This window comes from Rhipicephalus sanguineus, chromosome 2 (assembly GCF_013339695.2).
Source record: "Rhipicephalus sanguineus isolate Rsan-2018 chromosome 2, BIME_Rsan_1.4, whole genome shotgun sequence".
NCBI lineage: Eukaryota > Metazoa > Arthropoda > Arachnida > Ixodida > Ixodidae > Rhipicephalus > Rhipicephalus sanguineus.
In genome coordinates this window covers 115,991,809-116,063,897 of record NC_051177.1, presented here as the reverse complement: position 1 = coordinate 116,063,897, position 72,089 = coordinate 115,991,809, and positions in this window count along the sequence as shown.

Genomic DNA, 72,089 nt, shown 5'->3' with positions numbered 1-72,089 from the left:
CGGCTGTTACGTTCCGAAGCTGAAAGGGTTTTCGAACCGATGCAGCTATGGGCTATCATAACAAGACATTTTCTTTCTGTTTTATGTTTCTTCTTGGATCAAACGTCCAATACAGCGGGCACATTGCAGAATTTAAGCAGTGAGCTCGATACTGGGCATTCGTTATAGAGCAAGAGAATACGCAAAGAAACCTCGGAAGATACTTCAGCCACCATTATACAGGTGACATGTCGCTACTGAGCACCTTGTCGTGGGTTTGAGACCCGGGTGTCGGGTGTTCATTTCAATGGACGTGATTTGCAAAAATTGGTAGCTTTGTTAGGCTTGAGTGGAGAATATCAGTGGGATAGCGGAACAATCTCTGACACGGAGTCTGTCGTAACCAGTGCCTGTTATATTGAGACTCATAAACACTTAAATTATATTGTTAAACTATAAAATGCGTTGTTAAATCTGTGCCATGCCATGCATTTTCAGATACACCTTATTGTCACATTAGGTGCACGAGGAAACGCGAAAAGCTTTTATTTTGAAAGTTTTCGCAATTGAAGATCAGCGATTCCTCTATTTAGAAAAGTTGAAAATGTTGAAGCGTCGGAGATTAAAACGTCGACATTAACGTACAAGGAACGACACGAAACCTTTCTGTTCAAGATCGTCAGACAAAGTTTCGCAGTGCGAACCTTACGTAAAAGTTTCGATTTCGAGCACTCGAATCCGTATGCAGCCGGGGGCATGACTTTAAAGATTTGAACATCTGGAAGGAAGCAACAGATCTTGCATAAAAAAAAAGCTTGAGAAAGCATTTGGTTACAAAATCTCGTAAGCGTATGTCGAGAAGATGAGTCGCGCATCAATGTAAAACCGTTTATACAAAAACGGGAGCACCAAAATATAGAAACTGCACGAAAATATTTTTATGCAATGTGGGAATTTATAATTTCGTTAGTAGGTGGTCGCTTAATAAATCAAATAATGATATCTCGAAGTCGCATCAAGAGCAGAAACAAAAAGGCAGGTTTGGGCCTTTGTTCCGAAAACAGCAAAGTTCATGAAGCGCGTGTGAGGGGGGTTAGTAATGTTAGTGTGAGGGGCTGGTTAGTAATGAATTATTATGGGAACTTAAACTGCGCTTGGGACGAGACACCAGAGTAAAAGGAGACATTGCGTTCGTTCTGTCTACTAATACTCCGGTGTCTCGTCCCAAGCGCGGAGTAAGTTCACATAGTTAAGTCCATTAGTCGTAATACAAGTAACACAAAGATCCCATGCAAATTTAAAAGAGTTCAGTAAGTTCTCTAACCGGGCTTCAGCTAATTAGCAAGGAAGCCGAGAACAGTTCACATTGAAAAAGAAGATAGTAATATGGAGGTGGTGGAGATGTGGAGTTAAACCTACACCAAAACAGCAGTTTTTGGCATTTACCTAGCTTACTTATATTCGCCAGCTCTTCTTTACAACAAGCAGCCATTAATGCTCCACACTCTGTCAGAACTATCCGTACATGTCAAGCCACCATTAAGAAAAGGTCGTCCTCATCTCATCCGTAAAGCAGTCCTGTTAAGAAAAAAAAGCACCGGAGCAGGTAATCTACCCCGGAGAAAGTTCACGCACCAGCAAACTACGCCGCAGCATCTCTAACCCCCTTTTATCTATATTTCTCTTTTCGTTGCACAACTTTTTCAACGACACGCGCGTGCAGAAGACAACGATGGCGCGTAGGGCATACACGTGGCTCGCAGAAGAGCCAAGGAGTGTACTTGAAGACATCAGCGAAGTGAGTAAAGAGTGAGGGAGAAATATTAGGGTAGCAGCCTAACCGAAAAAATGCCCGGATGGCTAGCTAACATAATGACGTGGCGAAACTGGAGAATGTGACCATGAAAGGTACAACGAAATATTTTCCCCTTATACCTGCATTAACCGCAGATAAAGCAACAAGGCCTTAGAAAGACTCAACGAGTGAGGGAAAGACAGAATAAAGAATGGTAATAGAAACTCGTCAAGAATAAAGTTTTTCTGGTGAGAGTAAGGCTTTTCGACAACGATATACTTTCTGAGAAAAAAATAAGTTAGATGGAGAGTGTGATAGCGGAAGGTAATTCCTTAATAGTTAACAACCTGCATCTTAAATTTAAGGTATACCGTCTTCTAATTAGGATAATGTTCTGATAGTAATGTTTGGCGGGAAACAACTCTTAAAGTATAAAAGTGTGTTAAACACAATTTTGTTTTTACAATGAAAACTGGCTGAAAATATTTTTGCATATTCTTATAGAGAAAAGTTAGGGCTAATAGCGAGAATTTGCGTTTGCTTTTGATTAAACCTTCCTTTAGATAACGATGACGTGACACAGGCAAAGTGTGATAGCGGTAATCTTACCGTATCTATCGATATCGCTCATGGCAATATGTTCTCACAATGAAAGTATCAGGTGGTTGAAAAGCAGTCGGAGAAACCCGTTTCACGCACAAGCATAGTCTTCATTGCTTTGTAGAGCAGCGCATTATTCCACATGCGCGGTGTCGCCAAGAGACAAAGTCAAACGCAGTAGCATTTTCGGTGCTTTGTGCCCAGATTAAATAGCCCCTAAACCACCTATGAAAAAGCGAAGAACGAATACGTTATCTGCTGGCGTTATTTCCCGTCTTTTTGGAGCAATTCGGGACACCAACGGTATGTGCACATGATGTCATAAGGAAATACTCTCTTCATTGTTCCTTATATAGAAAGGATATAAGTTGTAAATTGTATCCACGGTCCTACCCTGCTTTGCAATGCAGTCGCACGCTCGTTCTACCTCGTCTCGCACGACCATCTTGCGGGATCATTTCACTTCATTTTGTGCGTTTTTGAGTGCGTATAACGAAGTTAACTGCGTATACATAGCCGAAACGCGTGAAATCTTGATAGCCTCAACGCTTACTTCTAACATTGTTCACATGTTTCGTGAAGAGTGGCAAGTAGGAGATGGCGCCTGTAGGAAGGTTGTTGTTGTTGTTGTGGTTGTGCCCTTACATAAGGCTCATACCCACACTGGGGGATTAGCCAAGGATTATTGACATGAATTCTTCAATATGATTAGCAATAACTAATGAATAAAGAGAAAAGACAAGCAAACATATAAAAGAAAGTGTGCAATAATTATTTGTGCACTCATACCAGGCTACTAATCCTGACCAGAAATTATAAGAATCAAATTAAAGTGTAACCCAAAGTTTTTTTCTTTTGCATTGATTTTTTTTCCTATTCATGCATTCCTTCTGTAAGAATACGTTTACCAGTAGGGTAATGAATGCGAGAAATAAATCCCTTTCTTGTTTTTGAACTTCGAGTGCCTTAAAGGGACACTATTATGGAGCAATGAATAGGCTTAGATTGATAATCCTATCGAAAATTCTAATATGACACACATGCCTCGTATTCAATAATCTCGTATGAACACATATGAATCATATGTGTTCTCGTATGATCATACGAGATTTGGATATGTGTCATAAATATCTTATGAGATTTTTCGATAAGGAAATTGCCCTCCCTAATATCGTTAATTTCACCATCATAGGTTTATTAATGGAGGATGAAATGAGTGTCAATGTCTAGTATTTCAATTTAGCGCAGAAATATACGCGTGTGAGGTCACAGATTTCAATGCGTATTTTTCGTATTGTGGCGCCAATGGCTGTGCGAAATTTCTTGAAACTTGGTATTTTAAGTCTATGGGACCCTCAGAGGACGACGTACTTCGTTTTTACTCATTAGGAAAAAAGTAGTTCCCAGTAGACGCCGTCAAAATCTATGACGTCACGGCGTTTGGTACGGGAATTTCAAGGTGGCGTTGTCTCCCGCATTTTCTTTTTGCGTTTTCTCGCTTACCAATTGTTTTATCGCTGCAAGCGTGGGAATTTTAGAATCTTTAAAGAGTAGTATACTAATATGGGAAAAATTGTTTTCCTCTTTAGTGTACTTTTAAGGGCCATTTAACAAAGAAAAGTGTAAGCGCGATGACGGCAGAAATGATGGAAAAAACAATGACGTCTACACGAGAAGCCGCGCCCGCAGCGCCCAGGGTTAGTACGCCTCGTGATATTTTTGTTGGCTCAGAATACCTTTTTCATTACTTGTCACTGCAAAGCAGCCTGTTAGAGTTCTTTAACCATACCGGTTGCCTAACTCCGTATCGAAACCGACGCACCTCATGATAACCGCGGCAGAAAACACATCGGGGAAATGCAGTCGTCGCTCGCGTTGTTTGTACGAGTTACGGCGGAGAGAATTAGGTGAGGTACATTAAAGAAAGGTGAAAGAATTCTGTGACTGCGATATCATTTGCAAAAAAAAGGAGAAAAAGAAATGAAACCGGAAGCGTGAACACACTGTTTTTTTCTTCAAGGTTCCGATCGTGTGCTATGCAAATTACAAGACAATGCATTTGTTAGTTTGTTTCTTTGCCGACACCTGACGCGACAGTCATCCGATGTCCGCAGTTTCGATCACCGCAGTGTTCGGACTCCGGCACGTTAAGCCGATGAACAGTGTCGCAACTCATACAACTGGAGAAATCCGTAGTTTGCAGCATAAGCGCCGTGCTCCACACTTCATGATCGATCTACTGATGGTTTCACAGATCACATTGCCTTTTGCACTTATAGTTGCATCGTTGATCGGCCGTTTACTATGGACAGTACCGTATGGACACGATTGTAAGCGCCCACCCAGTGACGCACTTCACTGTCCTGTCCTCGTAAAAGGTAGCGCTGGAATGTTTTAAAAATCATCAACTAGCCCTGCAACGTGTTCTGTAAAGTGAAAAAAAAAAAAAAATATGGCAGTTTCGCACGAGTGTTGCCAAGCCTGAAGTCCTTCCTTGTTTCCTTCCTTGTTTGTCTTCATTTATTTCTTCTCCTCTATCTTTTTCCTTCTATTTCTTGTATCTGTTTTTTTTTTGCACCTGCTGCTTTCTATTTCTTTCTATTTATCTATTTCTCTCTATATATATTTTTTGATCTTTTTCGCTCTTTCTATTTTTATGTATCTTTCTTCCATTTCTTTCTATCTGCTTCTTTTCTTCTGTTTCTTTGTTTCTCTTTAATTCTCTTTCTGTCGTGCTCTGAGCCGGCATAAAAAACTCTACTGTTAAAACGCGAATTTCTGTGCGCAAAGGTGGCTTCACGGCAGTACTTCACAGTTGAGCAGAAAAACCAGCTTTGCGGCAATACGCGGGGATTATATTTATAAAAAGTTTCTTGAATCGTTGTTGAAAGTGTGGGTTATACACGAGAAAATACGGTATATATTACACGAAGAGCCGGAACTCAAACATGACGTCGTCACCACGCCACAGTGTCCCTGATTTTTCGTTCGTTTTGGCATAACTGACGCTTCTAGTTTATGCTCCGACTGTAGGTCGACCCCCGAGATTCTCATATCAAATTTAGATAAAATCCGTCAACCTACAGTTATGTAAATACGCTATATTTTTTTTTCGGTAACGGGCTTTATAACGTCCCGTTGACTATTTTATATTCGTGTAGGACGATTGCACAAAGGCATTACACTTAGACGTTGAATAACTCAGCTGATTCCCTTGTGTGCCAGTGAACAGGCAGTTTCGCTTCCTGCAGCCGCTTGGAGTTATATAAGTTCTAAAGCGCTGCGCTTTTCCGAGCGGTGTGGTCACCGTGCCACGAACATAACGTGCGAGTGTGTACGGTAGATCTAGGCTCGTCGCTGCTCTCGAAAAAATGAACAATGAATAAAGAGGTAAATAAATAAATAAAATAAATAAAAAAATAAATAAACAAATAAATAAAAAAGCTTAGCTTTGAACGATTGATGCCTCTCTTAAGATAAAATATTTTTTTTCTTTTTCTTTATCCGGGTATATCAAATAATGTCGATTTTCTGTTGACGACAGGGATTTGACGCAGCTCACGGCGATTGTAAGTGCGATAGCGTCGTTGGGATACTTACGTACGTATAATAAACCGCACATTCAGTTTAAACTTAAGTATTCGAGGCTTTTAAGTTTGGCCTTTTACAAGAGAAAGGGCGAAAAAAAGAAAGAGACAAAGAAAGAAAGAAAGAAAGAAAGAAAGAAAGAAAGAAAGAAAGAAAGAAAGAAAGAAAGAAAGAAAGAAAGAAAGAAAGAAAGAAAGAAAGAAAGAAAGAAAGAAAGAAAGAAAGAAAGAAAGAAAGCTTCTTCCATTACTGGCAAGAAAAAAAAGGCGAAGCTTGCCCTAAGCCGCGCAAGGGTTGAAACAGTGAAACTGGACGATTCTGAAGGCTAATCTGGTTGCTTCAGGGTTGATTCTAGGCCTTAGCTAGGTGATGCAGGTTATTTTTAGGTCGCTCATAGGTCGTTGCTAGGCTTTAGCTAAGTGACGCTAGGTTGTTTCTGCGTTGATTCTCAGCGCAGATAGGTTCGATATAAACCACAGACCATCACAGACACGACACGGATGTCCAAACTCCAACACAGAAACTCGCGCTTAAAACAAGCGTTCGCACCTCTCATGGATCTACGGGCACGCCGTCGTTGGCTTTGGCCTTCCCTCGTTTCGGGGTCTTCATGTAGCCGTTGCCTTTCCCGTCCCCTGGTATTCTCTCATTGTACGTACTCGTGGTCTTCGGCTCGCTGCCGTCGGTTCGCAGTCATTTGTTTGGTGCCTTCTTCATTTTTGGTGGACCAGTGGTGAGTAGTGGAATTTACCCAATTTCTGTGGCACATACCCGTTCATGATGATAGTTTTCTTATAGGCCGCACAAACTACGACTAGCTTCGCTGCCAAGAACAATTCTGTTGAATCATGCCCAATTACTTCTATAGATAGCTGTGTTACTTTTTGAGTTGAACAAGGCACATGCTTTGAAAACTAAGTTCCCCTTGTGTACGTTATCTTCATCTCTTACGGTAGAAATCTCTACCTGGCATCTCGCATTCGATTTGTGGACAAACACCTCGCAATTTCAGCTTGGTACAAATTTTCGTCGAATGCCGTCTCAAATCTAACCGCAGCTAATCTCGAACGTCGCTTCAAGCGTATCTTCTTTCATCAGTATTTAGGAACGCAAATCATTTTTCTTGCGTGTGCTATAATTGCACTGAAACACCATTCCCTTGTTTTTGCGTAATCGAGATTCCATGCAGTCTTTCTCTTTGAAAGAGCGACGGCAATTGAGACGCTATCTTTCTTTGCTCGTAATCACACTGTTTCTATATGGTAGTTATGAATTACTGCCGTGCATATAATATTTGTGCTTATATGTGATCCCGTCACCTTGCGTAGCAAGCTAGGCGATGAACTAGGCTAACATTTACGGGATAATCATTAAAAATTGTCATCTATTAATATAGCATTTAGAGATATGCTTTCTACACGTGGCAATTTTGTACCTTCCGCATTTACACTAATTACTCCTAAGCACCCTGTGTATAACACCCGATAGGTATTTAGGATACAGTGAAAGAAATAAGTGCAGTAAAATACAATAGCACTCACTAATTATGATAATCTATTACCATTTCCGCGTTTACGTAAACAGACTCGCAAAGAAAACACGCTTCGTTCCCACAAACGACAAAGAGGTGGCATTGTTAGTCGACGCGACTCAGCACCCCATTATCACTCGGCGTGTCGGTGAAAGCGGCCGCTTTTCCGATAGAAAATGCCGTCCCTTATAACATACGGCAAATGCTGTACCGAGTCTCGGTGTTTGCGTCCACCGTCGATTTACCGTACGCGGACGTTTACCGTTCCGCAGAGACAATTGGATCTCGTTCGCGAAGAGACGAGGGAGTAATGTGGAGCGAGAGAAAGCGGTGATGTGAGAAAGCTATGGCAGAACCCAAGGATAGCTGCATGCAACGGTCGCGCTATGCGCTATGCCTTTTGTCGAGGAATAGAACTAACGGAGAAGGTGTCGCTCGTCGTTCCCGTTTTCCTAATGGTCATACCTGGATGAACCCCGGCACTCCTTTTGTCTCTTGAGAAGAATGCCGCACTTCTTCACGTATAACCGTCCCGGGCTGCAGGCGCGTTGCGGGGCATGGTGGAGCCTTTTTTATGCGAACTGCCGCCACCACCGCGGTCTTCACAGGGAGCTCGCACACAAGACAAGACTTATATGTTTGAGAGTTCTGTGTCTTAAAGATGAACTGGTTCTTGACTGTCTTATCTATCGCCTGACTCAATGACAACAACTGCTGCCGGAATATCCTTATTGCACTAAAATATAGGCTTCCTAGAGCCATAGTTTCTTTATGAAAGCTTTATTATCACTTGTGCTGCGCATCGATTCACAGTTGTTTCATTAATGAAGCGAGAAGATAATGTTCTTCATTACCTTTTAGACTTGTTTCTAAACTGCACCTTGTTCTATTCTTCAGTTATGTGAGCTTTGATAATTTCATCCACATATTTGTCTGATTTTTTTATTACCTCACTGTCTGCTAGTTTGCTGCTGAAGTGGAAAGATGTGGCTTCGATCCCGGCCGCGGCGGTGGCATTTCGACGGGGCGATATCAAACAGGCTCGTGTACTTTGTCATGTAGGTGCATGTTAAAGAACCCTACGTGGTCGAAATTATCGGGAGCCCTGCACTACGGCATGCCTGGCAATTATGCTGTGGTTTAACGAAACAAGGGGAATTTTAAGGGCTCATTCTTCTTTGCTAGACACGACATTAACTATAACTAACACACAAGAAAGCCAAGGAACGTTTCCTTGGCTTTTTTGGCTTTCTTGTCTGTTACTTATAATTACTGCTGTAGTGTAGGCACCTAAACATCCAGAAGCTCTTCTTCTTCTTTTTCTTCTTATTATTATTGTCATTATTATCATCATCATCACCATCATCATCATCATCACTTTGATGTCACTTTCATTTATTTCTCTCTGTTACCTTTGTGTATTCCACTCCCATTAGTCAAGAGTAGCACGCTTTTTGAAAGTGAAGCCATTAACATGAAATATTAAACCAAAGTTCTATATGTCTTTCTTTTCTATAAATTTCTCCCTGAAAGTTGGTTTAACATCGAGTTTATCGTGAATTTTTCTTCTTTTTCAGCTTGGCGAAGCCGTCTTTAACCAGGCTTCCTCTGGTTGACCTCGCCTGTCTTTCCTTTCTCTCTATCTCCCTCTCAAGACCACAGTGGTTGTAAATGTATTCACGGCCGCTTCTGAACATCGCCGGGTTTCAGCTGGCAAACGTGTTCGCTGTGTTACATATTTCCCCTATTGATGTGATATAAGGAGCCTTATGTCAGCTTTATACTATATAGTATCTACGCATCGTTCAGCCCATTTGTATTTCGTCGCGCAACTCGTAAACTGTCACTCTCAGTAGCCGGCCTCAAATTTGGGACCTGCGCTGTGCAGTGTTCCACTCAATGCCATTTTTACTCATGTGCTTTCTTTCCAGGCATTTATTATGGGCAACCTCACGCAGTGCATCGCGTCACGGCGTTCTTTTCTGATTCCCGAAGGACCGACGGCCTGTTTCTGAGCCTTCCTGATATGCGTATGCGTAAGAAGGATGTGGCCGGAAGGGGAGGGGGGGGGGGGTGATGGGGAGAGGGGGTGCATTCATATCTTTCTTATACAGTTCGGTTTTTGCAGTAGCCCAGAGCTCAACCTCCTACTGTTCCATTTGGCTCTCAACCCTTTCCCGTTTCTTTCGCTCTTCTAAGTTTCAATACAGGCTGCTGCTTCACGTGGGACTCCGCTACACGCATGGTTGAAATGGAAACCGGCTTCTCTGCCCTACTGTGCCGGACCAGTGCGCGCATAGCCCTGCACACGTGGGCACCTTTCTATCTGTTCATTTTTTTTTTTGCTTGCTGATCCAACTTTCTACCAACGGCCTTTTCGTATGAAGGCGACCAAGGGCAATATCGAGCTTTCGGATGTTTTGTGTTTCCTATATTTTCTTTACTGGTTACGCCTACTTGGGCAGTTTTCTCATGCTTTCGTTTCTAACCTTAAAAAAATGTAATTCTGAGAAAGAAATTGCTCCCAATAACATCGTCCGAAGGGAACTCAATAGGCCGAACACTGATGTGGCTGCAAGTGGCCGCGAACCCTTCCAAGGCTGAGAAAAAGAACGGAAGCCAGACCAAACAAACAATAAATAAATAATAAATAAATAAACAAATATATAAATATATAAATAAATAAATAGAAAACATATGGAAGGAAGAATGGTCAAAATGTATTTTCCTGTGTTTTACGTTCTTTCTTGAACGGATTCAGCTTCTGGAAAGTTAAGTCCTGCTCGTATACCTACACAAAAGGAATCGATCAAGGATTGGCGATCGTTGAAAGAATCCAATGGAATTCGGTTGACGTCGAAATAGGAAATCGAAAGCGGCAGTAGATAGACAATAACACAGGCAAAATAGAAAATAGGAAGGGGGATAAAATCAGACAGAGGAGGAGGGGACAGAAAGCAGGGGCGAAGTGCTTTAGTAAAAGATGTCGATTGGGCCGCATTATTGCGTCGTTCAACGCTGCACTTGTTTTCCCTTGTCGACGACTGTCAGACGAAATTCCTCGGTAACTGTTGCGTAACAGCTGGGGCTTTCGTGATTTGTATGTACGAAGCATCGCACTTCCATTTCAGATGTATTTTTGCTCAAGAGAACAATAGTATCTATATATCCGTCTGTCCGTCCGTCCGTCTGTCCGTCCGTCCGTCCGTCCGTCTGTCCGTCCGTCCGCCTGTCCGTCCGTCCGTCCGTCCGTCCGTCCGTCCGTCCATCCATCCATCCATCCATCCATCCATCCATCCATCCATCCATCCATCCATCCAGCCATCCATCCATCCATCCATCCATTCATCCATCTATCCATCTATCTATCTGGTGTGCTCTCCGGTCACGAAAATCTTTGTTTCTTTGAGGGATTCCTCAAAACAAGTGAACGTCGGTAAGGGGACACGAGAAATGCAGTACATCGCTATTGGGTTGAAGTGCTTTTCCATACATTCTTCTTGATTTATTTTTTAACGGAATGAATTCTTTTCACGTTACGTGGGCCTTGAGTTGTGTGTAGGCGTATTTTTCTGTCTCGCGTGTGAAATACCTCCGAAATGCTTCTAGTAAGAAGGCTTCCCGCATTGCCCAATATGTGCCTCTTTCCTTTTCCATACAGAAATTTTAGACACGCGCGTGGGCTCGTCCTTTTATCGCTGGCAGCTACCTGGCGCCGCGATCAGGCTACGTGGGAGGTTTTAATTAAAAATCACAATGTAATGTCATCCGTTGTTTATTATACATTTGTAGCAAATATCTGATTACAGATACTCTGATTTCATCATTTTTTCGGCAAGCCACAAACAACCGTCCTTCTGAGAAGCCTTTCCCTCATCTGGCTTAGTTAAAATTAACGACGGACCTCAACCTCAGAACAACCTAACAGCGGCAAACATCAAACCATAGATAGCTTTTTGAAGATTTTTTAGTCCTTAAGCCGTGGGTCTGTCCTTCCTCTGTGACCGGTTTGTAACCACTCGTCAACGTCATCTTCTTCTACTGCATACCAGAACGCGCGCTTCTCACGAGCTAGTATGCAGTTCTGGTATGCAGTAGTAGAAGAAGACGACGTTGACGAGTGACTCTCGTGCGTGTTCGCCTGTGTGGCATTCTTTCTTCTTTACTGCGCGCGTTCTGGTATGCAGTAGAAGAAGAAGACGACGTTGACGAGTGACACTCTCGTTGCGTGTTCGCCTGTGTGGTGTTGTTTCTTCTTTACTAAGCGTGGGTCTGTCCTTCCTCTGTGACCGGTTCGTAACCACCTAGTTGTATGACTCACTCAGCAGGTGGCGATAGTGTGAGTGACGTCATGATGACGTCACTCGCACGTGACTGACGCAATAAAAGGCAATCGCTCTTGACGCGCTTCCTCTTTCGCAGCGAGTCACCGAATGGAGCAGGTGGCTGTATACAGTAGACGAACAAAATAAAAGAACAAAATAAAAGTTGATTTGTATATACGCACACAGTCTCACGTGTTTCTTAATGATGTAATGGGCGAACTTTCACGGGAGGGTTATGGTTTTACCGATGATCTCCCCCTCTGGAGCTTCGCCCACTTATCATCATTCATTCCGTGGATATGGCGTGATTTTTTTTTTTGAAACGATGAAAGGAAAAACGACATTGCTGAAGAGTTCATCGCTCTTGTGTCGAAGTAAATTAACGACAGCGCGCTCAGCTTCAAAACAGTCGTTATTTGCAAGTTGCCATTAAAGAGCCATTAGGGCATGTTAGTGAGTTTCTCAAGCCGAAGGTGTGTCAGTAAAGTTTTCCTTTTTCTATGATATTGGAGAAAATGGCATTTTTTCTCGAAAGCCAGAGCTTATATACCATCCCGCCATTTGATGCTTGCATCAACACTTCGCACAAACACGAATGGTGTCGGGCGAATAAGAAGCGCTTACATCTTTAATAATGAGCCCTGATTAGATACGTTCCCTTTCTACGTTTCTTCAGTCATCGCTTCTATATAGAGAGCACATGCGTGGTTTCATGTAGAGAATACTTCTCGGGATCCCGACGTGACCACACCTTTCGAACAAGAAAATACTACAGCTTAACTTTTTTCTTTTCTACATCCGGCTAGAAATGTAAATCTATTAAAACTAGCAAAGAACAGAAAGAAAGGATGGTCAGTGTACTTGCTACTACACGTAAGCGTGTCGTTTTAGTATAGCGAACGCTGGAACACCTAGTCACAATGCGGCCCAATATATACATCTATCGTGATTCTCGGGTTTGATTGTAACTGCTGGTCTCGTATGCAGTAATTAGAAACAGCCTTCCTTCAGCGAGTCCAGCTGCGCTTTCAAATATAAGCTCACCCGGATTCCAGCAGCTTAGTGTGTTTACAAAGCCGTGTTCTCGGCACAGAGACAGAACGGAAGTTCCGAGGAGCCCAGTCCTCTCGTTTGCATTCCGCAGACGCGAACCGGACGCTGCTCGGCTGTGGCAGATGGCTGATCTTTCTCGAAGCAAATCTGTAGTATTGCCGCTTCGTACATCACACTTCACTCGGCTGCATCTGGAGTACCGGCTGCTTGGACAGCGGTAACAATACCACGAGAAATGGGGAATTGTTCACTTGGCGCAAGTAACAGCGATTTCGGTGTACTCCAGATGTGAGCACAGACTCTTCGGCCACGTTGAATGCGGCAGCCGTACCGTGTTTTTGTTGTTGATAGAGAAGGCTTTTATATATATATATATATATATATATATATATATATATATATATATATATAAAGGAAAGAATTTTTAATTTCAAGGGCTCGTTTTCTTTGTTATACACAATATTAATGAGAACTAACAGACAATTATGCCAAGGAAAGTATAGGGGATGTTTTTAGTAGTAAATGTAAGGTAAATGTGAAGAAAGAAAAGTGGACGAAAAGATAGCTTGCCGCGGGCAGGGACCGAACCTGCGACCTTCGAATAACGCGTCCGATGCTCTACCAACTGAGCTACCGCGGCGGCCATCCCCCCGTCCACTTTATAGGGTGTATATGTCATTTAAACGTGGGAACATTTACTACTAAAAACATCCCCTATACTTTCCTTGGCATTATTGTCTGTTAGTTCTCATTAATATTGTGTATATATATATATATATATATATATATATATTATATATATATATATATATATATATATACACAATATTAATATACACAATAATATATATTATATATTATATAATATTGTGTATATTAATATACACAATATTATATATATATATATATATATATATATATATATATATATATATATATATATATATATATATATATATATATATATATATATATATATATTTCGCGATGCTTGTTCGCAAGAAACGAGCATCGCGAAATGCCTCTGTGAAATTAACGAATGGAATTTTCAGTAACCCTAGATATTTCCTCTGTTTGGTTGGGACTGTAACGCACTTCATAAGGAAGGAGCAGGAATTTGTGAACTCGCGCTCTCTTTATGCGCTTCATTCCACAGTGTTTATTGTTTTTTTACGCTGCTGTGATGAGTATGTCAATGCATATTTGCTCAGTAAGATGTCTTCTTCTTCTTTTTGTAACATCTCTTTTCTATTACCTTTCACTCCCCCTTCCCCCTTTCCCAGCACAGGGTAGCCAGCCGGTCTGAGAACTGGCTAACCTCCCTGTCTTTCCGTATTTCTTCTCCTCCTCCTCCTACAGACACCTAACAGAACGGCAATGCGTGCTCGGAGTTCAAAACGTAATTACAGTTTGCCAGTTGTCAACGGAACATTTAATGTGCGTAACAAGACTCTACCGTCATACACGCGTAGTCGGTGGTTCTTCGGCAGGAGCGTGTGGAAGCGTTAAATTGCACGGCAATTGATAGATGCAACGCTGTTGTCGGAACCAGATGTTAAGTGTCATTAGCGAGCCATCGCAGGTAACGCAGCTGCAGCTCTGAAGGAAAGCTCTTAAATTTCGATCGGAAACGTGAATGCTATCAGGCACCACGGATCACCACCAAATCTTCGTCGTCCTCGCATCTTTGACAGGAGTTATACGGCGAGTTTATTGCTCAACCCTGCAGCCTCTGCCTGCGCATATTGCTCTCCTGTGACTTGCAAGCTGTCAATCCGTGCACGTTGTTGCGTAGCTTCCTTCCCAGAATGAGCGTGGAAAGTTTCGTCTACACGTCCTAGTGTTCGTGGTGGTTCATCTCAAATGGGAACCATCCTACTAATTGTCTAACTTCTGGCGGGTTGCATAAATATGGCGAAATAAAGAGAAGTGGTTTGCGCTCCATAATTACAAGCCCAGATCGCGCGCTCTCTGTTGCACTAATGTTTTTTGAGTAAGTTCTAAGGGCCTTCCAACTTCTCGCAATGAGTACACTACATGCATTTCTCGTACTAGAAGCTCTTTGTTGCGTGGCTAAGCTCGTTAATCTAGCACGATAATTACGCTAGGGCACGTGGATCCGCCTATAATTCGTCATCCTGCAGGGCTTTGAACCGCTCATGACTTTATTGTACACAAAAGTTCGAAGTCTTTCTTTCGCGAGAACGTTGTGCGCGAATACTTAGTGGAATTTAAATCTTAATGCTTGGAAGTTGATCGTATATCGCAGAACCCACAAGCAGGCTCTATGACTTTCTTACGTGTTCACGGGCATTTGTTATTTAAATGGCATACCAACAAGCCTTCCGCGACAGAGCTCGAAGTATACATGTTGAGAGAAAAACAATACGCAAGCCGTATTAGCGGCCTAATAATGGGGCAGCACACTTTTGTTACACTGCAAACGCAAACTAGCCGAATTGGGCGTTTTAAGGGCTACAATCCCCCTTAATACTACCTCCATCTGGACAGTACTACCTTAGGGTGTAATGAGGTGGGTGCAATAAAGTTCTGCGTCCTCAATTTTACTTCGTTAAGAAAATATGTGGAAGAAAGGAGGTAAATTCACTATCTGACGCCATTCGTCGAATGGAGTTAGAGGAACAAAAAACTCCCATCTCATTTCCTCTGGCATGTTTTCTCTTTTTTTTTTCCGAAGCTTTCCATAATGCCTTCAGTGCTGGCGGGCATGCATGCAGCTGTGCGGGGGAAAGAAGTAAAAGAAAGAGGCGGCATGCTTCAGCACACGATCCCCCTGAGTGGGTAGGTGCCATCATCCAAGGAGCATCATCATCATCATCATTAAAAATCCCTTGCACAGATAGCCCAGAGAAAGAGATATACGAGACCCTCCGAACGGCTGGAGAGGAAGCGAGCAAGCCCTTTGGCCTTGGCGGCTGCAGCCTACTCGGCCCGCCCCCGCCAGGTCAAAAGCAAGCCAGACGAGGCGCTACCGAAGTGAAATGGGACAAAGCTTCGCGCCGCATGCGCGCGCAAAGAAAAAAAAAAGAAAAAAAGAAAGAAACGTGAGGAGGGAGTCGTTCCCGCGGCGGCGCGATCGTCGTAGCTAGGCAAGGCCGGCTAGGCCTTGTCAACACCACTTCTCAAGTGGTCATCTGTGTCGGTCGTGTGTGCGCGTTTTGTGCCTGCAGCCTCACTGTGTTCTCGCCGCTGGATGTGATATGCGTGGTTTGACGACAGTGCGACATGCTGTGCTGCGAGTGGGATAATCGCGACGGCCTGTCGACTCAAGCGAGCGTGCCGCTCTGCATTACCAAGCAGATGATGGGCACCCTGCGTGCTCGGCACATTCAGGAACAAAAATGGTAAGTAATACTGATGTTATCTCTCTTTGCGAGCCCTTATCGTCGCTTATGCACCTGTAGATGACCTTCTGCACATTGCGTCGCTTGAAAAGTGCAATGAAAAGCAAAAAAAAAAAAAAAGAAAGAAAAGAAAATCGGCATGTCCAGCTTGCGAAATGCCCGCACCATGAGCGTGGCATGTAACCCATGCCGTACATTACACGCATGTCATTCATTGTTTCCATGTTACCAGCTGTCATTTATGTACGTCATACAGTCACGTCACGCTATGCCAATCTTGGTATGATATCAAGTTAGAGAACCGGACGCGAGTGCACCAGGCTCCATGCCGTAAATGACATACATGTCGTTATTTTCATGTTACTATATGTCATTTATGTTCGTCGCACAATCACGTCACGCTATATCAATTTAGGTGTATGTCAAGCTAGCGAACCGGCCGCGAGCGCACCATGAGCGTGGCGTGTGTACATGACATGCATGTCATTATTTTCATGTTGCCAGCTGTCATTTATGTTGGACGTGCAGTCACACAGCACAATACCAATTTTGGTGTATATGGAGCATGCGAAACGGCCACTAGCGCCCCTGAGACCATGTTGTCAAAATAACGCCATACATGACAAGCGTGTCATGATTTGCAAGTTAGAAACTGTCGTTTATGTGCGTCATACACTCTTGTGACGCCATACCTATTTTGGTAAATATCAAGTTAACGAAACAGTCGCAAGAGAACCAAGAGAGTGACGTGTAAATCATGTCGTTAATGAAATGCATATCATGATTTTCAAGTTAAGACCCATCATTCATGTTCTTCATGCAGTCGTCATGCCACACGAATTTTGGCATACATCCCATTAATGAAACACCCACACGAGCTATGAGTCGTAGGCGGCTAGATAGATAGGTAGATAGATCCGTTCAAGGTCGTAGAAGTGTTTAACAAATGCTTCGCATTTAAGTCGTTAAACTCAGATAGCAATGATGTGTGATGCATGTTTTGGAACTTCTGTGAATATCACTCATGCTTCATACGACCAGTCAATCGACCCAGGAGTGCGCCCTGATAAAGTTGTTTGCACGATATAATTTTCTTGCCTGCGATAAAGCATGAATGAGGCATGATGCTTTCAGGGAATATACATTAGAGCAAAAGGCCACGGTTATCACATTGTCACATGATGGAATGTGCATAAAGGACAACTTTGTTTTCGATTTATTCTTTTCTCCAACTTCATTTGTTTGTTTTAATCCTTCATCATCGTGTCACTTTGCGCACATTGACATGTGACAACACCGTGCGCTCTCATTTTGCAGCATCTACCTTGGATGCAGTCAACTACCCTGGACATCTTTCTCCCGCCATGCAACTGTGAGAACCCACCGAAGCACAGATTGTCAGGAAGTGAAAAGACTTTTCGGCAACAATTTTTTTGCATTGCGCACTCTGCCCGTCTCCTGAAATAGCATATTAAGGTACATAAGCACTGTACCTTCATACATATGCATCAAGGAACAGTGAAATAGCATATCAAGGTACATTAACATCATTAGCTTGGATTCATTTAGCTAGAACGAATAAATCATGTTAAAGCTATACAATGACGGCCATATCATGTGACAGACATCTGCTAAGTGCAGTGTGTATTGTGAAGCACATGCGTTTTATGGTATTGAATGAATGGATAAATGTTTATTCCAGCAAAATACAGGAAATGGGCCTCAAGTGAAAAGCGACAATGGTAGCTTGAGAAGTGCACAAGGCCCAGTAGAGCAAAAAGAGAGACAGAGCAGCAGAAACGTGTGCACGTTCAAAGGCAAAACATATACGCATACAAAAAGAAACAGGAAAGACAAAGCAGAAGAAACGTGCACATTCAAAGGCAAAACACGTACGCCATCTGCAAAGTGACAAAATCAAAAAGGGTGAACATTTATGCTAGTGAAAACAATCAAAATCAGAAAACAGTGAAAACAGAAAAGAAGGAACGGCCATTCAACGGCATGGAAGGAATGCAACTTCATTGGTCACGTATCAACAGTGGAATTTGCCAAGGTTACATGTGCATATTCTTAGCCATTATGAGATGTGCAAGGCTAATTTAATCGCATTGATATAAGTCAGCTGTTGAGTCTGTTGAACCAGATTGTTGAATCATCTTGTCTATTCCATCTCGTTAATTTGCTATTTTGCATTATGTTGCCATAGTTTTCAAGGTCAGTACATAGTATCATGACTGTTGACACAATTTGACAAGGTGAAAGCGCTGTTATTGTGCCCAGGCCTTAGTTTATCCTCACTAGAAGTGCGCTGTTTATTTTTGCCATGGTTCAGTGCCAAGTTGCCCAATCTTCACTCCTAAACAGAGTAGGTGCGGTTAATCAAGACCTTGCTAACATTCACAACCCTTTTAAAGTGTACTTATAGTGATAACTTTACTGACATCAAAAACTACCCACATAATGGTAAACATGGCAAGAGTACACTTCTGGTGGTGTTTCGCATTTTTTTTACATCCGTTTGTTTTTCGCCCTGTGCACACGAAGTGAAACGCTCACAAGGAAGTACTTAGCAGCATCTCAATTTTGTATTCATTTCGTGTTTTGACAAAATGTCTGCAATAAGGATAGTCAAGTGCGAATCTTCGGTAAGGCATTCATTTTTATGTATACAGAAATCTTAGTGGACTTCTTTTTGTGTAATTTTCAGGAATACACTTCTGGCAAAGCAGCAAGTGTTGCTTGCCCACCAGTCTGTGTTCAAGTCAAGTGTATTGTGGCCATGAGTGTCGGCAGGATTTTGTCTTGGGGTGCAAGGCGGCGTAACGTGTCGGCCTGGTGAGCAGGAGAGCATTGGTGTAGCTTGGGTGGGGTCAAGTGCTGGTGTGTCTTGATGGCGGCAGGTGCCCTTTGTGCAAACCCCTGCCGACACCCATGATTGTGGGAACACCCTGATGTGCCTCACTTTACACTATGTCGAGCAGCTCGTACATCTTACCACATTTAGGCCAACACTGGTATTGATGCAGAGTGTTATGCACAATACTGCGTGCAACCTTTCTGATATCGTGTGCATTTGAAAATTTCGCATTGTTTAAAAAGACGCTGTGTGGACCCAGTGTTATTCAGCAAACATAAGTCTTAACAGGGGCAGTTGGGCGAGTTGGTGTATATTCATAGTTAAAGAGGGGGGTGCAAAAAAAATCACAGCACAGAGAAATGAAGGGGACAGGATGACGCGCTACTAGCAACTGAAGTTTAATCGAAACCACAGAAAGATGTAAACACACAGTACGAAAAAATTACAAAACTAAACAATCACACATCCATAGAGGAATGAAGGGGGCAGACAGGACAGTACGCTACTAGTAACTGAAGTGTAATCAAAACCACAGAAAGATATAAACACGCATGACTAAAAAAGCGAAGCACATGTTCAACTTCAGTTGTTAGTAGTGTGTCGTTCCGTCCCCTTTGTTGCTATGTGTTCTGATTTCGTTTTCACGTTTTCCTTACCTATGAACTGAACTCCTGACTGTTTCACAGTCTCTATATATGTGTGGTCAATTTTTATTCATCCTCATGGCATATCAAGTCCTAGGATCCAGTGTGCAAAGCGACCAGTCACTATTTACAGGAATTTTTGTATTTAGTGCCTGTGATTGCCTAATTGCAAGTTGACGTTGCAGCCATGGTGCTTGGATTATTTTCAATGTGGTAATTATGCGTAAGCCATCAAGTGAGGAATTAAGGATGAACTTTTAAGTTACAGATGGCACTAGCTGGCATAAAAACATAGAAGCATGGCTGTACTTGTTATGCATATTAGAAGTATTGGTACATTGCAGTCATGTGATTATGCCGACAAGTTCCCAAGCACACTTCCAGAAATTTACGATGGCTTCCAGGTATCTGTGAGTAAATATGTACAGCAACATATGAAGGCAACCTTGTAATTTTGTGGGCATTGCTGAATGCTTTTATGCACCTTGGTAAGTGGACCTACAGTCAACACCACAGGTCTATTTTGGGCTTTTTTGTAGGAAACTCAACTCCAAAATCATCTGCGACATGTTTTGATGCCCTAGGGCAAACTAATGCAATAAAAAACTATACAACTGCCTGTCTACACGGTTTCATATTTCCCAAAAGTGATGCTAGCCTTATTGTACTAATTAGTTGCCTTCGTGTGTAGGCTGACACCAAGTTCCTTGGGTAGCTTATTTTTTTGGATTATACTTACATACTAGCACGGTGAAGTGCACACGTTAGCGCGCATCATGATGAGATTTTACACCCTACTTTTGTATTTCTTTACTGCTGTGAATTATGTATAGTGCTTAGGCTGTACTGTATATGTTGTTCCACGTGTTCAGTTTTGGGAGTAGGTTCTGTGCACGACGATGGAAATATATACCTATATCCTTACATTGACACGAGAACTGCTGCTGTTTTGATTCCAATAAAATGTTGCAACCACTGGTTCTTGTATCAATTGAAGTATGACTACATGTCGTGCATGCAAATTGAAGAAATGAATTTGTGCTTGCAAAACAAATTGCTGAAAGACTGCCTGCTCAATGTAACTGCTTGTGTTTTATTACCAAACACATTGAACAGATGATTCACAGATTATGACACGTTGTAGAAGATAGGCAACAGAAAGACAGAAAGTCATCACTGTGTTCTAACGTAGACTGGGTGATCTTTTATCAATAGTAGCATAATTGAAGGTTGCTGTTGTATAAATAAAGTTTAACGTAGTGTGCAGGTGGACGAGGGAGTGCACATATGATAGTTTTTCCAGCTTTCTGCATATTTGCTACAGTCCTCGTGTTTCTGTGTTACGATTGTGAAATTCTGAATTGCAAACAAGCCAACCTCTCTGCTGCTGTGGTGAAGTCATTCAACAGAACCATATTTTCTCAAGAACAGCTGTTCCATTGAGGAAGAGGGTAATGCTTTTTTTTTAATGGGTACTGCATCATCTGTCTGAGGGGAAGGCCAAGTACACATGGACGTTCACAAGAGAGAAGTGCAAGTACATTAACTTTTTTGTTTTGTGGGAGACCTGTCACTGGTAAACTAGGGGAGGTTGACCTTAACCTTGGGGCACGCGTTAGGCATTCGCTTTAACGCGGTGGCGTGATGCTTACCAATAAAAGCTAATTAGTAAGAAATGTAGGTAGTATCCGAGTATGAAAGCAAACAAATACTGAATATGTGTTATAGAGAATCACTGAATGCCGTGCTAAAGCGTGCATTGCGAATAAGCGCTGATTGCGGAAATAGATAAGCGTTCAGCTGCTCAGAAGGCGCTGCTCGCGGCTGTACGCGTGCATTCAACGCACTTTATGTAGGCGCGTTACAATGTCCTTGTAACTCTGGAATTTTTTGCGTGTGTAATTTTCATATGCGAACGCAGGCGGTCCGCGCTAAAGGGTGCATTGCGAATAAGCGCCAATTGCGGAAACAGTTTTTTGTTCAGCTGCTCAGAGCGCGCTGCTGCCCCTGCGTGCAGCTCGCCGCAGTACGCGCGCATTAAATTCACTTAATGTAGGCGCGTTACAATGTTCTTCTAAGTCGGGCCTCTGCGTGTGTAACTTTCATATGAGAACGCAGGCGGTCTTCGAACCGCTCATAACACGCTGCCGCATCTGGACGCGCGCAGTTCGCGGCTGCAGAAATAACGAAAATTGCTCCACAGCATACGCTCATGGAATGCACATACGTTCGCTCATCTGAAGATACCTTTGTCACGCTGGTATTCACGAATTTAGCGCGAGCGAAGAGGGCACACGTTTATAATTTTTCTAGCGGCACGACACGGTGAACCGGAGAATTCGGAGCCGAGGGTGTTTACGTCGATCGGCTCGGCCTGCATGACGCCCCACAAATTATGTATTGACCTTCCGCAAGAGCAAACACACGCCGATGGTACAAGAACAGAAGTTCGAAGTTGTGCTGACGGGTTACCAGCCGCTTTGTACATACATTGGTACATATATAAGCCCACGAAAAAAACAAGCTTGCAAGTGGTGGCGCTGTGGTGTAATGGTTACAGTGCTTGCTTTGAGTGCGTGTGGTCGCGAGTTCGATTCCTGTGTCGTGCGTACTTGTATGCAAATGTCATGATTGTGCATAAATACTTTGATGTCCATTTTCTATTATGTCCTAGTGATGAATAGTAGCGGTAATTGGCCGGTAAACGTAATATACTGCCCAAAATATACTTTTGTTTTTTTCATTTCGCGACCGCTCTAGGGCCTCATATAAAAGGAGGCTTTAACAGCTCTCAAAAGAAGCAGAAAAACTCTCAATGCGCTCTGTTCAAGCCCCCAAAATGGCTTACACAAAAACACCAACTTTACCTCCAAAAGGAGGCTTTAAAAGCTCTCAAAAGAACCAGAAAAACTTCCAATGCGCTCCGTACAAGCCCTCAAAATGAGTTCAATAAAAACACAAATTTACCTCCTTAGTTCCGTCTAATCACTCCCTTAAAGGATGTAAATAAAACCTCCTTTTAAACCTCCTTTTGAAGGGGGTTTTGCGTAGTACCTTTTAGATGCACGTTATGCGTCGAGCCCGAAACTCCCTAAAGGGCTCAAACCCGTTTGCAGTGTACGACGAATGCGACATCTTAACATATTCGTTCGCCTGGGTAAGACCCAACCTCGCACGTTCATATACCGAAGTAAGGTTTACATACCCCTTATCGCTGATAAAACAGCCATACCATGCCACTTCGCGTATGTTGTGATGCGGTTGAGTTCGCTTGACACGCCTCTAGCATAGAAGTGGATGAAGTCTGGCTATAGCACATGAAACAAAATGAGAGTTGCCTGTACGTTATAAAACCACGCGTGGAGTGAGCGCAATTTAGGCTCAGAAGTTTGGTGAACGCTAAAAATTTCGCAAGCAAATGAAGCAAATGAAAAAGCAGTTCAGTGCACTAAATAATTCATTAATAAACTGCAGTTATTATCAACAAAAAAGAAGGAAAACAAGCACGTTTGACTCGTTTCGTAACATGATTAGGGGGAACGCCGCAGTGGAGGGCTCCGGAAATTCCGACCACCAGCGGTTCTTTAACGTGCGCTGACGCAGCACAGTAGATGACCCTCTAGCATTTCGCCTCCATTGAAATGCGAGCGCCGCGGCCGGGATCGAACCCGCGACTTTCGGGGCAGCAACTGAACACCGTAACCTCTGCACCACCTTAGCCGACAGACACGCATCGTTTTTAGCGCGCGCTGTGGAATGGAAAGATGATTAATTAACATGTTTTACCGTTCCGTTCTCTGGACCCAAGCGCATTTGGGTCCAGACCCAACCTAACAAACATAAAGACAGGCTGTAACGTACTTTCAGGAAAAATCGCGAACCAAATTGCGGGTAAATTAAACTGCAGCCTACGGTTTTAATAGCGATAAATTACTTGATAAATCGCGTAATATTGTGTGTCTCGGAGTATGGTGCGAACCCATTTTTACGCTCGGCGATGGCGCCTGTATTCTTCTGCTTGCATGTATACGTTGTCCTAAAGTGCATGCATCATGCATGCTGTGGGCGGTTAACTCGCATGTCCCCTGGTGGTGCATTCATGGCGACGACAGGCTCCGTACGGAATGACCAATAGTAACGCCATCAAGTGCCCCACCTTGGGTAATAACGATACGACAAAAGCTATGTTGTTGTTGCTGTTGCTGCTTCAATAACTCGAGCACGCAGGGTGTGTGTCGAATTTCATTGAACCTCTTTGATGCCGATATGGGAGACTGTGTGTATGCGCCAGTCTTCATTGACAACAACAACAACAACAACAACAACAACAACAACGACGACAACGACAACAACAACAACAACAACAACGACAAATCACCGCCCAAGCCCTCCGTATGGATGGTTAACCAGCGAAGCTGAAACGTGCGGCCCCGGTGTTTATCGCTGGTTCAATACCGACGGTTAATTAATGTCTTTCTCAATTACTGGTCCCACCTGTCCATAATTCTTAATTGGTGTTTGCCGCACGTGTGGTCCCTCCATTTTTGTAAAGCAGTGATGTGTAGTGGGGCTTGCCCAATTTTTGTGCTCCCCGCCACGGTGGTCTAGTGGTTATGGCGCTCGACTGCTGACCCGAAGGTCGCGTGATCGAATCTCGGCCGCGACGGCTGCATTTTCGATGTAGGCGAAAATGATCGAGGATCGTGTACTTAGATTTAAGTGCACGTTAAAGAACCCCAGGTGGTCCAAATTTCCGGAGCCCTCCACTACGGCGTCTCTCATAATCATATCGTGGTTTTGGGACTATACCTCAGATATTATTATTATTAATTTTTGTGCCGCATACGAAGCGGGAGTTTTTGCGCACATAGGACGCACGAATTTTGGTTTCGCCTTTCCATATGCAGCTTTGCTGCAGCGACGTGCCTCGCGTAATGGGTGGAATTCAACCTTCGTCGCTGCCGTCTGAACATAAGAGGCGCGCGTCGCGCCCGGACTTCGGGTTAGGGGTCATAGATGGCGCTGCGGGTTCATTGAACGCGCATCAAGGCACCCTAATTGGGAATAGTGTGCCTCGAAACGCGCAACAAAACGCGCATCAAGGCATCCTAATTGGGAACTATAATTGGGAAGCGCTCCAGCACTCTCCTCATGCACGACGCGCTTCGGCGGCGGCATTACGACGTGTCGCAACAGCGTTTCGATGTTGATTTCATAAACGTAGAAAATCATCGCCAGATTAGTGCGGAAATTTGATGTTACATGCAATGTGCTGTACACGAGTGTTGCACTCATTCACCTCGCCTGAAGAGAAGAAAAATAAACAAAAGTAATACAAAAATAATCAATCATTGTTTTTGTTTTGTCTATTCACGGCACCCACGTTTGCGTACAGCTTCTTTTTTTTTGTTTGTTTGCGCACAGAAGCTTATTGCGGGCGTGGTTGTTTTGTTTGGAATCTTTCTGCCACTGACCCATAGCTACAGGTCAGATCACAAGCTGTACATATAAGCTTGCACAACGCTTTATTATTTTCTTCTTGGTGGGCGCTCGTAGACGACCATTATTGGTCCAGCTGAATAAACAATCAGGTTTGACTGGCATTGACATCTCCTTCAGTGACACTTAGCCTCTTGCTCCAATAGCCTCGTCGACTTCAAATTCCCATGAAGAAGAATGTGAGCGGCTGGCCTTGACGTTCCCTGGCATACAGCCGTGTTATTTTTTCCGAGCCTAAACCCGCCCTAGATTGCTTTGTTTGCGGAACATGCGTTTATCCGCCCAAACACGATTTGTTATTTCACTCCGCTGGGAAAATACCCATCTCAGAGGAAAACTAAGGGATAATAAAATTAGGCGTGGCTGGACTGAGAGGAGGTGACAGTTGTGCGTAATATAAACACCCCGTCTCTGGTTTTGACGCAATCCTGTCGTTCTAACCTGCTAGATTTCATGCTATCTTAGCACAATTGATACGCACATGCGGTGAAGTGGACGTTGGGTAGGCCTATGGTAGAAAAGGAGGAGGGGGTAGGGAGCGGTCGGATTAGGAGAGTGTTGGAAGGTGAAGAAGGTGGAGAGTTCCCTGTTGTAAGGACGGCCTCACTGATGTCAGGAGGAAAGCTTTGTGTTTTAGGCGATCGCTTTTCGGCAATCCGTGGCCTACCTACATCTACCTGCCTGTCCACTGCGTCAGTGTATGTAGGTGTCGGTCTGTGTTTATGCTATCGTGCGCACTCACGCATTGGGGAAACAAGAGACCTTTATTTAGGCTTGGACTGCCGTATTTATTTGAGCCGGAGCCGACACACATTTGATTTTTGCTATGTAAACATACCTCGAGCGATGCAGCTGGAACAAATGTTTACGAAAACTTTCTCTCTCAGCCTGAGTGCCACACACAGCAGTAAACGACTATTTTTTTTTTTTTAAATAAACAGCGTCCGCGGATCATACTCCGCTAACCGTTTCGGTGGCGGCTGCGGCACGTCAAAAACTGTCGGCGCTGATGTTACACGCGAACTGCTTTTATACAGTCACGTTGTTTTACTCATTATAGGCTCGACTCCCAAGAACGAGGCGAACCTGCTGTTAAATTCGTTGTAATTTATAAGCTTTTTCATTGTTTCTTAAATTTTGTTGCTGAACAGAGTCGAGTGGAGTAGCGCCGTTATTTTCAGCATAAATCTCAATTACAACACAACAACGCCCTCTATGATTTTTTTTATCTCCGCGATTAGAAATTCCCAAACCTGCACCTATAACGGTTTCGTTGTTGCGCAGCTCTTGTTATAGCATTTTCGAATTTAGAACCTTGTTATTTCAGTCGCTTTCGCAGCACCCACACATCTCCATGGCATCCATTATTCACGCTTAGGCGTCATTGCGCTCGCGCTCTTCGTGTATAGAGACGCCAGTTTTCCGAACCATTTGTTTCCATAAGACCCAGATTAAAATGCACGACCCACTCCCATAAGGCGGTTTACCATTCGGTTCAACTCGCACACTCCATAGAAAGATGAAATCGCCGCTCAAGCGCTGAAACGTAAATATTTTGTCCAGTAGTTCAGACAAAGGGCTGATTTCCTCAGTTATTTCAGGACACAGGAGGCCATTTGGCGCTAGCGGGAGTGGGATATCTTCAGTTTAAATGACAGGGAGAAGCTGCGCAAAATTACATATTTTGCAACAGAAACAGTAGGGTGTAGAACAGCGCTGTTTTCAAAATAAGCCATTGATGACCTTAAAATATGGCTTAACTATATTTCGCGCTTACTACTTCTGTTTTGTTGCTAGAATTCTCCAGAAATATCGCATTTTACGGTCTTTACTGTGTTATTCAACGCTGGGTGCTACTGCTTTTTAGTTTAAGGAAAAATATCATGCCTGGCTTTAACTTACTTAAAAGACCAAGGTAAAGAAGAGCTGAGGGGAAGCTTCAGTGTCGGAATGCAAAGTAATGCAAATCTAGGCAAAGCAGAGCACGGTCTAGCAAGATATGCTATCTTAGGTAGCAGAGTTGTGCACAGGTCTGGCTAGCAACCGCAGCTATGTGGTGAAGTCGCACTACGTTTCTGCAGGCGACATGCTTACCGTGTCGCCGATTAACATGTCGGGCGTGTCGAAGACCGGCAATAAAGATTGCCTGTCGATGACTAGTGTTAATTCAGTTCACTGCAGCGGCGGCGTCGAGAAATACAAAAATTGGCCCGAGCGTCTGCTTCTCCGCAATGCATAGTTGCTAACGGCGTTTGGAAGACAGAAACGCAACTCTGCTGCCTAAAGGAAAGAAAGTTACTTTTAAGGGCTCGTTTTTCCTTGTTAGACACAATAATAATGAGAACAGACAATAATACCAAATGAAGTATAGGGGATGTTATCTGTAATAATTGCGATATATAACCCAATTATTACAAATAACATCTCCTACCTACTGCTACATAATACTGCTACCTAAAGGTAGCATATACAGTGACTCAATTTTGCATGCAGTAACTCTAGTTTGCATGAACTTGTTACGCCGTCTGCCGAAAACTGCAGAAAGTGACTGCTCAGAATGGTCTTCTGGTGTTGCTTCTCGATGGCTACTGGAAGGTTTCGACCAATCCCGGTGCACCATTGGCGGATGCGGAATGGAAAGATAATGGAACAGTCTTACGTTATCGCGCCCACTCAGGCTGCAAAAAAATACCCGCATGTATACTTGAAAGTGTTGGCACGCACTCACGTGCAATGCATTATTTCTTCAAGTACTAAGCGCCGGTATATTGCTAAACGTGTTCTGAAACTGTATACACGCTTGTGAATTGTACTTTTTGTGTCAGTTATTTTGTGTCAGGTCGACGTCTGTTAAAGCGTCGTGTTCTGTTTTTTTTTTTTTCCATTTTACTCGCGCGAGTAGCGTATTTTGGTGCTTCGGAATGGTCAGCAATAAAAAGCCAGCCGCCGGTCTATTTATCTTTGTTAAAAATTGTAAAACACGCGACGGAGGCGATAATTTTAATGACTTCTAATTTTACGAGTGCCGAGGCAAACGCGTGCATGATGGCTTGGAAAACGCGAACTGCACTCATTTCTCGGAGCCATCTTCCCAGACTCGACCGAAACAAAAGCGGCTTGCACATTCGCAACGGCCACTTACGCCCCGATGCCTTTTATTAGATGAGATTAATGAATGCGGAGCTCCGCTAACGTTTCGAAAACCGGTGTCGATAATTCCCAGGAAAACGAACGAAATGACCAGACACGAATGAGTACGGCGAGTGTTATTCGTTTGATCCCACCTTTTGTACGTGTCTATATATTTGTATATATATCCAGCCTCCTATATGGTTATTGTGAGCAGCATTTGCACGAAATGTTCTTCGTGAAATTAGTACGTTTTTCGCTGTTGTGGTTTTGTTCTTTATTGTACATACTTATAACCCCAAATCGACACAGGCACCCGTTATATTTGCCGTTTCGCGACTTAACTGTGCCCTCGCGCGGACACCTTGAATGAATTTTCCCCGCAGTCAATGCCCTTCCGTGTGCAAAAAAAGATTTGCCACTGCTCTATGCTGACTGAGTAGTATTTCACATTTAAAACTAGTTTCACTGTATACTTAGGGTGAGCCATTTCGTTTCAATTACTTTATATTTGCTATCGAATTCATTGTCATGCTTTTGTAACAGAATGTGATTTTCCCTGCGTTGTTGCCATATCTTTGTCAAGGAATAGGTCGTCTTTCAAGTGACTTCAGTTGCTGTTTCCAGTATGAATAAAATGATCAAAGAAGATAAGCAGCCAGACCTTCCGTTTGATATTATTTCCTGTACATCCGAAAGCATTTATTTTTCTGTGTCTTTCTCTGCCTGCCTTTACATGCATCGCACAGCCTTTTAGTTCTTGAACTTCAACAAACTTGCACAATCGGGGTTACGATTCCAGAGCAAACGTCGGACTATGCGTCCGCCGCTGCTAGCGTACGACTTTCCTAACTCAAATAAGGAGACGCAGGACTATAACACGTCGACTAGCGGGGAAGGGGAACAAACACGACTAGTGATGGGAACCGTAATGCGAAGGTTCTTCAAAGGCCCCGGGGAAGTTTGCATTGAGGTATATATAGTGCTGGGAGAGCGCCTCTACTTATAAAAGGGCCTCGCGCACGCAGTGCGCAGCGAGACAGTCGTACGCGCTCGGTGAAAACCATGTTGGCACGTTTAATGTCATTAGCGTTCTCCAGCAATTCTGCACCAGTGTCCTCTCTCCCCAAACCTGTACCCCTCAAAAAAAAAAAAAGGAAAGAGGATGCTCGAATCGGGCGTACGTACCCTCAGCTCACCGGTGAAGGCAAGCAGGGGCAGGCGAAAGTGAGCGACTGTGCAGTGCTGGGTTAAAGAAAGCGTATAAAAATTGATAGAAAGGAATAGGGGCAAGAACTGAAAAAGCAGAAGAAACAACGAAAGAGACGGCGCATACACACATATAAGCAGCAAATGAATGAGAATATTGTGTTTCGGAAAAGTTCTTTACGTGTTGCGTTTTCTCGAGTCCTTTGCGCCGAGCTTCTTCGGGATCCTGACACCCAATCAAATTTTCCCCTCCCTGTGCCACTTCCCCCACTCCCACTACATCACACCTACACGTGACGCGATGAAATCCTTGAAGCAAACAAACGAAGATGCTGCACCCGCTACGGGATGTCAGCGTGTAGTGAAAGGAAGCTCTGCCGAGACACGTACTCTTCCTGTGACAGTTGGAGGCAAGTGCTACGCAAGAAGCACTGAAAATAAAAAAAAGTGCATTAAAAATAGAGACAGCTTCTCCTCAAGGACGAAACAATGAACACGATAGCAAGAAATTGGAATGTCACAGGAACAACGGCAAGCGTCTAGAAACTTGCTGCGCGCTGCTTAAGCACGCATGACGCAAGAAAAGAAGACACATTAGGCGAGTGCGAACTAACAACTGTGACAGCTTGACACTTGCAGCGCGCTGCTCAAAGAAAAAGCACGCAGGAAAAGAACGCGCAGGTATACATAAGACGAGCGCGACGAGCTTAGTTCAACTAGCCGCTACTTTGGCTCTTCTAGCTAGCAGCTCACTGCTTTCGCAAACGCGGCCGCTGCAGCGAGCAAAGTGACCCTTCATGCTCTCTATATATTCAACGCAAACTTTGCGGTGAAATCTCCCCATCAAGAGATAAGCGCGCGAGCATGGTCTACCACGCCCTCTATGTCAAACTACAAATCGGAGGCGCACATCCCAACTCCGGCGAAACACGAGAGAGCTTTAGAATTGGGGACCCAAGAAATTTGCGAGCCGCCAGGGCGCTTGCACAGAACGCAAGCCACTTTCGGATTCTTGCGCTCGCGTTGTCCCAAGACCTTGTAGCGCCCTCCTTTGGGTGGCGAACAAAACGGGAGAGCGCGTGCCCTCGAGAAAAAAAATAAAGAAGGCGCTTGCGTGAAGCCCCGTCTGGAGTTCACTGCGGGCGTCGATTCTGGTGACTAAGATGAAACTACACTTGCCTCTAGTTGGTACATATTCCTGAGGCTAACATTACAGTGCGAACGCACTTTTTTGCCCTTCTGACTTCTTTTTTACTTTTTTGGGCCTGCAACCATATGAATGTGATTTCATGTCTTCTCGTATGTAATACACTATCGTCGTTGTAACACGTTTTGGTTTTGAGGTGTTGTGTGCGCATGTGCGGTAAGGTTGCCATGGGCCTATATATGGATTGGCGTATGAAAGAATAAAGCAGTTGTCGGTCACCGCTTATGTCGTACGTTTCTTTTCTTCGTGGATGTCTTGTGCGTTTGCGCTGTAATTTTAACCTCAGGAGTCTCCTCAAGGTGTAAGATATATACCGTGATTCCGACAGGGCTGGGCAGTATCGCGATACAAGAGTATCGCGATAGTATTGCAGAGATACCTTTGAGTATCTGTATTTCTGTATCGAGATACATTTGAAAAATGTATTTGTATCTCAGTAGTGAAATACATTTACGATGTATCGCCTGTATCGCGATACTATGCAGGACACGGGTATTTCGTTACATTGTTTTTTTTTTTTGCGTCGGAAATGAGTTGAGGCGTGTTTCCAATGGGGGAATGACGTGTTTTTTTTGTGCCAAGACAAGCTAAGGTGCGCCGCCGGTCGCCGACAGATAGGGCGGCGATGGTTTCCCCTCAAGCACAGAATGGTCCATGTGGCAAAGCGCGCGACAACGCAGACGGCAGAATCGCGGGGGCAGTGTTGTCGGCCTCTGCCGACGAAAGCCGCTGTCTCTCAAGGTCAGTGCAGCACGCCTAATTTTTGTCGGGTGGCAAGCCATTACTTCGCGACCCCCCGCGCGGATACCGCCCTGAACAGGCTTTGCAATGCTTCGCGGGCGTTCAGTTCTTAAAGCGGCGACACTTTCAAAAGCGATTCCCGTCGTCGCGGCGGAAGTGACTAGAAGATGGCTATCTTTGACGAGCTTTCAGCCACCTCTGCAATGTCAGGGTGCTTTCCTAATTGATGACATGCGTGAAACGGTCTTTTGTGGTAGCAGGCTCCCCCACCGCCGGAGCCGACTTCGCCTGTTGCGGTTTTCTGAAATGGGTGCTGGTGGCGTCGGTGGTGGTGACAGCTTCATCGAAGCCGACAGGGTCAGACGGGTGAGGATTCCGAAGATGGGGACCGACTTCGGATTCTGAACAGCCAGAACAACCTAAGTGAGGGCGGGAGTGTTTCGGTATCTAGATGACCCGAGAAGAGATATCGCCACGCTGCAGGGCAATCCGGCTATGAAGGCGGTATTTATTCACTATTCGCAATGCCCACGAACTATAGGTGGCGCGCAGTGCTTTTCAAGATGGCGCCAGGAGGAGGGTCAACCCGTTTGTTAGCATAGGAACAGATAGCACGTGCGGACGTACGGCCCGTGCCACTTTCACCGGATGAAGTCATGAGCTGTGCTGAATTGGATATGAGACTAAACTACTTTCCCAAACCATGGAAAGTGCGAAGTACTCGCCACCTAATTATTTGCTGTGGTGTGAAAGGTTATATTTCAGCTCCGTTACCATGCATAACGATGCTTTGCGAAATCCTGTGTGTGCTACATAAAACTGCACGAACTAAAATTGACGTATGAGCAGAACGGCACTCCTAGGTAGTACGTACCGAGCCAACGTTTATAGATACGTTGTACCGAGCCTGCCTTACGGATTTGCCGCAGTAGTAGGCCGCCAGCGAGTAGCGCCATGGCTGCTGCACGGGACCGCACGTTTAACGTGGTGATTGTTTGCAAACATAATACGCCGTCGTCATTACTTGTGCAGTCGGGAACGCGGAGTTACGTCTTCAACGGAACACAAGCATTTACCTTCCCATTCAGTAGCGCTTGTGTCACAGCCATGCTGAGACTCTAGCCGTGTGCAATTCACTTCACTCGCATGTTGCAGGCTCGATCAGCACGATCGAAACACGAATGTCGAAAAGAATGCACACGTATCCTTTTCGCAACGTCGACAAAGTTAGCCGAGGCGTGGATTGTGGCTGTGACTGCACGTTCCAACGCTCTAACCATTTCGCTTCTCTGGTCGAGCTCGAGCGTGTTGGCGGCATGCGGCGCTCCATAATATCCACAATAATTGATACATGCAATGCACAATAGGAACTACGCTTTTATTTTGATCTCGCTCAAGGATATTATACCTTAAATACAATCAAAGTGACTTACGAGCGTGAAAGAACATTAACGCACGAGGGGACGTGAAGTGCAACTCGCTCCTCGTGAGTTAGCAGCTGATCGTTCACCGTCGCTGTCCCTCTCAGTGCCTTCACAGTCTTCTACGTCCAGTGAAAAATCCTTGTCGTCAAGATGGTTTCTTTCAACATCACTTCTGAAAGTAATCTGAAGAATTTCCTCCGCCGAACAACTTCCACCATCCGCGTCACCACGTTTACAATTACAGGGATGTCTGGGCGCGGAGAACATTTCGCCGGTAGTATAAGCGTTCTGTGATTTCTCTCTCAGATCGCTCAACGAGGAAATCGCTTGCAGTGTGCTGCCACCTATCAACAAACGTACAAAAACAAGCGGCGCAGCGCTGGCTATGAAACCCACACACTGGCGAAGGACGGCGTGGAAAGCGTTCGCTCCACGAAAGGCGTGGGAGCAGACGCGTCCTCGAATGATTGAAACGTCGCTCGCACGATTAGTAACAGCGCTTTACTGACAAAGGATAGAGGCATATTTTAGTGTATTGACAACTTGAGATCGCTCAGTTTTACAAGAGCACATCGCGAGCCGGCGCGACCTCCCGCGTACAGTGTTATGGGATTCATGCACTACAAGAAACACTGACCAATGCTATATACAAGTAAAACAGGGTGAGCTTCAACTGAATATGTCAGACGATAACATTTAACTAACCTACGTGGCTACAGAAAGCCTCGCGAAGCTGACAGTATGCGTACTCTGGGGGCTAGCATTGAAAGCGCGAGTCGCCACGTATTTTCACGAAAACTTCGCGCCTCGCAAGAACGAATCAGATTGCTCGTGTCACGGAGGGCCCGGTTTGTTCACTGATGCAGGGAACATGCCAAGTCGTAGTGTTCCTTCCTTGCCAACGCGTTAACACTGAGGTTAGCACAGCCGAACAAGGGAGCGACTGCGTAGTGCTGCCATTTTGTCGTCTACTAACCCTCCTCGACAGGACGCTCCTGAATTCCGCTTGGCGGCGCGACAGTCTATGGGCATTGCGAATAACAGGAATGTGTGCTCGCCTTCAGCGGTAGACACACTTTTTTTTTTCGTGAGTCTTGTGCTGAGGCTGAACCGACGCTGTTAGAAGACAGCCTATTTGAGAAGCATACACAGCAACCTGCTTAGCAAAGCAGATCTTGAAAATAAATGTGTGCTTTTTCTCAATTCACTGAGGTTCACTAGTGCACTAGAAGAGATTCATTAGTGATTCGAGTGATTTGCTTAAAGTGTGTTATGTCTAGTATAGCTTAGTTTGTTCGCCAAGTATGTCGATTTCGGTGTCCAATCTTTGTTACGGTGGCTGTGAAATAGTGTATTTTTATTGCAATTGATACTTGTAGTTATGTCATTATTGCTAATTATGTATTTTGTCCGCCCCCCTCCCCTGCAATGTCTTAACGGCGCTGAGGGTACCGTAATAAATAAATAAATGAACTGAACGTTTCGATGCGCTGTAACTTTAATTACAACATCATGCTGCACTAATAAGTGTCATTGTGTAGTATGAGCATCCTTGAAATGAAAAAAGTATGCCAGTATCTGTATCGCTGTAACTGTATTCCGGAATACTTTTTTTGTCTTATTGCAAAAGTATCTCCGAAATATCCCGCTACGTAAAGGCAAATGTATCTCAGTATCTGTATTTTAGGCTTCCAGTTCATGTATTTCGATATCTGTATTCCGGAATACTTTTCTGAGTATCTCTGCCCAGCCCTGGATTCCGATTCAGGCATCTCGTTTCTTCCCTCCTCTGGCATAAGCGTACACAAGAGCCAAATTGTTCCCAATAGCTCATGCCACCACGAGCCACGGGACGCTCTTCTTTTTCCCTGGCAGACTGGCCACGAGTGGCGCGGTGCTACAACCCCAAAATGAAAAACTTACGTGGGTCGCCAGCGATACGACGCAAACGCAGCGCAGGCAACAATGCAACACGGTCCGCCTCTCGCATACTTTTAATTTTGACACGTGTGGTGTCCCATGCGCTTCATCCAACGTCGCGTGTGTTTGTATCACGGTGTAAGAGTATTCAGAGCCCGTATTCCCAAAAGGCGACAATCGCAAAAGTATCGCCTTTGGTGCGCGCTGATTGGCTATTGAGCAAACCGGAAAAGTTAGGGCGCCATCTGGTAGTTCCGCCGACGTCAATTTTGCGTCATGGTGCTCGACGGTGCTCTCGACATATTTGCAATACGCGAAGGCACCGTTAACCGTCGGTTCGTGGTGAAGTCTAGCATTTCAGTGACGTAGGCGGTAGCTTCTAGTATTCAATCCTCGGTGGATATACGCAGCATTTTTTAACGCGATAGCGTTAAAGAGCTCGTATCGCAGAAATTCCGCCGTCGGCGTCGGGGCCGTTGGTTGTGAGCGAAAAATCATCATCTTGTCCGTGACCGAAAAATCGAAAAAGCTGCAAATAAAATAAATAATAAAAATGTTGGGCCCGAGTGAGAATCGAACCCAGGCCGTCAGCGCGGCAAGCAAGTGTTCATACCACACAGCCACGCCACTGCTTGGAGCTGCACTGAAAATAACTTTCATGCTACCCAAAACTACGCGTCCTGTATACAGGTGTCACAGTACGAGATGTAATATGGCAGTAATATTGCGTGGTACAAGCGTACGTTGCCATCGGGCGTCACACCACGTCAATATCATAACGACTTGGTGGTTTAAAGGCAGCCCCCCATTACAAAAGGCACACGCATTACTGCGCGCATTCCCTTAAGACCACGTAGTGGGTGCATCGCAGCTTCGAAAAAGGTTCTCGCGCATAATTGCTCCTGGTTTAAAGCATGCTTCCCAATACATAAGGCACACACCAGGGGCGTAGCCAGAAATTTTTTTCGGGGGGGGGGTTCAACCACACTTTATGTATGTTCGTGCGTGCGTTTGTATGTGTGCGTGCCTATATACACAAGCAAAACTGAAAAATTTCGGGGGGGGGGGGGGTTGAACCCCCCCAACCCCCCCCTTGGCTACGCCCCTGGCACACACCTTATTGCGCGCATTCTGTTAAACACTCGTAGTGTTCGAAGTGCGCGCTATGGGCAGGATATTGCTATCGCGTTCAACTCTAAAAGGCGAAGCTTAAGCGTCCCCCAATTTTTACGCTGAAGCTTTCATCGAGCATTACCTTGGGGTGTTATCAGCACTCGTTCTTTGCCAGCGCGTGTTTGTTCGTGGTTTGAACGTCCCAGGAGCATGAACCGTGCGTTGCTCGCGTGGCTTATCGCGAGCCGGCAACATGTTGAGATCTTGAGACGATGTCGCTGCTGCTGCACGCTACAGCTGAACTCTCCGAGCACGCCGTGTTAAACTCTCAACGAAAATACGTTTCACGCAAAGTTGCATTCTTTAAATATTATACTGTGCATTAAATAATCGAACAAAAAACGTTGAAAGCACTTTCAACACGTCTTACACTTCAAGCAGCCACAGCCAAGCCGGCCAAGCCTGGCCACTGCGTAGAAGCAGCAGCACACGCTCGAAAACGCCGTACTCGGGTTGCTCTGCGCTCGTACAGTGCGCTCACTCCCGTGTTGTGAGACATTCGTATACCAACGGCCAGTTGCAACAATGACGTCACAGGCAAGTCTTTTTTTTTACTTATTGAACGCATCAAATTCTACGTCACCAAACGCGATACTATCGCCTTTTGCGATCGTTTGAGAATACGGGCCCAGGTGTTGACACTGCGCGCGCCTAAGCGGCCAGAAAATGTTCGGTCGTCGGTCCGTTGAGCGGTGCGCCATCTAATTGCTTGAGGCGGAGAGTGCCCGCGATTAGCCGAATCACGGTGGTGCTGCGTCATCGCCGCCGCTCTCGCCGTTCCCTCTCCTGTTGCTCTCTCGATTTCGCCCCTCGACGCCGCTGGCGGATGCACATTATCCAGCAAAATGGCACAAAAAAATGCACGTTATCAGCAGCATGCGTGTTGTTATGGAGACGACTGCCCCGCTTTTCGTAGCGCCCTCTGCAAGTCATCTGATAAGAACCCGAACATTATCCGGACGCGCGCGGATTGCGGTTTCCCATGCATTGGGGGAAGAGTGTCATCACCTGAGTATATTCTTACACCGTGGTTTGTATTCTGCCGTTAGTATCCTGGAGAACGAATCGACGAGGGCTGTCTTCCGAGAAGAAGCTGCTCAACTGTGCAGTGTTGTTAAGACTTTTGAGCCCCTTCCGGAGTGGCTCGCACTTCTGGACGCTTGTGTGTGTTTGCCTGACTGTTGAAATGCCTCCTACTGCAGGGAACAATGTGCGTGTTGTGCATGTTAAGGTAATTCTAATGTGACGGATTATGTAGTGCGCGGTTCACAGCTATAACAGGTCATCTTTTCACGAAAAAAGAAAAAAAGTGACGCATGGAGCAATGGTTTAAGGCAGAGCACTGCGGAACGGAGGGTCTCAAGTTCGAATCTCTAGTTGCGTGCTTCGGTTTTTCTTAATATTTTTTTATTTTTGGCTTTTATGTAAATATACACATACATATACGGGACGTGACGGCAACGGCAAAAATCAGATGAGAGTGTTCATGTAATTGCTATCGCAAGAAAAAAAAGAATACACTTCCTCTTGCACGAACTTTTTGGATGCAGCTCAAGTGTTTCTCGCTTGAACAGCAGCGCAGTAGAACAAGCGCTCCTGCGTGGAGCCATCGTTCATACGTTTTCCCTCTCTTCCTCTTCTTACAAGTACGAGTTCGTCTCCCTGCGGTGCAAGTTCAGCCGTCCGTGGATGCTTGCTTGTATTTCACACGTGCTTATCGTCAGGAGAAGGGAGCACTGCTGCACGCGTCTACTGGAGAGGTGAACCTCAGGGGTTCGGCACTTTGCTTGGAAGAAGGCTAACGCGGCCTAACGGAGCAGTTGGCCCGTGCGTTACGAAGAAGTGTTTGGCGAAGCGGCTATATTTTCGCCTCTTCGTAACGAATACTTTGAGCGCTCCTCTTTTGTTGCTGACTGCAGTTTTCGAACCCTTTTCCGAGTTTAGAGTCAAGTTGCTGCGAAACGACAAGGGCAGGTAAGAAAGACGCAAAGAAAGAAAAGAAAGACGATCTGGGTGTTCGTTACAGAATGGTTCGTGTCGCTGCCACACCTGGAATGTAATTGGCTGTTTTCCTTTATAGATAAAACACACCGCTCATCTGCCTGTTACCAACGGGGTTGATTGATTCGAATGCGGCATCAGGAAATTGTGACTGCAATATTTAAATAGCGTTCGTGAATGTTTTGTATGTATCTATGTTCTCTCTGTATCAATATAAACTATACAAAAACAAAAAAAATGAAATATTGACAAGCATGGTTTCTTTTGTCCTTTTTTTGATCTTGTGTCTGCTAGCGCGCTTCAAGCGTTCGAACAAGGTGTGACATAAAACGAAACAAGGACTCTACCAAAATATAGAAAGTAAGTCTGAACGAAAGACGACACGAAGGAGGTGTGGTGATCGAAATGAGAAACTTGGAGGGGCGATATGCAAACACAGGGTCCCTAATGCATTCGCCAAAGACGACTCAATTTTTCTTCATTCGAAGTACTGATCCTCCTCCGCCCCTTTCCGCTTTCCGAAAGCTTTCTGCACTTAACGTGGTTTTGCACTGCCTCCAGGATCGGAGGCACTGCCAGAATTCTGCACGTCACCTCATTTTGCACTTCCTCCGTAGCCGGCCCACCTTTGACCAAGCAACGATGTCCTGGAACATACAACACATTATCATAAGCCATTTTTTTAAGAAACGGAGTCTACGCCATTCATATTGCTTTCGAGGGACACTGAAATTTGGTATTTTTATATTACACTCGAGAGACCCCTTCATTCTAGTAGCCCTTTCTGAAAGGACATATCGTCGGTTTTGTGTGCCGTGCTCCGGTGCGGGATCCAAAAACCACGCACAACCGCCAAAAAAATAAACAAACAGCTGCAACTTGCCTGTAGGTGGCCTACCTAGACCTAAGCACCAATAATAATTATAACAATACAATAGTAATGAAAACGATAGGGGAAGACCACAGTGCCTCCGCGTGCCAGTCATTGTCATCGTGAATATTCGCAGAACCAACCACTTCCTCGCTCTACAGGGACTAGTCTTTCAAGCGAACCATGTATTACCTGACTCGTGTCGCCTTCGGTGTGGCAGTCATCGGACGCGAAAACTCATAGCGCGTAAGTGGCAGTGTCGAAGTCCCACTATTGCCATTGTCTAATATTGTCTAAGCCCCACTACTCACGCCTGATCTAAAAACAAAGAAGGCACCTGCGCGCCAGCGCCGGTGCTTGTCAGGTCCCCCTCCTCACCGGCAGCAGGCGCACAGGAGAAGGCGGAGGGAGTGAGCCGATCCGCAGGTGAGGGCTGCTATCGCAGCAGCACAAGGACAACGCCGGGCCACTCAAGAAGTTTGACAGGCGGACGTTGAAGCGAAAACACAATGGCGGACGTGCCGATCCTGAGTTTCGGGCTGCAGAAGGACAAGCGAAAGCCCGGTACCAAGCATCCAACCCTGAAATGCGATGCCGTGACGGGAAATCTAAACGCGAGCTACGAGAAAGTAGTCCCGAGCTGCCATACAGGATATCAGAGTCCAAGATACCATCCGGTTGCGAGAAGCTCGAGTCCAGGCAACGACCAGTGCTGAAGCCACCTATGCCAGTGCTAATGATATTCATCCATTCTTACCAGGGTCGACGATGTCTGGGCGCCGGAACAGGACGAGGTTAAACCACTAGAGAGTGGCTGTTGGTGGTAGGTTGAATTCCCAGCGTGGAGGAAAGAAAACGTTATAGAGTGAGCATTGAGCAATGCGACAGAAAGCCAAAAAAGAAAGAAAGAAAGGAAGAAAGAAAGAAAGAAAGAAAGAAAGAAAGAAAGAAAGAAAGAAAGAAAGAAAGAAAGAAAGAAAGAAAGAAAGAAAGAAAGAAAGAAAGAAAGAAAGAAAGAAAGAAAGAAAAGTGGTACGTGAGGAGAGCACACGCCAAACTTCGCTTGCCGCCATTTTCTCGATAGGGCAAGGGCTCCTAATTTTTGTTTACAACTCGGCGTTGTCCTTTGCCTCTGGACTTTCGGAGTGCGACGTCCACCATCTTGTGCATGGCAACGTAATGATTTGAAAAAATAAACCACAGTGCTCGTGCGCTTGTAATATCTTACCTAATGAGCGGTTTTCTTTCTTTAGCTAATAATTAGACGTGATAACATGGGAACGTTGGTTGTGCGACATTCGTTTGTCTCAAAATCAAGAAACTGATATTCAATCAACAAATAAACAAGACAAGAAAGAAGGAATCAGAAGTACTAGTAACATATAATCGCCAGAGAACAAAGAATATGTTTATGTGCAGCGTCCCATACAAATATTAAATATATCCCCATATCACCGCGGACAGAGTCCATGTAAATATTTTTCATGCACATTAAGAGAAAATTGCGTTATGATATTATGATGATATACATTATTGTCCTTTACAGACAGTTAATCAGGCTTTTGTCCACAGAACATTGTGAAGAACACAGGCTCAACGCTTCTGGTTGCCGAGGTGTGGCCATGGTCTAAGCATTTTGCTCAATGGTAGACATCGTCTATTGATTACGCTGAATCAATCACGAGTTGGATGCATTGTTCTTTTTCTTCTTCGTTGCAGACAATATTTGTAAGTTGACAAAAGGTATCTCTCGGTCGTAATGTAACACGGGAACTATACGTATCTGGTGCTATATTCTACCTCTATAAGCAGTAAATATTGCACCATCTCCCAGGGCATCACCTTGAAGAAATATTTTTCATAATCTGGCGCTTCGACAGTGTACATTTGAAAACCTCCGCAGCATTGTAACGCTTCTCGTTTTCTTTACGAAATTTTCGCAAAGCACTTTAGGATTCCTCTCTATAGTAGAATCGCAGAACTGGCGGAGCGTGGTGAACATAAGAACGCTGTGAGCGTAGTGAGCACATACAACACTCATCGTAGTAAAGCGCATACAAACGAGAAATATGTTGGGGCAAGAAAGAGTTAGAGTGAATGTTGACAAACACTACCGAGTCAGTTAAATGGCCGGAGATAAAGGTGGAGCTTCTTGGGACCGCGCTTTGACGCCTGCATACGCGGTGTTGAGGCTTCTCAGAACTCAAGGTATGCGCCATGTGCGTACTCGACAGTTTGCATATATCGCGACCAACATGACGTTACCCCGTTACCCAGTAAGCATAAGCACGCCCCAAATATGCGGGAAAGTTCTCTGAGATGCACATTTACCAAGCTTCACTGGCAAGTGGCCCCATTTTACTGCGTTTGCGGTAACGCAAACTGGAGTTCAGTTGATCTGTATATTTCTTGCGATGATAAATGTTAGAACTTCAATATCTATCTATCTATCTATCTATCTATCTATCTATCTATCTATCTATCTATCTATCTATCTATCTATCTATCTATCTATCTATCTATCTATCTATCTATCTATCTATCTATCTATCTATCTATCTATCTATCTATCTATCTATCTATCTATCTATCTATCTATCTATCTATCTATCTATGTGTATGTGTGTTTGTGCGCGTGCACACGCAAACAGATGGGGCACCGAAGGGCTTGATTACTTAAAATGACTTTCAGAGGGCCTAGTTAGATTAAAATGACGATAATACTGAGCGCAAGAAAAGTCGCGACAAAAGAAGGTCTCACACCTCCATTATTTCTAGTCACACTGATGGAAGCCTACATTATTGTATACAATACATATACACAATTATTAAGGCGAAAGCCTCACATGCCTCATCAAAACCGAAAATTGACTTTTGGTGTCAGCGGCGCCGGCGTCAGCGGCGCCAGCACGAGTGATGCAAAAAATAATCCTCACGTGATGACATACTATGTGCTCAATGCTGATGCTACATACGTCACATGCTGGCGTCATCCCAAGACATCGTCGCTTGGTCAAACGTGGGCCGATCACGGAGGGAGCGCAAAACTACGTGAAGTGTAGGAAGCTTAAAATGCCTCCGATCTTGGATGCAATGAGAAGCCACGTTAGGTGCAAAAGACTTTCGGAGGGATGCATGGGAAGATCAGTAGATTGACTGAGAAGAAAAAGATGAGGTTGGAATGCCTCCAATTCTAGAGGCTGTGCAAAACCACGTTAGGTGCTGAAAGCTTTCTGAGGGAGCCGTGGAATGATCAATACATCGGCTGAGAAGGAAAAGAAGATGGCTTTCGCCTTCGACTCGTGGTTGATAATTTCATAAGGGACTCTGTGAGTTCTTATTTTTCGTTGTTTGTCACCACCCAGTCACGCTCATCTGCAATTTTAAGTCCGTTCACAGCGTCCCCAGAAGCCGTATATAACTTAAAGCCCACTGTTTAGTGACATTTTCAATGTCGCATGATTAGCCATGTTAACGGAGCACACAAGTGTTACTTCTCCATGAGATCTAGGTTGTCATTAATAGAAAAGTGTTTGTTCGAATAAGTTTCGAACGTCCACCCGCTATGCAAATTTCTGAACTCTTCAAAATGGACCAAAGAGTAGCGTTAATCAAAGAGCAAACGTTTCGGCTGAGGTACTTTTCAGTTGGCTTTTTATTGTTGTTTTCTTTCTCTTTCAATTTCTTTTAAAAACCACCAGCACCGGAGCGGACTTTTACGCATAAATTTCAGCAAGACATTGCTTCATTTGTATCACTGTGTATCGTTATATGTATTTTTGTTGTATTTTTGTTACATTTGTCTTGCTACATCATCTAGTGTGTATTCTTGGAAATTTTGATTATCCCTGTCATTTTTTATGTTTGCGTAAATATTTTTTGCGCTGTTACCCACCTGCCTGGTCTTTTGTGACCGCAGCATGTCCTAAATAAAATAAAATAATCCGACAGTTCCGGTTTCGCTTTTCGGACGTTCTTTGCTGCGCCCTGAGCTGGGCATATCTTGACAAGAGATTAACATTTACCTAAAGTTCATCTCATTTTACAATTATCTCCGCTTTTGTTCCTTTTAGCTCATTGTGCCAGTGGTCTTTGTGAAATATGATGCTACTTTGGCGTTAATTCTGCGTTAATAATGGCCCTATGCACTAGTCTGGCATGGTTTACTTTCGTCTTGTATATTCTAAAACGGCCTGGAGCACAGCACATGAGAGCACGTCGCATAAGCCTCAAGTTTCGTCAAGAGTTTAGCTGTTATCTTCACTCGCGCTTTCTTTCCCAAGCTCCGGGCCTCATGGGGTCACTGCATATAATTAAACCTTTTCATGCCTAAAGCGACGTATCCTCAAGAGGAAAGTGCGAGTTATCACCTCATCTCCATCATTAAAAAAAAAGTTGGGTCGATGACCACCTCGTATTTCTCGCACGGCGTCATGTTGCCGAGCGGCGTTCTGCTTGTAGGTTACTTCGGCGAAGGTACCACTATAATTATGCCAGCCTTTAGGGTTGAAACGCGTTCTGCTTCAGGAGCGCGAAATGCAAAGTTCATGGCTTGAGCCGTGAACGAACGAAGGGGTTTCGCTTCCCGCTGGTGCTTGTGAAAGCTGCACTACGCCGGCAACAAAGCGTCACACGCTAATACTACGCTAAATGCAAAGAACTTAACTGCCTCGTCAATGAATCAAATCAACGCGTACGCCTCCGCTACGCTAAGACTACCGAAAGGCTTTCCTGGCGGCCATCGTTAGTGTAAGCACATGGTCCTTGAGAATTAGCGCTCCGAATCTCGTAGGCCGTAGTCATGATGCAGAGAGCTCGTTTCGCAGAAATTCCGCCGTCGGTGTCGGCGTCGCTTGTGATAAAAAATCGTCCGTCACCGAAAAATAGAGAAAGATGCAAATAAAATAAACAATAGAAATGTTCGGTCCCTTTGAGACAGTTTGCGTGGCAAGCAGGTTTCCTACGACAAAGCCACGATGTTACTGCAACCCCTTCGGAAAGAAACACTACATAAATGCCATGTAGTGGAAGGAGCCTCCTTAACGCATTTTGTTCAGCAGGTGTTACGACAAGAATGATCCCATTCAGCGATTTGGTGGCGCATTGGCGAAGCTATCAAACATCAAACTTCGTTTTTTTTTTTTGCGCGACGCCATGCTTCGAAAAAAGCCTGTATAGTGCACCCATCGCCGCTAAAAACACACAGACTTGCAAACAGCTCCAAAAATGGACAACTATGTCCATCTAGCGGAAGACATATCAAGCCAACGCCTCCTTTCTAGAGGAGGCGTTGATCAAGCCAACAGCGAACATTGGATAATGTGCTGCCATCTGTGAGGCATTGTGAGAAATATGTCTCGACTCTAGCACAGGGAAGTGCTTAGATCGAAACATGTACCACATGTACCACCCTGCTAAAATCACCAATTGGTGATTGCAGTATCTGTAAATAAATAAAATAAATTACTACAGATACAGCGCGCGCGGGCGTGCGTGTGTGTCTCTGTGCGTGTGCGTGTAACAATACACATTAATAAGTACGCACTTAGTGGTTGAAGTGCGCACTAGGAGCCGGATTTCGCTATCGCGTTCAACTCTTAAAGGCGAAGCTTAAGGGTCCCCCAATTTTTCGTTGACATCTGTACGTGTTTATTCGGCTGACGTAGTTTCCGGGAAGGAAATGAAGTCAGTGAACTCTTGGTGGACCCGAATTAAAGCACTTTCGAGTGAAATAGACATGCACTGAAGTAAATTACAAGCTATGGACAAATTCTACACCAGCTGATGGTTCATTTATTGAAAGCGTTCGAAATGAAAATGACTTCTGCGTGTGAAGAATACATTCCCTCACACTGAAATAAACATCGGCTGATCCCACGCATTGTGGGAATTGATTTTATGCGAAGCAGTCAGCGAGTAGCAGCCTATGTCACTCTTTTGCTTTGAGCCAAGCGTTACGGAGCGGATCGACAACATTGTGTAAATTGAATGATTTTGCGCGGATCGTGGGCTTGCCAGGCACGACGACTGAACTGGCGTGTCAATGGTAGTTCATAGTCCGACATAACTTATCACGCACGTTACTGCACACACGTAACTTTAATCGCAAGGAAGTGCACGCTATGGTGCGAAGATCTGCATATAATAAGTAGCGGTTGTCGGCATATTCAATCAACGCTCTACAACACCTTTATGAGTCACAGGAGCACATATGTAGTACTTATCACGCTGTTATAAAAGGGGATGACCAACACTGCAACCACAGTTGGCGTTGGCCCGACATGACGCAGATGACGCTTCGATAGCGCCTTTTTCCACAGCAGTTACAAGGACTGGCGCTGTTTTTTCGTAGAAAACTTGACTGCCATGCGGACTGCCTGTTCTATTCCCACTTGAGCCGTTAATTTTATTCGTTCCTTCCGTTTGGAGTTTAATAGCGGAGCTTTTTAGGCTTTTCATTCCGGTGGTTTGGGTGACCAGCCACAGATCGCAGGTATGTGCAAAGCAGCTCCTAGCATAGTATAGCCATGCATAGTGATTTAGAGCAAGGGGTTGGGAAAGGCAAGCGAAGGTAAGGAAGAAGGAAATAATGAGGGGAGAGGGTAAGGCTGGTTAGCGCCACCTAAGCAGCTCCTAGAGTAGATTAGCCATGGATAGTGAGTGTATAGCAAGTGGGTGGTAAAGTGAGGGTGAGGGTGAGGAGTACTGATGTTGGGGTGAGGATGAGAGAGAGGAGGAGGCAAGAGGGTAAACAAGAGCATAACCATGTACAGTACAGCATGATAAAAGAAGTGAGGTGAGTGGTGTGAGGGTTAAGAGAAGGAAAACGAGGAGAGAGGGCGATATAGAAAGATAAGGAAAAAAGCAGAAAGAAGATGTAGATAAAGAAAGAAACACGAAAAAAAAGAAGATTAAGAAAAACGAAAGAACTCAATCTGTGTTCGCCAGTTGGTGGCACTTGCTTGCCAGTTTCGCTGTTTATTTAAATTGCACAGACGTCGAACTGGCTTTATTGTTAACACGAAAGTGTTTTCTGCGGGGTCCACCACGGCTCCACTGACGTATTTCCTGTATTTCCGTCACGGATATGACGTTGTAAAATATAATTACTCACAGGTGGCAAAGAAAGAAAACCAGAAGAAAACGTTCCGTCACCGGGAGTCCAACGTACGACCCCTCGCTCCTCTGCGCCGGGCGCGAAACGATGCGGCCACAGACGGCACTTTTTTTTCTTTAATGCATGGGAATAATTCCATCAAATCTCGCCATCTATTACAATCTAATTCATAGCTTTAGAATTACACTCACATGCACATATGCACAAAACACACGTAATTTCACACGGTCAAAGGAATCTTCAAAGTGCGGCAAACAGACGCACGCGTCCAGAAGTCCAAGCCACTTTGAAACCTAACACCATGCGATGTATTTGTAAATTCTTTTCTGGGGGTTCGCTTACCAATGTCCCAGAAATGCACGTTCCCATGCCATGTTAACGGCGAGCTATATAAATACCCCATTTGCCGGTGGCGGTACTCAGAAATCGGTGGTCCATCAGCGTGTTTTCGTTATCATTAGCGAGATGGTGCGAAGGGCTCAAAGGGTGCGCTTTAATGGTCGTCGCCCCACGCGGATAAACGCGCCTCTACAAGGCATGGTCGCTCGTGCGAGGGTTTCCCTCGTGATGGCGGTGTTTTGTACGTCTTGTGCTCTCACCTCAAGTTTGCGTTCAGAGCACGAAGGTCACATCGCTCACTGCAGCGGCCGCTTTTGCGAAAGGAGCGCGCTGCTCACAAAGAAATAAGTTACAACTCAGACAGTTCGCCCTCGACCTTTCCACTTGAGCAGCGCGTTGCAAGTTTCCAGCTGCTTGCAGTTTTTGGCATGACATTACAATTTGCTTCTGTAGCATTCAGGCCTTCGCGCTTGGGGCAAAAGGATGCATAACAAATGCTAAACTACGTCTGCGAAGACACGTTTCACTTTCGTGTTACACCAATTCCTATGACAGAGGGATCAACCATCTTTTATTCCCTCATCAACAACGCCGCTGACGCCGGAACAAGATTTTTTGCAACACGGGTTCCTTAACGCTATCGCGCGAGGGTTTCAAGAGTCTATTCTGGCTGTCCCCAGTAAAAAATTGGCCGCGTATCTGCGTGATTCGCTGCAAATGTCGTGTAAAGACGATAGAAGAGGCGCTGTGTGAGATATGGACGCCATCTGGCAATACGTCGGGAAACATGAGTGCTGTGTTGCGTGCTGGTAGTCCCGGCGCAGCAGCAGGCGAAGACCGGCGGTGACCAACGCGACCGGCGGGGACGCCAGCCAGCCCGAAAACGCGGTTTGGCGCGAAGCGCTGAAGCAGAGAAACGTCCGCACTCAACGAGTACTCTCCACACACTCTTTTATTTACACGTCGCCTGGGTAAAACAGGAACGCCAGAGCGGCGCCCACAACCGGCAGCCTGAAGGCCGCCCACAACGCTGCTTTTTCATTTTTAAATATTTTTTTTCACCTTCTTGGCCTTCTCAAAACTAAAGTTTTTCAACACCAACCCATGGCATTCGTACAGTGCAATACAGAACCGAAACCGAAACACAACAATGAGCTCTTGCGAAGGGCACGGAGGAAGGCAAATTTCAGCGCAGTCGCATTTTTAGTTTTGCTGAAACAGCGCTCCACTAGACGACGACGAAGTAAAAGAAGGCACAGGACAGGCAGCGCCTGTCCTGTGCCTTCTTTTACTTCGTCGTCGTCTAGTGAGCGCTGTTTCAACAAAGATGAATGCATACCAACTCGCTCAAGCTTCCATTCTTATGCATTTCAGCGCAGCTTAAGAAACTAGGGTCCTTAAAATTACGTGTGTATGCACTTTCTATTAAAGGAACACGCCACCTAATACTTACCTAGTGATGTTGCACCTCAGATATGCATGATATTTACTTTTTGATCGACAACGTTCACAAGTATGAACAGCCGTACCAGTTCAAGACGGCTGGCCCTTGGGCAAGTGGTTCAACTTTGGCCGAGTGGCTGAATCGAGGGACGTGCCGACAAACAGAAAGACAGACAGACCAAAATTTCTGCGTTTAAGTTCCCCAAGAAAGACTATCGTCTTTAATATATGAATGGCCTGTGGCGCATACCCGGGTACCACGGGCCGTGCTATGCGGGTCCCCACGTTACTGGTGGAAAGGGTTTCATGACCTACGCAGCACGTAATTCACGTTAGTCATGTTATGACCTGTGAATGGCGTCCTTTATATTCTCCTGTCATCCTGTGTCAATTTCGGTAAATACGAAGTTAAGGAGATGACCACGAGGGCGTCCAGACGTGGGCGGCTATATATATAAAGAGATAAAGCAAGAAACGGTCGAAGTGCCTTACGTTAGCAGAGAAATATTTCACATTTAAAAAACATTTCTGCTTCTGTTAATGGGCGTAGTTCTTATTGGGACTCCGCGTCAGCTTTATTTTCTTTAGTGATGCTTCCTACTAAAATAAACCTGATAATCGGGCGTTTCACGTCATGCGCATTTGCGTTTTCGTTTGTTGCGATAAGAATAATAGGGACCCGAGCAAAACTTCGCGTCGGTGTGGCTGGCGCCGACGTCAGTGTAATGGTCACCATAAAGTTCTAGTGGTATGTCTTATCGCGTCCTGCACGCGGAATGCTGTGATGTCAAGGGAAAGCATTCGAAAGAGCAGGGAGTCATGGAGAGCGTCACCGGCCGCGTGTGGCTGTGATGGAGGAGAGGGGAAATGTCATTCAGGTGAAAAGGTTACCTCCTTCTCCTCGAGCTAGCTCAGGCAAACGGGGTTGTGGTTGGTTGAAGGGGTCCAACTTCCCTCATTTGAGTAAATATTTTATGCTATTGCATGCGTACGTAGATATTGCTGGTAGGCACACATAGATATTCACACCGGATGCGTAGAACTCACGGCCCGCTCTCTTATTCTCTAAAAAAATAATATTACAACGCCCTATAGCGAGGAATTGGTGCCACCGGTTCCTCCAACGTGCCGGTCCGCAACCTTCGCAACAAAATACGGGTTGTTCTAAAGCTAAAACTTGTCCTAGCGAGTTTAATATAAAGCATGTTGTGCATGCGTGCGTGTTCGAAGAAGATGCGCAAATAAAAGCGCACCGTATCTGGCCTAAAAAAAGTTTCTATCAAGCATCTCCATCAGGTGTACCCAATTTCCCTAAATATTGGAGCGCGGCCTGTTCATAAATAAATTCCATGCATTTGAAACACTTTTATTGCAATCAAGAAAGATAGAACTTGCATCTTAAATCATAATTTTCGCTCTGCCTGCGTATATAAACGAAACACCCCATCCTTGTCACCAATTCCTTCGCTATACAGAAGCCCTCAACATGCGGCACTCTCTGTGGATTGGTTGCTGCCGGAGCTGTCAGCAAAATAGCGTGGTGTGTCCGAGTCGCCATCGATTGCCTGCTTGCGATTGACTTCGAGTCATTTGTTTTGGCCAAAGTAGACATCCGCCTGCTTTCAGTCCTACGTGCCGTCGACGACAGCCGCAGTTTCCAGAAAGGTCATCTCGGGTCGTTGGCCCCTCCCGTCACCGCTGGAGGTCTGAGGGATGAAGAACGGAACCTCGTTACCTGAGGTCGGGAAGGCCTGGCGGCATGTCTGGGCACTGGCCCGAAAAGTGGCTCGCCTTGTCGTTACTGGCGCGGTGCACTTGATACATTGGCACATAAACGCATGACTTGTATTGACTGCTTGATAAGAACGCGAAGCCTTTTCGTCCAGCGATGAATTAACGACGAACAATGAGATAGATAGCGCAACTGAAATTAAGCTGTGAGTAAATATTAACAGCAAGAGCATTCTATTTGCCGAAAAAATTAACCATCTCCAGGCAACGTACGGCCTCGCTTGGTGGCGCTTTTATTTCAGTTTTTTTAACGCGGTAGCGTTAGAGAGCTCGTGTCGCAGAAATTCCGCTGTCGGCGTCGGCACCGTTGGTTGTGAGCGAAAAATCATCCGTGAGCGAAAAATCGAGAAAGTAGCAAATAAAATAAACGATAAAAACTGCAATGAGGATCGAACCCAGGCCGTTCGCATGGCAAGCAGGTGTCTTACCACAAAGCCACGATGTTGCTTGCAGCTGCTTCGGACAAAAACACTACATAAATGCCATGTAGTAGAAGGAGTCTCCTTAACGCATTTTGTTCGGCAGGTGTCACGACGAAAACGAGCCCATACGGTAGGCGCATTCGCGAGGCCATCAAACTACGTCGAAAAACGCCGGGATAGTGCAGCCATCGCCGCTAAATACACACATGAACTTTCAAACAGCTCTAAAAATGGACAACTATGTCCATCTAGAGGAAAACATATCAAGCCAACGCAGCAAACGCTAGATAATGTGCTGCCATCTGTGAGGCATTGTGAGAAATATGTCTCGACTTTTCATGGCATCCGAGAGGGCCGGCGCGCGGCGTATATCTTGGAGGCCATGCGACTCTTGCTTTAGATCGAAAGCCTGTAAAATGCGCGCGCGTGCGTGCGTGTGTGAGTGTAACAATACACATTAATAAGTATGCACTTAGTGGTTGAAGTGCCCACTAGGGGCCGGATTTCGCTATCGCGTTCAACTCTTAAAGGCGAAGCTTAAGGGTCCCCCAATTTTTCCTTCTTTGCTCTGTCAGGCTGACCGGCACTGAGGTCATAGTGTTAATTTGATCATAAGAGATAAGAACAATTTATCTGAATTGATGCTCGAGCCCTCCCGGGCGAAGTGTATGAAACTCGCAAACTATTACGATTGAATATATCTAGGAGGATTGAATATATCTTTCTGCCGTCCCTGCAGAACCGGTTCGAAACGCAGCAACGACGCTTCCAAATAAAAATAAGGATCTACGAAAGCTGAGATAAAGAGGAAAGAAGAATGAAACGTCACTTCGACAATAGTGGATTTTCACTCAGAACATATCCTCACGCGCACTCGATATGGAGAGTTCTTTTAAAGATCGTCCGTGTACTCTGCGATGTCAGCGCACGTTGAAAGACACCACATGGTCGAAATTTCCGGAGCCCTCCAGTACGGCGTTCCCTCTAGTCGTATCACGGTTTTGGGACGTAAAATCCCAGATAATGTTATAATTATTTTGAAGATCACCCAGGCAGAGTTTTTGTATTGGTAAAATATATTATAATACGCAGCCTAGTCCTATATAAATGCGTCAGTGCGCATGTGCGTGCGCATGTTCTGAATCGTGTATTACTTCTCACTACCATTATACCTCATCATGAACTGCAGGATCGCACGTATATGGGCAGGTTGGTACATGATTAAGACGGTAACAAACGGCGCTGGACGCGGGACGGTATAATAACGACAAACTTTCAGGCGCTGAACTAACAGCCACTGGTTTATTGCTGGGATATGCAATATATTCAGGAGCCTTGCGCAAAGACCAACAAAAACATAGTATCTACGCAAAGAAAGACAAAACGTCATCACGTTGCATGCATCGGCAAAACAGACTCTTACGTTTTTAACAAGTAACTGATTTTACAGTTACGCAGGAAAATCAACGGCACACTGGTGCATGCGTTTCGTGTGTTTGAATGTGTAAGTTTCGCTTCTCTCACATGTTCCTTGCTTTCTGTACGTTTCCTAAACGGTGCACTGATCAAGGATTGGCTGGCAGCCACATGTTGAATGAATCACCTAGCGGTGAATGGTGAATGAATCAATAGAATTTTCATGACTACATGGTTTCTTTGTGTGGCACAACCTTTTATGAAAACCAGCAGACAATGAAGCCACGTAAGGTATAGGGGACGTTGACTGTACTGTTTTAAGTGTATTGTAACTATTGCGATATAGATGTGAAGAAAATAAAGTGGACGACAAGACATTTTCCCGCTGGCAGAGTCCGAACCTGCGACCTTCGGATTACGCGCCCGATAATTTTACCAACTGTGCTACAGCGACGGTCGTCCCTTCGTCCACTTATGGTGTAATTATGTGCACGGAAACCCTTGGAGTGTTGATGAGCGCCACTCTCAGCCATGACGGCTAGTGTGGAACACAATTTCTTTTTGTCAGATGGCGTAACGTAGCGCGTAACCCTTTCAGCGAGCTGAAAACTGACAAATAATCCGAAGGTCGCAGATTCGGTCCCTGCCTGCGGCAAGTTGTCTTTTCGTCCATTGCACTTCCTTCACATTTATATCATAATTACGACAGTACAGTTAAAACAGTACAATTAACGTCCCCTATAGGTTCCTTGGCTTCAATATCTGCTGGTTTTTATTAAAGCTACCCGGCGGTGGCACGAGCGGGTCAAAGACACTCTCAGGCAGGAGACTGCAATACTCCTCATTACAAGTATAGAGTGTGCGGGAGATTGAGAACAAAGGAAGCTCGAAGTAGTGGCATTGTCCAGGGCGATCGATTCTCTTGTGAACCCGTACGCCCATAATTAATCATTCCTAAAATGATGCCTCTCTATTCCCCTATGCTTCTGCTGCCTTCTTATCGACCCCGTTTTGCCCATTTCATGGTTTATTGCGCAGTTCTTGGAAGAAGTTATTAATGAAGCGCGAGATGGACCCCGATTTCGACTCATCCATTATTTCCAAATGACCATTGTGTGTACTACGTGGAAATCTCCGAAATGCTTCACGGCGGCTCTCGAGGATTTCCTCTGACGCGGCACTTTGTACCAGCTAATGATAAGCGTACATCGAACATTGTCCTAACTGGACCTTAAATGAAACGAAAAATGGCTGCGGCTTAGCTCGGCTAGGCCCGGTTATGCAAACGAAAGCTTGCTACACTCGGTTATGGTTGTTTACCCTCGTAGCTGAAGCACAGTTTACCAACCGAACGATATGGCTAGTCGCACGTTCCGTACTGCGTGCACTCACTACTATGGTTTTGTCAGTTTCCGAAGCCGTCGCCGCCGTCGAACGCGAGGCATCTCTTGCCGCCCTAAAGCACGTCGCTGTCGTCTTTCTGAGGGGCTATTTTGTAAACGTTCTGTCACAAAACGGAGGCGGGCAAAAAACGAAAACAACAGGTACGACTAACAGGTAAACAACAGGTAAGCTGAGGGAATTCAGAAATGTTTCCAGCGCATGAAGAAATGTAGACTTATTATAGCTGAACAACATTCTGGACAGGCATTGTTTTTCAAAGCTTGGAAATAAAGAGCGCGATGACTTAAACAATTTATTTCTGTTAATGTCTTGAGTGCATGCTAGGTGGTGTCGCAGTTTGACGCCTGGTCGTGCCGCAGTTCGGTATTGAATATAGGCGCGGGATTGGAATAAGCCAGGCACAAAGCAGGCTAATTCGATTCTCCGCCCCAGCTCTTACATTTCCATCCAATCCGAGTCGTCCGGAGACCGTTTTGTATCCGTTCTATAGACGGAACGGGTTCGTTCTGTGCCCGTTCTGTGGCTATTCTCACGTCTTGACCGTCAGACGAGCTTCCAATCTCGAGCGGCTCCCTCTCGTCCCCTCGTGACGTTTTGTTTCGTGCCCGCCTCCGTTCTGTGGCAGAACGTTTACAAAATAGCCCCCCCCCCTTGCATTCTTATCCCGACGTTTAGCTCACCGAAGTTCCCGTTTACTCTCGTTTCAGCCTGCCACTTTGCGCGCTTGTACTGACGTTTCGGCTTTAACTCATTAGCAAGCCGAACGACATCCACAGGGTGGTCCGACACAGCTCGCCACCGTCGCCGCCGCGACCACGCATACAATTCGCCACAGATGGGCCAGTGCCCTCGCTCCCTCCTTCCATCGCATGACCATGGCACAACAGCTGAACTGAAGCCCGCTGGCCCGGCGTGGCAGAGAGAGCGGCGAGTCACGTGGTTCACTATCTGAAGCTGGTGAGTTGCATGGTCGAGTATGTCATGTTGGAAGTTCTGCTGAACACGCGAAAACGCAACCAGCGAAGGAACAGCGTGTTTATACTCAATATTTACAGTAATCCCAGGGACTCCCGACAGCAGTTCAAGACGGTACTCAAGAAGTCCGTGGATGTGGCCGGCACCCATCCCCTTGTCGTCGTCGGGGATTTCAATGCCCCGTACGGACTATGGGGCTACGTCTATAGCACGAGCAATGGCCGGGGTCTGTGGCAGAACGCCAACGAAATGGACCTCACGCTCATCATGGACAAGGCGTTCCCGACCCGAATCGGCAACTCAGTGACCAGGGACACCACCCCCGATCTGGCGTTCGTGAAGAACGTTGACGGAGCCGAGTGGAGTAACACCGCAATGGATTTTGGTAGCGACCATTACGTGCTAGAGACTCGCTTCGACGTCGCCCGAAGTAAAACCAGAGAGTTCACCGTCACAGATTGGGATCATTTTCGCAAGCTCCGCGACAACGAAAGTGCACCCGCTCCCAGAGACCTGGAAGACTGGTGCGAGGGAATGAAGAGTGACGCGGAGAGGTCTACCAAGAAGAGCGTCACCGACTTGGAGGTAGAGATGATGGATAGTAGGCTAGCCCATTTGATTGAGGCCAAGCAGGCGCTGCTCCTCCGATGGAAGGGACAAAGGTTCAACCGCAGACTGCGGAAAAAGATCTCAGAGCTCAACAAGACCATCGAAGATCACTGTCGGACCCTGAGCAAGCAGCAATGGGACGAGGTCTGCGACTCAATCGACGGCCAGATGCGCAACGGCAAAGCCTGGGGCTTGCTCAAACATCTCCTCGACGAGGGCGGCACGAGACCCAATCAGAGACACACTCTCGCAAGAGCCCTGCACGAAGCTACCAGATCCTGTTCCAGGGACGAGCTGGTTGCCAAGCTCATGGAGAAGTATCTGCCCGTAAAGCACGGCGATGAGGAGGTGCAATTTCCTGAGTACCTCGGCCCGGCCCGTCCCGAGCTGGACGAAGACTTCGCCGTGGCGGAAGTCAGGCAAGCCATTTTTGCACTCAACAGCCAGTAGGCGCCGGGTCCCGACGGCATCACCAATAAGATGCTGCGAAATCTCAACGACCGTTCGATCGAATACCTCACCGAGAATATCAACGAGACGTGGAGAAACGGCAGCGTCCCAGAAAAATGGAAGACGGCCAACACCGTCCTGATCCCCAAACCAGGCAAGGCTCCAAATGTTGATAACCTCCGGCCCATCTCTCTCACATCTTGCGTCGGGAAAGTGGCGGAGCACGTCGTCCTCAACAGACTAAGCAGATATCTCGAAGACAACAACGTCTATAACCACAAATGATTGGCTTCCGAGCCGGCCTGTCGACGCAGGACGCCATGAAGATGATCAAACATCAAATCATCGACCACAATACCAGGGACACCAGGGCCTTGCTCGGACTCGACCTCGAGAAGGCGTTTGACAACGCCCTCCATGCATATATCCTGGCTTTTGTCGCGGACCTCGAGCTAGGCCACAGACTGTATTACTACGTCCGTTCGTTCCTGACCGGAAGGAAAGCGAAGCTGCGATTTGGCGACTTCGTCGCCGACGAAGTGCTCCTGGGCCCACGGGGTACGCCGCAAGGCTCTGTCATTTCGCCCACTCTCTTCAACATCTCCATGGTCGGACTCTCGAGGAAGCTGGCCCAAGTCGAAGGTATCAAACACACTGTCTATGCCGATGACATCACGATCTGGTCCACCGGCGGTAGTGAAGGGCAAGTAGAAAGTGCCATGCAAGAGGCCGTAGACGTCACGGAACACTACCTGCTACCCACCAAACTAAGGTGCTCCCCGACCAAATCCGAGCTGCTGCTTTACAGAAAAGAAAAAGGGGGCAGACCCAAGGGCTGGAAGCCGGTCTCCGAAAGTGACATTCACCTGTTCACTCGGAGCGGCGACCCGATACCCAGGGTCGACGCGATCAGAGTCCTGGGTATGTTCATCGAATCGCGTGGCGGCAACGGCACTGCGTTGCGCAAGATCATCGCAAAAACCGATAACGCTTTTCGCCTCGTTCGAAGGGTCACGAACAGACGTCGAGGCCTCAAGGAGGACAACCTGCTTCGGCTCATCAACGCCTTTGTGCTGTGTCACTTCACCTACACGGTGGCCATGCACAACTGGCTCAGAGCAGAACGGGACAAGCTGAATGCCCTCATTAGAAAAATCGTCAAGCGAGCACTCGGGCTGCCCGTCAGAACGCACACCGAGGACCTCCTCCGGCTCGGCATACACAACACCATGGATGAAATTGCCGAGGCTCAGGAACGGGCCCAGCTAACTCGGCTGTCCACCACGCCGGCCGGTAGGCGGATCCTAGAGGAGATCGGTCTCGCCCCCACCAAGAACTTGGCTAGCCACACCCAAATCCCCAGAGAAATAAGGGAGAAGCTTGTCGTCGCTCAGCTGCCCCGCAATGTCCATCCTGTGCACAACGCAGGTCGTCGCAAGGCAAGAGCGTCAAAGATACTAAAGCAAATCGCCAATGACAAGACTGAGGCAAGCTTCTTGGACGCCGCCGCGTACCGAGACGGTAAGGCTTTTGCGGTTTCCGTCGTGGACACGCTGGGCAAAGTCATCAACTGTGCCTCGATTCGAACGACGACCCCGAGGTGGCCGAGCAAGTGGCCATTGCACTCGCCATGCAAGACGGTCGGAGAGATAACGTGTATAGCGATTCGAAAGTGGCCGTCAGGGCATTCCAGAAAGGCCGGGTTGCCCGGCAGGTAGTTGAAATTCTGAAAGGCTACAAAAAGAGTGACAGCTCCACACACTCCATCTTTTGGTTCCCTGCCCACGTTGGGCCGATCGAAGGGGTTGCTCTGAACCTCAACGAGTCTGCCCACGAGGCGGCGCGTGGCTTTACCGACGACGCTACCCTAGGATCGGGCGACTTTCCCCCCGGACACAGGGACGCTCCTAGCACGCACAATGAAATTACTAAATTCTTTTACTTAGAGAGAAGGGTCTTCCCGCCGCCTCATTCCAAGCTAAGCAGGCCGCAGGCAGTCACGCTCAGACTCGTGCAAACTAACTCCTACCCAAATCCGGCGTCCCTTAATAGCATATATCCTGAAATTTACCCGAATAGTTCTTGCGCAGGCTGTGGCGAGGTTGCTACTTTATCTCACATGCTCTGGGAGTGCGGGTCGTTGGGCCCGAAGTTCACCAAGGAAGAGTGGGACGTGCTCCTACGAAGTCCCGTCTATGAGGACCAAATCCTGGACGTCAAGCGCGCCCGTGATCGGGCCGGCAGGCTAGACCTGTTGGTCCCGTCGTGGGATTAGCCGGGTGCGCGATTAATCACGTTTTGCTGGACTTAATAAACGTTTATTCACTCACTCACTCACGTGGTTAGTCACGTGGACACAGCTGGCTAGGCAGTCATCCTAGCAACGGTCGGAGCAACGGCGGCGGTGGTGCGCGGCTTGTCACGGGGTATGCGTTCTTCGCTTCAAGTCCGCGCGGATATACACAGCGAAACTCGCTCGGCTAGTCCAGTAAAGCTTTCGCTTTAATATTACCGACGATCACATTGCTTCGTAATGAGAAATGTGAGTGAAGGTGATTTTCATTTAGCGATACATAGAGGCCGTTTCCTCTACGTCTTCCCTTCTCCCGAAAAATTAGGCGTGCGCTGTGCCCCCGTCCCATGTGGCAGCTCTAAGCCTGCTCTCCTCCCTGATAGTTCTGTGCCCTTGTGCATCTGCGCATGCATATCAAATGATAATTGTAATACATTGAGGAAAGGAACCTGAAAGACATACACGTATAGGCGTAGACTTGCAGACTAATCGACAACTGCTCCTGCGGCGCACCCTACAAAGCGCTTCCAATGGTTGTGTTTCTCCTATTGGAGAAAGAAGTGGCGAAAATATTCTGGCTATGAAAAAAATCTGGCGATCAGATCCTGCGATGAAATCCGGCGATAATATCCTGTTTCGCCGGTGTGAACTGTAGATTCTCCCTGACCTAGAATGTAAAGGTATGCAACACTAGGCAAGTTGATTGATTTCAAAACAGGAGAAAGTGCCTCAGATCAGGCTGGCCGACGTTTCGATAGGGGACCTATCTTTGTCAAAGGCGCCTTGTCATCCCTGGCGTGTTAGTTTTATGGGGTTAGTGTTGACGTCATGTCCAGCGGCGGCGCGTCTGTTGCTGTTGGTAATTTCTGCCAACAGACGCGCCGCCGCTGGACATGACGTCATCACTAACCCCATAAAACCAACACGCCAGGGATGACAAGGCGCCTTTGACAAAATTAGGTCCCCTATCGAAACGTCGGCCAGCCTGATCTGAGGCACTTTCTCCTGTTTTGAAATCTATAACGTGCATCCATCCGTCGGCTCCCTTCTTGATCTTAGGCAAGTTGATAGGAATGCATTACGAAACGTTTTTGGCTCGCACACAACAAGCAAAGACGTAAAAGATTTAACCTTTGTTCGTCTTCTCTTACGTCTTTGTTGGTTGACTGGGCGGTTAACACTTTCCATAATTAATGTCATCCTCACTCGTCGAAATTAATCGAGAGTTATCACGCAGAGTAATCAAGCCAGCCTACGCCGTTTGCGTAACGCATTGTTCAAAAAGAACGGATGAGCTTCTTCCGCGGTGCGAACTGCTGGGCTTTTATACACTCGTCGAAGGTCATTCTAATAAAACTGCCTTATACCTGCCAAGTACTGTAGTTGTAGCTGTCGCCTATAAAGACTGGCTCAGGGCCACGAGGGAATCCAGCCAGCCTCGGCAAATGACGAAGAGCATCGCGTGCCTCGAAGCGCGCGAAGCAGGCGCATACAGCGATGGCCGACAAAGGACGACGCTCAACGCAGAAACGGGCGCCTAGAACGCGGGTGGTGAATAGCTGTGCGCGCATTATACTCGACCATTGTTTGTATGTACACTGTTGTCACGTATTTGCATTTAATTTTTTTCTTACAATCACTGTTTGTGGAAACACGTTCTCTTAGCTGTTCATTCCACGAGCGCCTTTTTTACCATCTAGGTGCCGATAAGCACCAACTTTAGCGGGAGGCTCTGAAGCCCACTGATATGTTTTTTTTTAATTTTTCGTCCCTTCTATCCACAGTATACGCTGATTACAATATATACATAACGTAAATAATATCCGTAAATATATGTAAAATCATAAGAAGTCGCTGCGTTAGTAAACACGACATCAGTCGTCGCGCAATCGTCATCATAGTCGTTCTCGCTCTGCTGCTATCGTCACAAGCACGCCTGTTTGCATCAGGGCTGGGCAGTATCGCGATACAAGAGTATCGCGATAGTATTTCAGAGATACTTTTGAGTATCTGTATTTCTGTATCGAGATACATTTGAAAAATGTATTTGTATCTCAGTAGTGAAATACATTTACGATGTATCGCCTGTATCGCGATACTATGCAGGATACGGGTATCTCGTTACATTGTTTTTTGGGTCGGAAATGAGTTGAGGCGTGTTTCCAATGGGGGAATGACGTTTTTTTTTTCGTTTTTGTGCCAAGACAAGCAAAGGCTCGCCGTTGGTCGCCGACAGATAGGGCGGCGATAGTTTCCCCTCAAGCACAGAATGGTCCATCTGGTAAAGAGCGCGACGCCGCAGACGGCAGAATCACGCGGGCAGTGTTGTCGGCCTGTGGCGACGAAAGTCGCTGTCTCTCAAGGTCAGTGCAGCACGCCTAATTTTTGTCGGGTGGCAAGCCATTACTTCGTGACCCCCCGCGCGGATACCGCCTTGTAACAGGCTTTGCAATGCTTCGCGGGCTTTCAGTTCTCAAAGCGGCGACACTTCCAAAAGCAGTTCCTGTAGTCGCGGCGGAAGTGACTAGAAGATGGCTATCTTTGACGCGTTTTCATCCACCTCTCCAATTTCAGGGTGCGTTCCTAATTGATTACATGCGTGAAACGGTCTTTTGTGGTAGCAGGCTCCCCCACCGCAGGAGCCGACTTCGCCTGTTGCGGCTTTCTGAAATGGGTGCTGGTAGCGTAGGTGGTGGTGAAAGCTTCATTGAAGCCGTCAGGGTCAGACGGCTGAGGATTCCGAAGATGGGGACAGACTTCGGATTCTGAACAGTCAGAAGAACCCAAGTGAGGACGGGAGTGTTTTGGTATCTAGATGACCCGAGAAGAGATATCGCCACGCTGCAGGGCAATGCGGCTATGAAGGCGGTATTCATTCACTATAACACGAATTGGTGCTCGCCTTCAGCTGTAGACAGACTTTCTTTCGTCAGTCTTGTGCTGAGGCTGAACCGACGCTGTTAGAAGACCGCCAATTTGAGAAGCCTACACAGCCATCTTCTCAGCAAAGCAGATCTTCAAAATAAATGTGTGCTTTTTCTCAATTCACTGGTGTTCATTAGTGATTCGAGTGATTTGCTTAAAGTGTGCTATTTCTAGCATAGCTTAGTTTGTCCGCCAAGTATGTCGATTTCGGTGTCCAATCCTTGTTACTGTTGCTGTGAAATAGTGTATTTTTATTGCAATTGATACTTGTAATTATGTCATTATTACTAATTATGTACTTTGTCCACCCCCCCTCCCCTGCAATGTCTTTAATGGCGCTGAGGGTATTGTAATAAATAAATAAATGAAGTGAACGTTACGATGTGCTGTAACTTTAATTACATCATTATGCTGCACTAATAAGTGTCTTTGCGTAGTATGAGCATCCTTGAAATAAAAAAGTATTGCAGTATCTGTATCGCTGTACCTGTAATCCGGAATACTTTTTTCGTCCTATTGCAAAAGTATCTCCGAAATATCCCGTTACGTTAAAGGCAAATGTATCTCAGTATCTGTATTTTAGGCTTACAATTCATGTATTTCGATATCTGTATTCCGGAATACTTTTCTGAGTATCTCTGCCCAGCCCTGGTTTGCATCACAGGCACCCATTTGCATGCTTATGATAGAGTGAGAATCTGATTGTAATTTAACCATTTTTGACGATATTGTCGGATTAAGAACAACAGAAAGGTAGGGTAACTCTTTCACGTTATTCAGCTTCGCTGAAACTGTGGCTGTTAGGTCTGCCAATATACACAGATCTCAGGCATGAATTGGACAGCAATTGCCTCCAATAGGAATCCAATGCCGTAATGTGTCTACATAGAGATATAGACATATATTTGCTGGATAATGAAGAATGGTAAGGGTAGGAGAGAGAAAAATAAATGAAGCCGTAAAACTACTATATACGCAAGCAAGATAATAATAAAAAGAATGATATAGATGCTGCATTACATATAGGAGCCTGACATTGAATGTCCAGCAAACGACACTACTGCGTCGTCTGCTGCAACTAGCCATTGTGCTACAATCAACGCCGGCGAAAAGGAATGAAAAAAAAACATTGATTTAAAATTTAAAAAATGTGCACCTCCCTCAGTGGCGTGTCTTGATAGCCTCCTCCTGAAAAAAAATTTCCAGGTACTTGTATTCTAGTTAGGCCGGTATGCGAGCTTATCTCCAGCGCAAACATGCATGGCCGCTCTTACGGGGAAAACCTATGAGCGTGTGTTTACTTCCACTTTCCCTTAATTACTGTGGTAACTTTTATTTTCCTTCGCCTAATTAAGATTATACTCTGGTAGCCCTCATCCCGCGATTAATCCTATAACCATGGTTAGCGTGTGTGCATAACTAATAATAAACTGTTTTGTTTACCTTTCGCATTCAATATTTCTTAAAGCTTCTAGCCAGACACATCAAAAAGCAGTGAGCAGAAATTTGAATTTAATAGACAGGGCCACGTTAACGCTTTCTTAGCTTGTAGTGGGGACAAAAGAAATAGGCAAGCGTGCCCCGCAAGGAGGTTAACAATAGCGTCTTCATTAGCATAACCCTCGTGTGCTTGCGCTGAAAAAAAGCAAGCATTAAATTTGCCACCATTGAATTCCGCGAACCCGCTGCTTTACTGCCACGAAGCGCTCTTGTTTGAAAATCGCTGTCAAGCTCCTATGCATATGAGGCGCTTAAGAAAACAGAGCGACGAAGCAGCGCGAAATTAAGCGAGGGCGCTTTTGTCGTGTCTTTATTTTTGTTCCCCCCACCAGCGACAGCTGCGGTTAAGTATTTGCATGATTTAGAACTGAGTGCCATCCAGCCATCGTGGGCACAATCTTTTTGATTTCAGGGTGCATACACGTGTGGCTGCATGCATTAAAAATGAAGCTAGGAAACACAAAACCGGGATCACTCCATTAAATATTCACTAGCGGGGTAAACAGCAGCACCGATGTGCGCTCTAACAATACAAAAGAAAGCAATACAATAAACTTTACAAATGGAGGTAGATAGATGAAGGCCGGCAGGTCACTCGCATTATGCTAACATAGTTCATAGCTTACACACGCACACATCGCAGAATATAAAGTGATATAGGTTCATATAGTGGTCATCACGGCTAACTTACCTGCCCCTGCGAGAACGCATTTGTATAATCTGTTTGTAATGGATAGGATGTCACATTATCTTTCGCTATTTTTATATAGCTGTTAGTCATGGAAGAACGAAATGTCTGTAGGGAACAAGATGAGTAAGCACGAAACTACGTGTTCTGGTACTGATGTTTCGCACACTCTCAGTTTTATGTGCGATTCTTCACTGGTCCCCGTATTCTCTTTTACACGTACGCACATCAAATGCTTTTTAAGATCGAACTTTACTGTACGGTTTAGAATCTGCCGTGTTTGTAAGTACAGAATACAGAGCTATGCCATAGACGGGTAGCTCAGCGCACAAATAGAGGAACACTTGCAGAGCGCAGTGAAGACTTCACTCGTGGCAGGCCATGCATGTACTCGTACATGTGTTACGGCACCTTGGGTAGATTTGAATGCACTATTGAAGTGAATAGACAGTCGTGCTGCACTATCGCAATAAGGTTTCAATGTCTGAATGAAGTAGGCGCAGAATGCTTTCGAAATCACACGCATATTCAGGCACCTTACAAGCGAACAGGTTGCTGTGCATAAAATACGGGGCCGCTTCTGCAAAAGGGTCCCAGACGAATATGTGGCCCATAATGAATCGCCATTGCGCGATGGATTTTAACGCGTTGACTTAGTATGTCTAAGCATGACCCGATAAAAACATTACTGGAATGTGGGTTGTAAATTCGTCACTTGTGCTGGTATGCATTAGGAAATTATAAATTCTTATTGTGTTCAATGCATCAGTGGATATTAGACGCGAAGTAGCTTAAGGCGGGGGTTTTGTCCATCTCTCCCGCGGCGTCCAACTCCAAACCCCCACTGCGCATGCGCGTGCCCTCCCCCCTCGCTCCTCTCCTACGCTTCCCTCCTCTCGCGCGCCTCATTCTCTCCTGCGCAACGCCGCGATGAGCCAACGGATGAGCGCCCTCCTACGCTCCCCCCCACTCGGGCGCCTGTCGACCGCGTTCCTCGCTCGTCCTGTGAGAATTAACGGCCAGGCTAGAGGGAAGACACGATGCGCGTAGCGTTTCTCTTCACGTTTCACGACGCTTTGGAGGAGTGCATATCGAGTATCAGTATTTATTATGTGCTCGTTAATGCCATATTTGCGCGGGATTTACCATATGCGGTGTCCGCGTGCATGTTAAGAAATTCAGCTACCGCAAGGGTTCAATTGTGATCATGGGCGTTAGTCGTCACTACGAAGACGTGCCACTAGGCGTCAACGTGAGTGCGTCCACATCAGGCGGTGCTACATCTGCCAAACAACAATAGACATTATAAAAGCGCTGATATACCAACGCACTAAAGCAATCAACTACTTCTGTCACGACACGTTTCACTTTCGTGTTATACCGGTTCCTATGACAGAGGGATCAACCATTTTTTCCTTCACTTTTAGTGGACCAATGGTGAGTAGTAAACATTTATTTCAGTTATCCATTTATTTATTTACTTAAATATAGAAATAAATTGAACAAGGATATAAATAAATTGAACAAGTATATAAGAGCTGCCAAGACGCAGTATTATGCGGACATTTTCCAGCGCAGCAGTGGCCGTAGCGACGCTCTCTGGCGGCAGCTATCCACTCTTCTACATCCTGGATGTAAAAGTGAAATACCTGATAAAATGATTTGCAACGGAACTGAAAAGAGTGGTCCTTCACTTGCTAATTCTTTCAATAACTCTTTCCTTGCGCATTCCCAGTCCACTGGTAGTATAGACGCATTGAAATTTATTTCACCGAGTGCCCATGGCAGTGTTTTTCTTTCTCCTGTTGATAGCCATGAAGTGGCCACCATATTTCGTAGCCTTAAATACAGCACTTCGTTGGATGGAGACGGCTTACAGATATTGCCTGTTAAACATGTTATCGACCTCATTGCAGCCCCACTGACCCACATTTTTAAGCTTTGCCTTACGACGTCCACTTTCCCTGTTCAAATGCAAGTCGCTAAGGTCATCCCGGTTTTCAAGAAAGGCGATAAGAATAACGTTGCTAACTATAGGCCGATATCGCTACTTCCTGTTTTTTCCAAGGGCTTAGAAAAAGCTATTTTAACACGTCTATCCAGTTTCATTGAGCGACATAACGTTATGACGCCATTTCAACACGGTTTCAGGAAAAATAGGTCGACTGAAACTGCGTTACTGGCGCAGAAAGAATTCATTCTTCGAAACTTTGAAGAAAGACGCCTAGTACTTGCCCTTTTTATTGACTTCAAGAAAGCCTTCGATAGTTTACATCATAAAATACTTCTTGCCAAACTTGAAAACTATGGGATTCGAGGACGTGCCGCTGGACTCGTGAACTCGTATTTGGCGCATCGACGTCAATATGTTAAAGTTAATGGGAACTCATCAGAAACGCTAGATATTACCTCAGGTGTGCCGCAGGGAAGTATACTGGGGCCTTTTCTGTTTAAATTATATATTAACGACATCGTCAATATTCATGATGACTCATTTTATGTTATATATGCGGATGACACCAGTGTATTTTTCTGCGGTAAAAATCCTGACGAACTGATAAGAAAAGCTAACGAAATGCTTACGACACTGGAAGGCTGGTCGAAACTAAATGCGCTAGAAATTAATGCAGCCAAAACGAAAGCGGTCATTTTCCGCCCTAAGGGTAAAGCCGTATCATTTTGTGAATCTTTGACTTACAGCTCCAAAAACATAGAAATCGTAGCAGCCTTTAAAACCCTTGGTGTTTGGTTTACGGAAAAGCTGCTGCGGGATGTGCATGTCAACCACGTGTGTTTAGCTGTCTCGCGTTTTGTTGGTCTCTTATATCGCAATAACTGCGTTCTTCCAACTTATATCAAATTGTTGCTTTTCAAATCGTTGTTTATGTCTCAAGTGAATTATTGCCAACTTGTATGGGGCACTGGCACGCACACAACCTTAGGGAAGCTCTACGTCCTACAAAAGAAAGCTTTACGCATCATTTATAACTTGGCCAGAGATCACCCTTCTGCACAGCTCTTCCGAGCTGCCGATATCCCAACGGTTTTTAATACGTATAACTTACGCCTTGTTCTTAGATATAAATATGAAATAAAGAAGAATATTCCAATGCTTGCAGATTTGGCAGAGTTAGCTGAATACTCTTCTTCGTATCCCTTACGGCTCATGAGAAAGTACGAAACAAGAACACCACGCACAAATTACGGGGCCCAGATGCTAAGAGTAACTTTGCCTTATGTGTTAAATCTTTTATCGCAAAATGATTTTGATATTTCTTGTTGCAGGCCTGCGCTTCATGCTTTTTTCGTGAGCTGATACCTAAAATGTCACCTTTGAACTTATCTTTGATGTATGTTTTTATTGCGTGCACCTGTTGCGTTCTTTTTTTGTTTATATGTGCATAAATAATGTATGCTCTCTGCGTGTTTATACTTATGTACGCCAGTTTTTTGTATACCGTCACTGTATGCTGAAGTGTAATCGGCTGGGAAGCCTAGTCAAGCTCACAAGAGCTTTTTCTTCCCATGCCCTCTACTTCCTGAAATGGAAAATAAAACGATTGATTGATTGATTGATATATTTATTTGTTCAATAATATGTTTATGAATAGCGGGGTTTGCCCAATTTTGTGGCACATGCTCATTCATGGTGATGACAGTTTTGTTCCGCACATCGGGCAGCCGAAACTTCGTGTCGTCAACCCATCTGAAGCTTCGCTTTCAAACTGAAATGGTAGGCGTCGGAAGTAATGAAGGCATTTTCATTTAGAAATCATCGAACCTATTAGAGTTATTTGTGATACAGTCGATCGTCTTATTGCTAAATAAAGTTTTCGTTATAATTAAGTGAGCTTACTTTCAGAAGAGCTTTTAGAGCACACCGCGCTTTGCATGGTGTTAAAAGTGCTGGTTTTGGCGCAGAGAGCCCCCTTCACACCATCACCTTTTTGAGAACCACGCATCTTGGAATAAGGAAACCTATCCGATGGTTCTTTCTTTTCCCAAATACTCATTCTAAATCTCCCATTTCACTCTATTTTGAGATTACTCGCATGCTGGCATAAGAGCAACTTGAACGTGAAGCGCTAGAAGTGGTCTTTAACGTCCGTTTACCGTGATTTGGGGTGTTAAGGCCAAACGCCTTAGATGCCCCATGAAACGGGCCAAATGACCATCAGCTTCGGCATCCCGCGGCGTCGACCTCAACACGAGGAATGCAACATATTATCAGGGGACGACGTTACCATATTCCGTCATATGACGTCACATCCAGCCAAATATCGTGACGTCACAATGACGTCATTATGACGTCACATAACGTGTCGCCCGTGATGACTTCATCACATGAGCTTGGTCAAATGTCGGCCGATCACGGAAGCAGTGCCAAAAAAGATGAGGGGCAGACAGCCTTTGGAGGGGAGCGCGGCCGGATCAGTACATCAACTAAGAAGAAAGGCTTCCGCCTTCGAGCCATTTTGGCGAATGGCTAAGGAACCCCGTGAGGCTTTTTTTGTAGTTATAATGTGATCTTCTTATTTATACGAACACACTGAAGTTTTATGAGCGCAGTGGGTGCAAAGCAGCTGTGATGTAGGGTGCAAAGAGAGTCTTACGCATTTTAACAGATTTCGCGGTGTGAATATCTACAGCAAATACCATGGTCGGCAAAACCAAACTGAATGTACTGCTGCGCCACTTTCTCAACTTGAGCGTCGACATCTCACCAACCTACGCTGGCTATATAGAAGACGCACATCCCGGTCGTGAGTGAGACCACTAAACAACCGAGAGCTCGTAAAAGGAAATACAGTGCGCTTACAAGACGAAAGGGGCAGGAAGCTTTCTCCACAATGCCCCACGTATATTGTCGTTTGAATCATTGCGGGCGCGTCCCACTCGTCCGAATTTCCGCGGCGACGAACCCAGCCGTCGCGCCTTCGTATAACAAAACAGACTGTTTGTCCAACGCATTCCCGGCACACCCTGGGGCCAAACCAATAGCACCGTAGGTTTACTTGGTCAATGTTATCTTAGGCGAAGTTGTCCCTACCTCTCGCCTTTCCTTTCACCGTGCGTTCGTGTGCGCGTGGGTGTGTGTATGTGTGTACTGAGCACACTAATAACAGTTGCCTCGTCTCAACATCCGGTTCGTGAAGTGAGCGAAGTATCCACCAGGAGAGGCAACGTTCTGCTTTTCCTGCGCGCGATCCGGACACGGCGCCGGGGAACAGACAAGGGCTTTCCCTGGTCTCTCTATAGGCTTGATACCCATCTCGGTGCGGGTGCTTTTTCCTCTTTGTGAAGTGTTTGCTCCTCTCTTGGTGCGTTGGCGTGTTTTGAGTTATACGCTCTTACTAAGACTTAACCCACTGGGGCTTTCAATAGTGCGAGTACATGCATTTATTGATTGGTGTTCAGGGTCAGATAGAAACGCGAAGGGGTCACAAAATTATATATATATATATATATATATATATATATATATATATTCCGATGGCAGAGTGTTCCACTTTCTTATAGTGCGAACAAAAGAAAGAATAGCGAAAAGCATCACCCCTAAAAGGAATCTCACGCATTGTTAAGTGGTGATCTCGTCTTTGAGAAACATAGTTGGGTGGTTGAAAATACAGTTGTCTGATGATCCCTGTTCTCGAATGATAAATGCTATGAAGGAATTTTAATCTGAGGCTTCGATGACATATATATACATATGCAGCAAGGAAATCACGCTGGCCCCGGTTGAATAAGGAGAGAGAGAGAGATGAAAACAGGAAGGCCGAGAGGTTAACCAGATATTAGCGTCTGGTTTGCTACCCCGCACTGGTGTGGAGAAACAATGGCAAGAAGGGGGGTGTCGATAGATAGATAACAAAGAAGTTGAGAAAAAACACACATACACACATAGAGGATAAAAAACAACACATATTGGAAGGGCGTTCTGGTTACAGTGGTTCAGAAAGGCTGGTCGATCGCAAGAAGCGCAGTAGCGCTTGCACGCCCTTCTTCGGTGACGTTGCATCCTGTCGATGGCGTAGAATTTTGTCCTCCGACAAAGGTCGGCCATCCAACTTGTTGAGCGCGTTGCAAAGGGACAGTCGTTGTGCACTGTGTTGTGGGAAGTCGCAAAAAATATGTCCAATTGTTTCTGAGTTGGCCCAGTGGTCACAGGCTGCTGTGTCGGCCATCCTAATGCGGAAAGCATAGGCGTTCGTAAACGCAACGACCAACCACAGCCTACACAAAAGCGTCGCGTCTACTTGGCGAAGCCCCAATGGGACTTGAATACTTAAGGAAAGGTGAAATGAGTGTAGTCGAGCGTGCTTGAAGTGCTGCTCATTCCATTGTGACGTCGTGCGTTGGCGGGAGCATGCAAAGGGAGCTGCCGTGCAGCGTCGGTCCTAGAAAGTGGTAGGAGTAGTTCATGGTCTTCTGCGTAGGCTGAGCGGGCAGCATTGCCGATGTTTCCACAACGACTCGGTAACCACTGAAAAGTGATTTGATGTCCTTTCTCCGAGAAAAAGAACCCTGTATAGTCGTAACATAGCGGCTGTGGACATTCGCCATGTTTTTCCGGCTATTAACTTGAATAAGTGACAGATGCCTGTCAACAGCTTTTTCATGTATAACACATGAGGGCTTCATGATACGTCTCTATCACTTATAACTCCTAGGAACTTGTACGATCGGAGGTAAAGTGTTCTGTGGCTGTTTACAATTACGCTGTAGTCCTCTATTGGTTTGCGCGTAAATGCCACAAGTGCACATTTCTCAGAGGAAATTTCCAGGCCTCTATTACGGAGGTAAATAGCAGCTTGAGTGGCAGCTCTCTGAATTTGCGCTCGCAGTTGTAGACGTGTCACTGCAGACGTACAAACGCGGATGTCGTCTGCGTACATTGACAGTCTGACAGTGCGTGGCAGGTGCTCGTGGAGAGCGATTAGCGTCAGGTTGTATAGTACAGGGCTAAGTACGCCGTCCTGGGGAACAGCACGGTGGCTGTAATGTGGGCCCACTTGTCGGCACCCTTGTCCACTCCTCCTTGGAGACTGCTGGACCTCGGTTTTGGCAAGTGATTGGTCCTTGAGATGCTCCGTGGAGTTTCGCGCCCTGTTGGCGTTGTTCGTCGCCGTCGTCTTCTATCTGGCTTTCGTCTACGCGTGCACTCTTTGTCGTTGCCTTTGTTTTAGTGCCGTGCACTTTACAAAGATGCAGAATAAAACACGCCCCGCACTCATCCCACGAACAAAACTTCGCGTCGTGTGGCCGAACGAACCGGAAGCCTGGCGAAAAGCCGGGGAAGGAAACTGGGCTGCAAAGCGGTTATTGTGACGGTGAGAGTACCGGAAGCAGCCAATCAAGTCACATGTACTTTTCAACAAATCCTTCGTGTTCCCTTACTTCCTTCGTTGCGATTATCGTTTCTTCGCGATTTATTTCGCTTGTTTTTGTTCTTTTTTTCAGTGAGAAAAAGAGAGAACAGTATTATTGCAGAAGCATGGTAAGCTGCGCCAATGTGTAATGGTTCATTGCGGAACAGCGCTTAAAAGCTCACAAGGTCCCTTATGCATTTGCATCAGACGACTCGAAGGCGAAAGGGATCTTCTTTTACAGCGAAAGCTGTTATGAGATCACAACAAGGGCCGTTGATGGCACAAGAGTTGTCCGGCACCGCCGCCGGTGTCCATAACCACTATCACGCGAAATAGGAAAAAAAACTAAATAAGAAAAAATATCCGGGATGGAACGATGTTCGAATCTGGGCCCTCTGCGTGAGAGCCCAGTATTCTACCTCAGAGCCATGCCGGTGCTTGAAACTGCTTTGTAAAAAACCCTGTACAGGCTTCATGTCGGGAAAGAACCACATTAACATATGTAATGTAGCCTGGTAGAAGAGTAAAATACCAACCCGGCGTCAAACAACGCCAATTTTATAACCAGGCGTCACACAATGCGAATTGCGCAACGCGTGGGTTGTTGAATGCTTGCAACCCATTACGAAAGCCTCTGCCATAATTCTTCATCGTCATCAGCCACGGCATCAACAAAGTGCACATAATGCCTGACAGGTGTTTAGCGGTTACCACGGTTCTCCGCAGAATGACGAAAAATTGCATAGCGGCTGCTTCCTTACTTCACAAGAATTATGATGATTTATAGCGTAGTGGGTTCCTCGCAAGTGCACTTCTATTGGTTGGCAAGAAAGCCCATAAGGTTCCCATGATACACTTCCTCAGGGTCTCAATAAAGTTAATTCCCTCTCTCTCTTTCTCAACTTAACGTATGTTATAAAGTGTGGTGGGAGAGTGGAATAACGGCCGGGCGTCGTCCAATGCGAATTACGTAACTAGTGGGTCATTTAAAGCTTCCAACCTATCACAAAGGACTCACGGCTCAGCCATAATTCTTCATCTTCATCAACCGCCGCATCAACAAAGTGCACATAATGCCTTACAGATGGTACCTCGCTTGTCCGCAAAATGACGAATAAAGTCGTGGTGGGTGATTCCCAAATTCCCCCAAAATTACGATTTCTGGCGTTGGGGGTACGTTGCTAGTGTACTTGTTTTAGTAGCCACAAGAGAGTTTACAAAGGCCTCTAGAAATGCCGATCTTGCAGCTTTTGCTCTGAGTGTGCTGCGCTTTCCGCGCAGACCTGGCATTTTTTTCTTCTCAGTAAATGTATATCGTTCCCCTCCGGAAGCGTTCTGCTCCTGATGTGGTTTCGCACTGCCTCCAGGATAGGAGGCATTGGAAGCTTTCTGCACCTCACGTGGTTTTGCACTGCCTCCGTGGTCGGACCACTCTTTAACAAACGGCTGTGTCATGTTATGACCTCAAGATGTGACGTCAGGTTATGTGACGTCATGATTGCACGGCAAATTTCCGCGATATGTGACGTCAGGGTGACGTCATATGGTGACGTCATAACATGGAAATGAGTTTTTGCATCCCTAGTGTTCACGCCGCCGACTCGGGACGCCGACGCCATTGACACTGGCGACAGTCAATTTTCGCGTTTGACGAGGCATCTAGGCTTTCGCCTTTAAATAGGACAAGACAGGAAGTATAAAAAGGCACAAACAAACGCTGACTATCAACTGAAGCTTTATTCGCAAGAAGCCAATCAATATCAGCGAAAAAGTCAAGAGCATGCACGAACATACTGCACATTTTACATGATTTGATGTACAGCGTACGCGAATTAAAGCCGACCAGGTGCTTTTCTGGTTGACCTCTCTCTTCTGTCTTTCCTTTGTCGCTTCCGTCCGAGATATACCTTGCATCAAGCAACTGAAACGACGTCATTCTGATTCGTGACTCGAAAGTCCGAACAGGCGCCACATTTTCGTGATAGAATTATTTCTGCTCCGGCTTCTCATTTCTGGTCGTTCGAATTTAGCGTTGCTTGCAAGACGCGTTGTTTTCCTTCGTCGATCCCCCAAGTACCAAGTTATGCGTCGAGTCTCCTGACATTTGCGCTCTAGCCACTCCATGATTGCTTCCGGAAATCCAAGAAGCCTGTTTAGTTAGCGATCTTGACCGCGCAGCCGTCCTTTAACTAGAGGATATAGTCAGAACTTAAGAGACTGTCTGACAGGGTCTCAGTGGTACTGGGTCCAGGAAATGACATGCGATGGGGCAAAGAGAAAGACACTTGGGGACTGCTGTACAAATGAAAAAAAAAAAAGACGGGAAGCAGAACCAGCTCGGGGTTTGGCCGGCGGGAAGGCTGTGTCCGTCGTTCCCGCAAATGACAGCAAAACATGAAAGCAGCGGATGAGAAATATAGAAAGGCGCACAAA